Here is a 72089-nt window from a genome sequence, read left to right on the forward strand (position 1 = left end):
CTTAGTTGAACACACTAGGTGCATGAAGTATCAAATCTATAATTCTATATGTTTTTAATACTGTATGTTTAATCCATGAGAAACTCTTCAGAGTATTAACTCCTTAAACTGAAGCTATTGACTGGCAAGGGGTGAGCCCTAAAACAAATAAGGTCAATTATGATAACTTTCAGTTGATGCATCCTGGACTAGTCAGAGTCCTTTCTTGAAATTTTTTAATATGGGACCAGAAATACACCCCCCCTTTTTTTTTTCAGGTGTGTTTCTCAAAATTTGTACGTTGAAGCCCTAACCCTCAACGTGACTATTTGAAGATAGGGTCCTTGTGGAGGTCACTAAAATTAAACGAGATCATAAGAGCTGGGCCCTGACCCAATGGGACTGATGTCCTTACAAGAGGAAGGCCACGAGAGCTCACTCGCTTTCTCTCTCCACGCCACACAGAGGAAAGGCCCTGGGAGGAAGCCGTGAGAAGGGGACCATCTACGAGCCAGGAAGAGCGCTCTCCCCAGGAACTGACGTGGCCAGCACGTTGACCTGGGACTCCTAGCCTCGAGAATTGTGAGAAAATAAATGCCTGTTGTTTAAGCCACCCAGTCTGTGGTATTTTGCTGCGGCAGCCTGAGCAGACCAACACAGGTGGTGAAGCTGCAAAGACGCATTGACAGAGGACACATTTCTGCCATGATGAAGACGAGAATGAGAATGAGCTGAGACAAGAGACAGAGTCCTACAAGCACTCCTGTGCTCCAGTTATTTATACATAGAACAAAGATTAGAACATTAGCAGAAGCACTTTTCTTTATTCTTTTATGTGCTTACTGAATATGAATTGGTTTTATACTAAAACATGTTTTCTGAAATGGTAATATATTGTACTTATTACAATATATTGTATATATGTATTCTATACATATCCATCTTTTTTCTTTCTCAGCATGCTTAATAATCATCTATAATAAAAAAGAATTCTACCAGTAAAAAGCTTGATTTGGAAAACAATGATCACAAATGTATTATTGAAGTTGGGCTGTGGCCACTTTGAGAAATGAAGCTAGGGTATCTTTTAAGACTTGAGAAATAAACTGACATTAAAATTGCTTCTTGAGAAATGTATCACTTTGTTTCATTTTGTTTGTTTTCACATCTCTCAATCCTTTGAAGGGATTCTGTTAGTTGTTCTTTGTAGACATCTTTATTGATAAATACAGACAGAGGTAAACCAAAAAGAGACTCCTAGCTTCTCATCTGTGACAGGAATTTCTGGTCTATTTTTTCTTAGTATGTTCCAACTAAAGTGGAAAGAACCTTTTTTAAAAATCATTCTGGGGGTGCCTGGGTGACACAGTCAGTTAAGCATCTAACTCAGTTTCTGCTCAGGTCATGATCTCAGGGCTCATGAGATCGAGCCCTGCGTCAGGCTCCATGCCCAGCTGTTGTCCAATGTTGTCCTGAGTATTTTTCTTTCTTCTTTCCTCATCTAGGAAGTAACATGATACATAGCAGATAAAGAACCGGTTTTGGAATAAGACAGATCTAGATTTAAAGTCTAGTTCATATGCAATTGCTATGTGTTTGTTCTGTCGCTAACTGTACTTCCTCAGTTTCTAATTCTTGCTAATAATAGTAACAACAACTGGCTGGGTTGAATGCCCACATGTTGGTTTATCTTGAAACTTCTTGTTACATCCGTACTATGGCTATCAGATTGTGTTGTGTAATATTATGAAAACAGAAAAGATCAATCTAGGGACTGTATGTAGGGACACGGCCATTTGTTGTGTTAGTCACTGGGGAAGCGATCACAATGGCTGCTTTCTCCAGTTTCCTATGTTCCAACAACATTGGTCTTCTTTTTGTAATTCAAACATGCAAAGTCATTTCCTTTTCCCTGGATTGCTTTTCTCCTGACATTTATCACAGCTGGCTCCTTTTTTTCTGGTCTCGGTTCAACTGAGGCCTTTTCTAGCTTCCACTCCATCATTTTTCCTTTTTTTTTTTTTTTTTAAAGATTTTTATTTATTTATTTGACAGAGAGAGACACAGCGAGAGAGGGAACACAAGCAGGGGGAGTGGGAGAGGGAGAAGCAGGCTCCCCGCAGAACAGGGAGCCCGATGTGGGACTCGATCCCAGGACCCTGGGATCATGACCTGAGCTGAAGGCAGTCGCTTAACCAACTGAGCCACCCAGGCGCCCCTCCATCATTTTTCCTAAGAGATCACACTGTTGATTCCTTTATGGCAGTTTCCACTACAGACCATTATCATGCTTACGAATGTATTTAGTTGTCTATCTCCATTGACTAAAACAAAGTAGGCTTTCAATAAGCAATGGTTGGATAGATGGATGGAGAGATGGATGGCTGATAGATGGATGGATAGATGAGGAAAGATGGGGTCTGATAAAGATCCTCCTCTATTCGTACTCCGACCACTCTTGATTACCTCTATGACGAACACCTGCTCATTGCCTCCAACATTTCCCAACTGGGTTGTTGCAGTGGGCTTCTTAATGGGTCTGCCTGCTTCTACCCTGGGTCCCCTATGGCCTACTTCAACACCGCAGTCAAGCTAATACCCTTAAAAACATGTAAGTCAGTCTTCTGTAAAAACAAAACAAACAAAAACCTGCAATGACTTCCCATATCCCTCAGAGTAAAAGCCAAAGTCCTTACAACAGCCTCAGATCCCCACTTAGTGCGGCCCCTCCTTACCTCTCTGACTTCTCTTTACGCTTCAGTGAGAACTGCTATTACCTTCCTGTTCCCTGAACATGCCAGGCACTTCTAAGGCATTTGCTTAGACTGTTCCCTCTTCCTATAATGCTTTTCCCCCATATATCTGAGTGACTAACTCCCTCACCTTCTAGTCTTTATTTAAATATGACCTTTCCATTGAAGTCTATCCTCACACCTTATTTACTACCAGGACCAGTCACCCCACCCGCATGCCGGCTCTCCCTGTTGGTCTTTTTTGTCCATAGAACTTGCTGCCTTCTAATATATTGTGCAATTTATTTTTATATTGTATTAACCATCTTCCCCGCCATCTCTCACTCTGAGGCAAACTCTGTTTACCCACGAGTCCCAGGCACATACAACAGTGTCTGGCACGTGGTAGGCACTCAGTATCTGTTAACCTGAATTATTAGTCTTGATGTGTAAATAGAAGAATCCTGGGTAGTGGATTACAAGATGTTTCTCTCCACCTGAATGCATCCAGGACCTGAGGAGGGAGTTCAAGCTAGAACCCTGTGGAATTGCCAGCTTTGGGGAACTTGTGCAAAACTATCTCAAACAGCAGGCAGGGATCTCGGCAAACCCTGAACCAAGCTGCTTAAAACAGCATCATAATTCTTGTTTTTATCGTTCCTGTATTCTCCATATCCATTTGCCTTTGTGTTCCCTACGGAAATCTTTTTGAAACACTCCTGTCTGCCGTAAGAGACCAGTAATGGCCACCATTTATTAATCATCGAAGTACTGTTTAGGGTAAATGGTAGAGTTGTGGTTCCAATAGATGATACAGTAAGTGGGAAAGTCAGGAAACCCTGCTTTGGTTGGTTCCCGGCTGAGCAACCTACCAGAACTAATTTAAGCAAAATGGGGAAGTTATTTGCCGATGGAATGCAACCAAGCCTAGGAACAGGCATGGATATGGTTGTGGGCATCAGAAATTAGAGCTAGGAACCGAAGTGCTTCCAGGTCGTCTCCTTCGGTGTTGACTTTATTTAAAAAAAAAAACCCAGACTGGAAGCGGCGACCCCGCTAGTCCGCGCCGGCGCGGGAGCGGGAGTCTGGGTGGGAGCCGGGCGGGGCGCCGCAGGCCAAGGGCCGCAAGCACCTGCTGCAGGAGCGGCCGCGCGCCCACAACCTGGACGCCTGCCAGGGCGACTTCGCCAGCAGCCTGCCGCCGCCCCACATTCACCCGGTCACGGGGACACCCACCCACCACCCCAGGGTCTACAGCATGCACAGGCGAAATACCTCCAGGTATCCTGCCAATTTCACTGTTGTCGTTGGAGGCTGCCCGGTCTGCAGAGTCGGGTTTCGGAGGCCATCTTCACCTCCCTGGGCATCTTCTTGACCATCATCTTGTTCCCATTTGGGTTCATCCGCTGTTTTTCCTTGAGGAAGTGAAGATGTCCCGACAGTGGAGCAAACTTCACTTAAAGGGAACAACACACCTGGCTTTCCTTCCTCCCGCTACACAAGCAGGGTGGGGAGTGGGAGAGGGAGAAGCAGGCTTTCCGCTGAGAAGGGAGCCCGGCGCGGGGCTTGATCCCAGGACCCCAGGATCACGACCCCAGCGGAAGGCAGACGCCCAAAGACTGAGCCACCCAGGCGCCTCCATCCCGCTTTTTCTAATGTAAATGTCGTGTACAATAGCCTTATCTGATTAAGCTTCCAGGCCTGTTGTGTAAAGTGAGGTGGGATAGCTTTGGCCTGTGTGAGCTGAGGTTTCCTGGGCACAGGGGTCGCAGAGCGTGGGAGAGGCCGCAGCGCTGCTCCTAGGGTTAATGACAACCCAGTAAAGCACTGCTTTTATTTTTTGCAGTCTTCAATTTGAGAAAGGTGAGAAATAGTTTTATTTTTTTAATTTAATTTTATTATGTTATGTTAGTCACCATACAATACATCATTAGTTTTTGATGTAGTCTTCCATGATTCATTGTTTGCTATAACACCCAGTGCTCCATGCAGTACATGCCCTCCTTAATACCCATCACCGGGCTAACCCATCCCCCCACCCCCCTCCCCTCTAAAACCCTGTTTGTTTCTCAGAGTCCATAGTCTCTCATGGTTCATCTCTCCCTCCAATTCCCACCCCCCCCCCATTTTTCCCTTCCTTCTCCTAATGTTCTCCACGCTATTCCTTATGTTCCACAAATAAGTGAAACCATATAATTGACTTTCTCTGCTTGACTTATTTCACTTAGCATAATCTCCTCCAGTCCCATCCATGTTGATGTAAAAGTTGGGTATTCATCCTTTCTGATGGCTGAGTAATATTCCATTGTATATATGGACCACATCTTCTTTATCCATTCATCTGTTGAAGGGCATCTCGGCTCTTTCCACAGTTTGGCTATTGCGGACATTGCTGCTATGAACATTGGGGTGCCTATGGCCCTTCTTTTCACTACATCTGTGTCTTTGGGGTAAATACCCAGTAGTGCAATTCCTGGGTCATAGGGTAGCTCTATTTTTAAATTTTTGAGGAACCTCCACACTGTTTACAGTGGCACCCAGGTGGCTCAGTGGGTTAAGCATCTGCCTTCAGCTCAGGTCATGATCCCAGGGTCCTGGGATTGAGCCCCCGTTGGGCTCTCTGCTCATCATGGAGTCTGCTTCTCCCTCTCCCCGTTTGTGCTCTCTCTCTCTCAAATAAATAAAATCTTAAAAAATAAGTAAGATTCACACCACTGTAAGAAAAAAAAGCCTGGGGGAAAGACTGTTAGTTGCCAACTCAATACTCAGTCTCCCCTTCTTATTATATAGAATGCCAATTGTACTTGGCAATCTGCCCAGCTAAGACATTTCCTGGCCACTCTGAACCCAGGCATGATCATGCGACAAAGTTCTGGCCAAAGACATCTAAGCTGACGTCTGTTTGGAGCTTCTAAGGCTCTTTAAAAAGAGCTCACTTATTTAGTGTGTGCTCTTTCGCCAACCCTTCTTCCTGCAGGGTAACAAAGAAAATAGGCTGGAGCTGCAGGAGCCGTCTCAAGAATGAAAACCACACTAAGGAGAGCTGAAAGAAGCACCTAGGAAGTGGATCAAATTGAGCCTGTCCTACCAGCCCTGACCAGCTCATAGTCCTGCTTTGTGTCAAGTTGATAGGGATAGATGAAAAGATAACAGTTCCTTTTCCCAGAAAGCTAACCATAGAAGCAGCTAACTTTTATTGCACACTTGGTATGTATCAGAAACCATCCTTAGCGCTTTACATGCATTAGAAAAAAAAACATGTACATTAAGTATTATTCCATTCACACAAAGGAGGCTACACGTTTAGCAAGGTTAGTTACCCATGGTAATCCAAGGCTTGAAGCTGGGTCTTCTATCATTAGTATGATTACAATTAGCATTAATTACAATGCTATACTGGTTCCCAGTCTTTATGGTATTTATATTAATGGGATAACATCATCACAGATCCTTCTATTTATTAATGGATACTAATCTCAAAGAGATCATACTGCATGATAAAGATAAAAATGGAGATTAGAATTAAGGTTGTTTTGTTTCCCAATGGCCACATTTTCAAATACTTCTTAAGGACTCTGTTCTATGGACTTTTGGTTAGTCTTTGAAATCTACCAATAATTGTAACAGCTCTTTCACTAAATACTAAAGTATAGCAGACATTTTCACAGGACTCTGTCCAGCAACCCTTACTCTGGTATCTTCCCCTTTGTCCTTCCCCATCTCCACCCCTGGTTACAGACTTTTTAAGTGAAGGGCAAATACTTAAATTCAGCTTTTATTTTTAAAATTTTTCAAGTATCTTAAGCATTCAACCCACTTTTACTTTATCCAATCTTCCCATGTTAACATAGCCCAAACAGAACATTTTCTCATGGAAAAATGTTTTATAAAAAATATTACCAGTGGTTGCTTTTTAGCTCCAAATCACCAAATTTGACCAAATTCCAGCCCAACCTAAGAACTTTCTCAGCATTTATGTCTGATATTTATTCCACTCCCTTCCAAAGCAGTGTTCTCTGCTAATAGCAATAAGATTCTGTCAGAAGTCAGGCAGACAGATGAATGGATAAAGATGTGGTATATATATATATACAATGAAATATTATGCAGCCATCAAAAGGAATGAAATCTTGCCATTTGCAATGACGGTGGAACTGGAGGGTATTATGCTGAGCGAAGTAAGTCAATCAGAGAAAGACATGTATCATATGACCTCACTGATATTAGGAATTCTTAATCTCAGGAAACAAACTGAGGGTTGCTGGAGTGGTAGGGGTGGGAGGGATGGGGTGGCTGGGTGATAGACATTGGGGAGGGTATGTGCTATGGTGAGTGCTGTGAATTGTGTAAGACTGATCAATCACAGACCTGTACCCCTGAAACAAATAATACATTATATGTTAAAAAAAAAAGATAGTAGGAAGGGAAAAATGAAGGGGGGGAAATCGGAGGGGTAGACGAACCTGAGACTATGGACCCTGAGAAACAAAGTGAGGGTTCTGGAGTGGAGAGAGGTGGAGGGCTGGGTTAGCCTGGTGATGGGTATTCAAGAGGGCACGTACGGAATGGAGCACTGGGTGTTATACGCAAACAATGAATCATGGAACACTACATCAAAAACTATTGATGTAATGTATGGTAATTAACATAATAAAAAATGTAAAAAAAAAAAAAGTCATGCAGATTCCTGCATTTAGTGGCAGGTTACATAACGTGGCTACCAGATCCTTCCCAGTCTTTGAGATTCAAGGCTGAGACATCTTTTATCAGGTACCATTTGAGATGGATTTATACTTTAAGCCTCAATGTTTCAACATGAAGATTTAGATTGGCTATTTCACATTTGACTCAATTTTTCCAAATATCCAGAAATTGAAGTTTATTTATTTTTTTTTAGAGAGGGGCAGGGTGTGGAGAGGGAGAGAGAATCTTAAGCAGGCTCCACACCCAGTGAAGAACCCAATACAGGGCTTGATCTTACAACCCTGAGATCATGACCTGAGCTGAAATCGGGAGTTGGACACATAGCCAATGCAGCTACCCAGGCACGCCCAGAAGTTGTTTATAAACTTTTACTTATCGATTTCCCCTAGATCGAATGCACCTAGAGTCTAAACTTCATAGTGTTACAAATGTACACCTAGCAGAAGAGACAACAAAGTTTGATTCCTTAAGTTCCCCCAAAAGATAACTTTTAGAAATGAACGAAGTATTTTAAGGGAAGTTACCCTTTATGTTATAAAGTAACAGAAGCCCATTGTTAGTGTGAAAGAACAAGTCCTGAATTAGTTTATAGCTTCTCTACTAAAGCCTAATTCTAAGCTGAGGAACACATCCACTATTTAAACATACACTAACATAGCTGAGAGAAAGAAAAAAGACATTTGAACCCCAGGAGCCAAAAATGGCCTGCTTCCACTAACCCCAGGTTCTAGCATATCCCTGGATATAATACAGCAGGGATGGGAGGGATTCAAAGAAATATGCTTTCGAGTGTCACATTCATTTAAGGCTGAAGACCATCCACTGTGTAAGTCTGAGCTGCTCTATTAATTTATTTATAAAAATAAAATTTCATTAACTATCACAATGGTATTTTATACAACCCTAATGACAAAAGAACCATTTTTTTTTTTTGCTCCCTAAGATTTACAAGGCTGATCAAAAATTGAAATTATTGGTATAAAGTGATACAATAAGACAAAGCATGGTAAAGTCTGCTTTATTGGTGGCAGTTAGTATAAGTCAATAAATATTGATCCCCAAAGAAGAACTCATTTATTTATCAGTTACTGGTCCATAGAGAGCTGAATGAAACTGAACCAACTGCCTGCTGAGATGATAAACTGAAGTCAATCCTGCTTCTTGGGAAATGAAGCCATAGCTAGCTGATATATGGCATATGCTGTTCCTGAAAAATAAAAAGAAACAAAAAAAGAACTTCTAAGAAATTCTGAGATTTATATGCATAAACCTAATATTCCAGCTAAAAGGTTGTAAAAAGAAAGAGGCAAGTCTGCCATTATTGCTACTTTTATGGGAACATAAAAAAGTATTTTGATAGGTGCTGGCAAAATTTAAAATAAATATATGTTAAACACATTTAATCTAGTTTTAGTATCAGTTAACTTCTATAGAAAGTGTTAGATATAGTACAATGTATTTGTCAACTTGAATAACATGTAAAAAAATTTTTAAGTAAGATTAAGAACATATATAAAGGCTATTTCCATACTAACCTAAGATTGCCTGAGAAATGCTAAGAATGATTCAAATACCAAAAAAGAGGTCAAGATATGCAAGCACTCCCTAAAGTATATTATCAATGTAAAACCAAGGAAGAGTGATACACTTAAATTATCAAGTTTAAGGTAATAGCTAATAAGTGAAAAATTACTAAAATGACCTACCAGAACTTATGATGTAATATATCATGTACTGGCTAACTCAACATAATAGAAAAAATAAAATAAAAATAAAAAAATAAAACTAACTACCAGAATACCTATGAAATAGTCACACTGATCAAAAAGAATTTAGGACTTTATCTTAAGAGAGCCCAAATGCCACTATCTAGTTGTTGTCTTCATCCAAAAATGCCCCTTCACTGTATTTAATCCAAGCCAAAAAAGGCACCTTGGCATGAGCAGAAGACTTTGTAATTAGGGTTCAAATTTCAGCTTTTCCACCCAGAGGCAATATTATCTTGAGTAATTAACACAATTTCTTCAACTTTAAAATAAGGACACATAACAGACTTAATACAAGGGGGTCCAAAAATCCCTTTATGTGGCATTCTTATCAATAGGACAAGCACAAAGTAATCACTCAAATATTGTTTCCCTTCCTCCCCCAGAAAGCAATCATTCAAATTCTTCACTCTGCTCCAACCATACCAATTTGTGATATTCCACTGCTAATACTGAACAATGGGCCTGCCCAATCCACAGAAAAAAATTTCAAAGCACTTTGGGTACTGTAATAAGTGTTGTTCTATACAGGTTGTTTCTGTCCTAAACACGGATGTTGAGTGTAGTTGTAAAATATTTTTTTATTATGTATCAAAATAAAAATGTTCAAAAACCCTGTTACAATAGATGGGGCAGAGTAGATGGCCTGCACACTCTGAAAGCTACCTCTATCATAAATACTCATCAAACATTATTGGTTTATTTTTTTTTTTAGACATTAAAATGCTCTTATATAATATGTATCAATTATCCTGTTGAATCCTTACATGCAAAGCATTAAGATCTCAGATTCTGGAGACAGACTTCCTATGTTAAAATACTGGCACAGTAAAAGCAATGAAGTTGTTAGTTATCCTTACTGTTACTTATCTATAAGTCAAGCACTCCAAATATCTTACCACCAACTGTAAGCATCATAGTGGCTCTATACAGGAGGGCATCAGCTACTCCACCCTTTAGATGCACTGGAATTCCATTATCCTCCTAGATCAAAAAACAATAATAATTAATACATCTGTGATTTGTTTTCAACTAAGTTCAAAAGACTAATCCATTTATATAAAATTAAGTGCCTCCTTAAACCCCTGGAATTAAAATATTGTAAACATCAAAATTAAAAGACTACAATTTTCCTGATTCTGTCTCTACTTCCACTAAATTAAAATAAGAACTCCTAAAAGTCAATTCTTTCTCTTAAGTTTAGTGAGATCCAATAAAGATGTTCTTTCCAAGGAATATATAAATGTTAAAGTTGTGAAAATATACTGATTAAGTTCATCAACTGAATTATTATAAAGATCAGTACTCATCACACTTTAGATTTAATCGTAAGATTTATTTTTTCCTTAAAAAAAGGGGGGGAAGGGGTTTGTTTATAACCTTAAATTATATCCTTAACCCCTAGTCCAGCACCTGGCATATAGTATTTAATACATCTGTTAAATATAAGTATTTTATTTTTACGTAGCATACAAATGGCCCCTGACTTAACAATGGTTCAACTTATGATTTCTCAACTTTACAATGGTGTGAAAGTAATACACATTCAGTAGAAACTGTACTTTAAATTCTGAATTTTTACCTTTTCCCAGGCTAGTGATATGCAGTACGATACTCTCTGATGATGCAGGGCAGTGGCAGCCAGCAACAACTCCCAATCAGCCACACAATCATGAAGTTAAACAACCAATAAACTTACAACTATTCTGTATCCATAAAACCATTCTCTTTTTCACTTTCAGTACAGTATTCAAGAAATTACATAAGATATTCAACACTTTATTATAAAATAGGCTTTGTGTTAGATGACTTTGCCCATCTGTAAGCTAATGTATGTGTTCTGAGCTTGTTTAAGGTAGGCTAAGCTATATTTAGTAGGTTAACTATATTAAATGAATCTTCAATTTAAAATGTTTTCAACTTATGATGGGTTATTGTATATGACATAATGACATAACCCATCATAAGTCAAGGAAGATCCGTATGACCTATAGGATGTAGAATACAAGGCTTTTTAATCACTTAAAATTTTATTTGGGAAAAACCAGAGATCACCCAGGAAAACAAACCAAAAAAATCACTAATAATTTAACTACTTATAAAGGTTAACGACTCTATCCCGTCATCTTTCCTCATGTGAAAACCACCACAACATATCCATAATATATATATGGTACATATCCATATCCATAAATTAATTTATATACATCCATAAATATATTTTTTTAAAGATTTATCTCTCTCTCTCTCTCACTCACACACACACACCCACACACCCATGGGAAGAGGGAGAGAATCCAAAGCTTACTCCCTGCTCAGCGTAGAGCACGGTGATCTCTGGACTCTGAGATCATGAACTGAGCCAAAACCAAGAGTCAGACGCTCAACTGACTGGGCCACCCAGGCGCCCCAATATATGTAAATATTTTTAATGCCTACATTACCTTACCTTCTAATTTACACACACACTTGTTTAATATACAAAATGAGATTATGCTGTAAGGGTCTGCCATATACTATTTTTCACTTAATGCTATTTTTCTAAATATTTTATTTATTTCTTTATTTGAATTTATTTGGGAGGGAGGGAGGGAGGACGAGCAGGGGGAGGAGCAGAGGGAGAAGCCAACTCCCCTCTGAGCAGGGAGCCCTTCCCAGGACCCTGAGATCACGACCAGAGCCGAAAGCAGACGCTTAACCGACTGAGCCACCCAAATGTCCCTACTTACTGCTATCTTAAAAGCCATTCTGTTAGTCCCTTTAAGCCCACCTTATTCCTTTTAATGACCACATAGCATTCCATTGTGCAAAACTATCATAATTGAATTAGCTAGTCTCCTATTTTTTTTTTTTTTGCTAGTCTCCTATTAATGGGTATTTAGGTTGTTAGGGTTTTTTTGGTATTAAAATCCTATAATGAATAACCTCTTTCCTTTTTTTAAATATTGTTATGCTACTATTTCTGCAGAAAATATTTTTTAAAAAGATTTATTTGTTTTAGAAAGGGAGAGAGTGTGCTCCCTCTATAAAATTTTTGTCAATCATATGTCAATAAAACTGGGAAAAATATATCTTCTTCAAATGTTTTGCAGGAGAAGCATTTATATCTGCAATTTATCTTTGTTAAGGTTTTATTTGAGAGAGAGAGAGAGAGAGAGCGCACGTGCATACGCACAAGTGGCAGGGGGGATGGGGGATGGGCAGGGAGAGGGAGAAACAGGCTCCCTACTGAGCAGGGAGCCCAACACGGGGCTTGATCCCAGAACCCTGGGATCATAACCGGCTGAAGCAGATGCCTAACCAACTGAGCCACCCAGGCACCCCTGCAATTTATCTTTTAATATATAATACAGAAGGGATCAAACTTTACTTTCTTTAAAATAGCCAATTTTTCCAACTTATTGTATCCTTTCCTCTCTGATATGAAATAGCACCTTTAACATATATTAAATTTCTACATATATATTTGTTTTGTTTCTGCGTCCTTTCTATGGTCTGTCTATTCTCGTGCAACTCCCCCAAAGAGTGCCAACCTAATGTAACTTCTCCAAAGTGTCTTTGACCAATACCCTTTCCCTCTCATTTCTTCTGCTTCCCCAAGGGCCTCTTGTATATAACAAATGCCCAATTAGCTATCAACAGTTTCTTACTATTCGTTTGCTAATATAGCAGGATCAGGAACAACCAAACATCGCCAAATTTACTTCCTATCTCCACCTTTTGGTAATTTTACTATTACAAGTAATAACTGTCTATAAAATATTCCAGTACCTGAAATAGCTTTTGTTTCTCTGGAACTTTATTTTCAAACTGCCTGCGTGAAGCAGTACTTATGGTCCTCTGGGCAATCTGACGAAGAGCCTGAAATGAAAAATCCATAGATGTTAGGCAGATTTAGGTCTTAAAGAAACCTTCAAAACCAACCATTTTCAATCTTTAATATTACAGAAGAGGGAAATTGACAGTTAAAACATATCCGATTTGGCAGTAAGAATCCTAAACCAGCAGCCAGGTTTTCCAATTGGTTGTCCATCCACTACTCTTTATATTAAAATTCTGCAGTCTCCAAAAACCACATTCAAGTAGCAATTCTGAGCAAAAGAAAAAAAAAATCATCTTTACCTGATTGAACTAGTAGTAGCATCATATAATCCTTAAGTAAAACATTGACATACAGATATTACAAAAATAAAGAGTGATTACAAAATAACACTAAGTTCAAGTATTTTCATTTAATACTCTACCATATTATTAAAAATCTATTACTTGACACCAAAATAAAATGGCACGATTCCTACTTAATTAAAATGCTTTCCTCATTACATTTTTCCTAAAAAAATCTTTAATAGGGTATAATTCTTTTAAAAAAGAAACTTGCATTATATATATATATATTGAATTAAATAATGAAACAAATATGCACTCTATATTCCAAAATAAATGATACACTGAGAGGCTAAGTAAAACCTTACTGAATAATTACAAGAGAACGGTCACGGTTACATTTTCCTTCACTTTTTCGAAGTTTTGGGAAAATATTTCACATGCTCAAAGCAGGTGGAGGGGTGAAGGCCACTGACACTGAAGAACCGCCTGATGGAAGCAACACCACACTTCTGCCATGACTGCTCCCAAAGTCCCAACCAAAAGTGAATGACTTGCTTTTTAAACCGCATTCTGATGCTCACAAAGCTCAGAAACGCTGAAACTTAAAGCCTTTCAAAATACCACTGGAACATCTTTCTGTCTGAAGCTTCCGGGTATCAGAAACTTCCCAGTTGGACCTTAGTTTTACTCATATCGGAGCTACCGACTTTATGACTGACCTATAGGTTTAGGGATGGCCACTAAGAACCCAAGGCTGCCTAACTCACCTCCGGTCACCCTCCCAGCTTTTCCACTCCCTTCATCTACCCAACACAGGAGGCGAGAGGAACAGATGGAAGGGAAGTAATGGCAGGCGAAAAGGACACGGACCAAGGTGACTTCGGAAGTCGCCTTTTCCCACCCTTCTTCCCTCCCAGGAGAGGTTTTTCAGTCAAGGCCCCTTGGCCTCCATTCCCAACCTTCCCGCCCCACATTAAGAATACAAGCCGAGAAGCTCCTCACCAGCAGATTCCGCATCTTGGCTCAGTTACTACCCACCAACCGCGACAACCGACCACCAGGAACGAAAGTCCCCACACCGGAACCGGAACTACCTTCTGGCCTTGCGCAAGCGTCAGGCAACATAAATATTTCCGGGCGGAGGAGGGGCTTGAGCTTCTCTGACCATAGAGAGCGAAAGAAAGGCGAGAGCGGCAGTATGGCTGTGGCCGCTCTAGCCGACTGGCCGTTTCTGTCTCTTCAGTTCGTTCCCAACCTGGCCGATGCCTTTCAGGCGGCTGGTCGCTGGAGCTACGGCTGGAAGAAGCAAAGGACTTTTGAGACCAGAGAGGCGAAGAGTAACGTGTCATGTACTTTTTAACTAGCTAACATAAAATTAATGTGAGACCACGCTATCGTAGAAAATTAGTGTATTTGGAACGAGAAGGCGTTTTTTAAAACTTAGCAAACTTTGAGCCGTGGTATAGACGCTGAAAGAACACTGGGTTGGCCTGTTGTGAAGCTGCATGAAATACAAAACAAAAAGGATAACTCCTCTTACACGGATACAATCCGTTTTTTCCGCTGAAGAAACTTTGTGAGGGCGTTACTGTTCCTTGTGCTGAGACTATGGTGCAAGGAGCTGCGTCGGGATACCAGTTTTTACCTTCTTGTACCTTTGGACGCTGCAGGACTCCCCACGCAAGAAACTACCAGTGTCCCGAAATTGTGGAAGCTGTTCGCTCGTTTCTCCGTGTCTGGGAAAATGCTGAAAAGAGGGGGGGAAATTTAATTGTGGGGCAAGAAATGGGACAGCACATCTGGGCTCTTAATTCTTACTGTCTCAGGTCGAGCGGGGCACTTTCCTTGATTGGAGTGGGTAGGCAGAGCAATTGTAGATCGGCTGTGTATCTTGTATCAGTTTTGCCTAAATAATGTCACATTACAAATATCTTTATTCTCTGTGCCCACCAAGTGTGTATAAATATAAACATATTTACCCTGTACTAAAATCTTTCCAACTTTTTACAAACTCTTCTGGTTATTCCATTGTGATTTCAAATAGTGGATGATATATGGGTTCAGCATAGGTGAAATGTGTGGATAAAAATTAGTAATATCAAAATTATTCCTTCTCATCTTTTGGGTTAGATCCACCAAGTTATCTGTCCCCAGTTCAGATTCTCTTCCTCACCAAGGTTTTTAAATAGCCAATTCATCTCTCTCTTCCCTAGATAAGGACTGAAAGGATCTGGCTTAATCTCCCCTCTGTATTATGCACTGTGATCAAATCCTTGAGGACAGTTACCAAGTGCTAATAGCTGGAGCATACAAATTTTTAAAAAGTAGATTTCTAGAATTTGAACTTGTTAAAGTTTTATGTGCTGTCTTACCATTTTCTCCATCTAGATTGTAAACTTCTCAAGAACAGAGATTAATTTTTTACCAATTCCCTAGTACTGCTTAAAGGGCTAAAGGTTAGCCAGCAGATGAATTAATGATATATTGGGTAATAGATCTACATATTGGATGAAGGACACTTATGGCTCTGTCCAACAAGAACCAAAGATTCACATAAATTAGATCCTAAAATAGGTGCAGATCCCTATTTGCAGTCACTTAGTACAATTTCCCCCTTTTTACTTGATCATTCCATCAGCATAAACATAAACCCATATTAAACAAACATTTAAGTTACCATCCCATTTCTCTTCAAAATAAAACACAGATCTCTTTATACTTGTCTTCTCTTACTCTCCTAATCTTTTTTAAAATCCCATTTTGGGCAGGCTTTTAGTGCTTTTCCTAGGATCCCCAATGGCCTTTACATTGTTAAATAAACTGTCAATCTCAATTTTCATCTTTTCCATCTATCAGCAACATTTAACATAATTGATCACTCCTTCACAATATACTTTGTTTTAATTTGGAAATAAGCCATAAATGCCATTCAGTATAACATATATATGTATAGTTTCAAACAGTCTTAAGGAGCTTCCTCTGTACACTACTCTTTTGATGGTTCTCCATTTCAGCAATGTTTTTAGTTTCCTGAAACCTCATCCTCTCAATCTCTAAATTAGAGTACCGCCTTTTTTTTTTTTTAACATTCAACCCTTTTGTGATTTCATCCAATGCCATGAAATACCATTTGTGTGCTGACAACTCTCCAGCCTGACCTTTTCCTTTAACCCGACATCTCCACTTAGATGTCTAATGGACATCTCAAACTTATGACCCAAACTGAATTCTCTCCACCCTTTATTTCCAAGGCTTCTCCTCTGCAATCTTCTTCAAGCCCAAACTCTGTTTTCCATCATACTCTATAAACTAACCCATTAGAAAAGTCTGTTGAATACATACACCTTCAAAATAAAATCTGACTCTGACCGCTTCTCATGACTGCTACCCACCACTCCAGGCCAACCCACCATCTCTTGCTTGCATGACTGCAAAAGCCTTTTTAACTGGCTTCCCTACTTGTACTTTTACACTCAAGTCTATTTTCCACAGAGGGATGATCCTTTTAAAGATTTAAGTTAGATAATGACTGTTTTTACAACTGTTTTCTTCACTGCTGTACTTGCAGCATCTGGAATAGTAACTGGCACATAGAAAATGCTCAGTAATTATTGGTTAAATGAATAGTATGTCGCATGAAATAACTTACTGAGAATAAACACTCAAAAAATCTTGGATATTCATTGTACTACTTTCAAACATTTTTCAGTCCCAGGATTCCTCACTCATCATCTCCTTGCTCTTATTCTGTAAATTGTGATTATCCTGACAGAAAAATATACCTGAAATTTGCCTGTGTGCCTATCAAACTTTATTAGATCTTCTCAGGCACACCTGAAATTTGTTTCTAGATTTGTAAATTTATCCTCTGTAGCAGAATAGTTATTTTCAAAAGTTTCCTCTCCAAAACATCAGTTTGAGGTTCGTTTGTAATACTGGAAAATTATTATTAGATTACTAGACATGATTAGAAAGTATATCCAGAGGGTTTTTGAACATTGTAACAGGACTGGCAGTACACTATTTAGGTATATGGAAAATGAGAGGTAGGTAATGGTTAATTTAAGCCTTGTCAGTAAGATGTGTGAAAATACTTAGCGAAAATAATCACAATTACTGATGCAAAGTTACCAAATCACAGTTATTCAATCTTTCCCTTTAAAAAAACAAACAAGATTACAATCCTTACTTTGATTCTGCCTATAGCATCTATAAATAAAAAGAGGAAAGCCAGAATAGAGATTTGTGTGATTGGGATGTGGGTTTTAATTCTGAAACCATGCTTAATCCACTTCGTTTTTTTTTTTTTTAAGATTTTATTTATTTTTTGACAGAGACAGTGAGAGAGGGAACACAAGCAGGGGAGTGGGAGAGGGAGAAGCAGGCTTCCTGCGGAGCAGGGAGCCAATGGGAGGCTCGATCCCAGGACCCTGGGATCACAACCTGAGCCGAAGGCAGACGCTTAACGACTGAGCCAACCAGGCGCCCCAATCCACTTCCAGTTTTATAAAAACAATATAGTAGAATAGCTTCATGTGAAGTTTAATGTACAAAAACTGCTAGCTACAGAAAAGATAGCACTTCAAAATAATTCCTTATTTTCTTTGATTATTACAGTTAGGAATCAAGAAACACTTGGTTATCTCTTAATTGCTGTATTCATTATTAAATAATTTTATCTAATTGCAAGCCTCAATCTTTTCATCATTTAAGTTGAGGACTGGCTTTGGATTAATTATCTCTAGCTCTAAAATCCTTGTGTATGAAAAATAATATATAAAATATATTATTGAGTTCACGCCTTGTTGAACAATAATTTATTGGCTACCTAGTATGATTCTAACACTTTGCAGTATGTTCAGGGAAAAACTGTTAAAATTCCAAACCTTCTGGAGCATATAATCTAATTAGGAAGGTAATAACACATAATAGTAAGTTATGATGTGGATGGATACATATGAGTCTTAGGTAACTGGTTTAGCAAAAGTTGCTCATGGGAAATTCAAGGAAGATAGCAGTCATTAGGAAAGTTTTGAAAAGACTAAATTTCAGCAGAGTCTTGTAGAATTAGAATAAATGAAGTAGTGAGTTTTAGCAGGGTCCAACAGCATAAATGGAGTAGAGATTAAAAGACATTCTAGACTTAAAGCAAGAACATGACTAATAACCTGGATTTAGAATCAAGCATGATCAACTGCAGGAACTTTAAAATAGATGCCTAGGTGTAGTGAAAAGAAAAAACTGTAGTTAAATAACTTGAAGTCAGACAGATCCTGAATCTGTCACTTAATAGTGATTATGACTGAAGGCAAGTTTCATAATCTATACTTCAGTTTATCTGTAAAATGGATAATAGTATCTATCATCATTGGATGGCTGTGAAGATTAAATGATATAATTCAATAAACGTTAACTTTTTAAAGATTTTATTTGAGAGAGAGAGAGAGAAAGAGAGCACACATGTTCGGGGGCAGGGAGAGGGACAAGCAAGACTCCATATGGAGACCACCACCTGAGCCGAAATCAAGAGTCCACCACTTAACCTACTGAGCCACTCAGGCGTCCCTATAAATGTTAACATTTATTATGGAAGAAAAAATTGGGTAAAGAGATCAACAAAATCCAGGCAGAAGGTATAGCATAGACAGAGGCTAAGAAGAGGAGGTGAACAGATGTCTTAGGGAACTGCAAATACTATGGTTGGCAGAAAGACAAATGAGGGGGTGAGGGAACAGTGGAAGAAGGCAGGGGTGAGATTTTAATAATGATTTTAAATTTTATCCTGAAGGTGAATGAGGGCCATTTAAACTTATGGGGGGACGCCTGGGTGGCTCAGTCAGTTGAGCGTCTGCCTTCAGCTCAGGTGATAATCCCAGGGTCCTGGGATCGAGTTCCGCATCAGGCTCCTTGCTCAGCAGGGAGCCTGCTTCTCCCTCTGCCTGCCGCTCCCCCTGCTTGTGCTCGCTCTCTCTCTGGCTAATAAATAAAATCTTTAAAAAATAAAAACATAAAAGTTTATGGGGTGAATTGTCCAAGTCAGAACTATTTCAAGATCATTCTGGTAGTAGTGAAAGGCTAGATTGAAAAACTACAAAGGTCTGAAAGCCCATTAGAAGGCTCTAATAATAATACAAGGAAGAAAGAAAATCTGAAATAACATAGTAGCAAGGAGATGTAGATAAGGGGGTGGATTAAAGAGCCAACTATGAGGAAGTGCCTTCAAAAATCAAAGTAGCTGAAGAAGCTGAAGAAGACAGCAAGGTTCCTGACTTAACTGGTAAGGTGGTTGATCATACCATTCACTCTATCAAGGAATATAAGAGAAACTAAGGCTAGTATGAAAGGATTCCTGTTTTGGCCCTCTTAAGCTTGAGAAATCCAAAGACAATCCAAGAAGAGATCCATTCGGAACAATCTAGAGCTCAGAAGAGATGTCAAGGCACAAGAAAAGATAAATCAGTGTAAAGATGGTAGGAGAAGTGACTAGGAACTTTATGATTGCTCAGGGAGTATATGTAAAGGGAGAAAAGGGCCTGGAATATAACCTCAAAGAATTCCCAACATTTTATGTGGTGAGCATAACCAAGGAATATATAAGGGAGACTAATGACAGATAAGTAGGAAGAAAATCAGGAGTTATTCACAAAGCCACAGGCTAAGAATGAAGAGGGAAGGAAGATGCCAACTATCAAACGGAGCAAAAAGTTCAAGGCTGAGTTTATTTCCCATGACAAAAAGGAGTGGGAATTGTTCATTGTCATTTTTCTATACTTTCTGCTAAATGTTCGTCATCTATCACTTCCCTTATGCCTCAAAACAAAAATCTGTCAAGTAGGTATTAAAATTCCCATTTTACTGACAGGAAATGGCAAATGATTTAGGAGATTAAATAATGTGAAGGTAGTTTTTTTAATATAGATAAGAGCCAGGTCAGCCTGTTTCTAAAACCTATACTCTTTCTACTGCATTTTTCAGACACAGATGATAGAAAACAGAGTACAGTGCAATTGTGAGGTGAAACCTTAGCTAAAGCTGAAGATGACAACAATGTATAAATTACTCTTTTACAAGCTTTGTTGTAAAGAGGAAAGACAACACATTCCAGGGATTACTTTAGACCACTAATTCAACTGCAATTTAACATGTATTGTTAAAGCTATTTTTTCCTGTACTTCTGGTCCTTGAGCAAAGTAGCATTCAAATCTTTTTTTTTTTTTTAAGATTTTATTTATTTATTTGACAGAGAGAGACACAGCGAGAGAAGGAACACAAGCAGGGGGAGTGGGAGAAGGAGAAGCAGGCTTCCCCACAGAGCAGGGAGCCCGATGCGGGGCTCGATCCCAGGACCCTGGGATCGTGACCCAAGCCGAAGGCAGACGCCCAACGACTGAGCCACCCAGGTGCCCCAGTAGCATTCAAATCTTGACAGTGAAAGTGATGTACAGTGAGTTCAATCTTCTTCAACATTATCCTGGATAAAAAAACTTGTCACACACCAACAGACAAGCTCCTGTTAATATCACTGACAGTACATAACAAATCTATTTTTAAGATCTTTAAAAATGTTATAGAAGTACCAAAAAGTAATTCAAGGAGTTTTCTGGTTTAAAAAAAGTGGGTTGGCTCCAAGAATTTAACTATTCTCCCTTTCACCCCAATAAAATGAAAAAGAAACTGAAAAAGTAGGAGGTATTGATAGGCATCATTACCTTAGATGAATCTCAAAGGCATGCTAAATGAAAGAAGCCAGTTTCAAAAGGTTACATTTGGTATAATTCCATTCATGACATTCTAGAAGATGAACTATGGGTGTGGGAAAGAGATCAGCGGTTGCCAGGGTTATGGATGGGGAAATGGGGAGTACAAAGGAGTAGGATAAGGGAGTTTTGGGGGGGCTGATGGTACTGATCTGTATCCTATGATGGTTAATCTATACATTAAGTTAAAATGCACAGAAATACACATGACAAGAAAAAAGTAAAGTTTACTGTGTGATCATCTAAAACAATTTTTAAAGACATGGGCCCAAAATGATAGAGTTGGGGGGGGGGGAAGAAAAGTGATTTCTGCAGATTTCTAGAAAACAGCAAATGCGGTATGACTGAGCAGGACAGAGGGGCTCTAAAGGGGACACCAGTGAGAAGCATGCTCATTGGTCCACAGTCCCGGAGAAGCTCAGACTTGGACATAAAAGTTACAGCAAGAAGGAATAGGCCTGAAAATGACTAGCTGAAAATTATATACAACAGAATGGTCAGATCCAAAGACCTCCATCCTATCTCCTCAGCCAAACAAAGACAATCTCTCACCTCCATCACTGTCTCCACTTTTATCTGGATAGAGTAATGGAAGACAACCAGGTAGAAGGGATATGCAGAGGGACGGGTATACAGAAATATGCATAAAGTAGAAAACAGAAGGTGAGGTGGAGGACAAGGCAGAAGCAGTTAAAGGCAGGAGAAAAGCAGACCCTCCTTGACCCCTTCCTACTGCAGAAGACCAGAGAATTCCCTAGAGAAACTGAACAGCCCCAAGAAAAGGCCTTCAGTCAAATGACTGGCTCTGTGACAATCATTCTCTAATGCAGTACTTCTCAAAATTTGGTCCACCTACAGTTGTTGACCTGCCAACTCTTTATTACTTGTCTAACTTTTTTATCATGAACAGGAACAAATAATTCACTGAGTGGCATTTTTGAGTAGCACTGTGCTAGTGAAGCTTATCACTTGTCAAGCACTGGCACAAAAAGCTTTCAATTAGTTTTTTGGGGGGCCATTCATATATGACAGATTGTCAAGAATAGCCAGAAATACAAAGAAAGTCACCTACATGAACAAGAGAAAAAAACCTAAAATTTAAAATAGCAACAACAAAAATCGATGCTAATAGAGGAAAGAAAAGCATATATGTCCCCAGAAAAACATTTTATCTGTGAACTAAGACGACTATATTTCAGAAACAGAATAGAAATAAAAGAAGGCTTAGAAATTAGAATACTTTTTAAATATACAAAAAATTTAACAGAAGATAATGCTGGAAGATCAAAATGAAGAAATCTTCTAGAAAGCACAAACACAATAGTGTCTAAACAACTGGAGAAAAAGAGAAGAAAATTAAGCATCAGTCTAGGCGGTCCAAGATCTGATTAGGACAGAATCCAATTTCTCAAAAGTAACAGTGAAACCTAGAAGAGGGTGGAGCAATAGCTTCAAAATCCTGAGGGAAAATTAGTTTATTTGTATAGGTAGTCAAACTATCAATGAAATTGTGAGAACGGAATAAAGGCATTTTAGACATGTAAGGACTCAGAAAACTGGCCTCTCATATACACCTCTTGGGAAGCTTTAAGTGCTTTAGGAAGTGCTCCAGTAAACTAGAGAATAAACCAGGAAACAGATCCAACACAGAAGGGTGACAAGAGGAGGTCATGGGATAATGGCTGTGTAACTGGCCAAGAGAACGACAGTAAAGATGGGCCTAGAAGGACAAATACAGAATAGACCACCCTAGTAAAAACAGGGAATCAGATTATCTGATATTTGGGGACAAAAACCCTTCAAAACTATTGATGAGAACATGATGGACCTGAAAGAGAAACTGAACAAAGTTTAAGATAGGCTTCCAGAAAGTTATGTGTTAAAAATGAGGCAATTACTAATTCTAGGCAAAATAAAATGATGAAAAATGTAATCATGGTGCATTGCTTTGTTCTATAGTCATAATTAAACAATAGCTACTGTATTTACTAAATATAACTATAATAACATAATGGGAGAAAAGGAGGTAGGTAACACAAAGAGCTAAATCCTCAGGTAACACTATCAAGAAGATAATAATGCCTAAAACTGTTAAATCAAGCAATAGTATAATAGTCATATTATTTTATTATTTAGATATACTAAAACAAATACCAAAAGAAACTTTTGACTCAAAGTAATTATCTCTGAAAGTTAAAGTTGGGACAGGGAGGGACGCCTGGGTGGCTCAGTCAGTTGAGTGTCTGCCTTCGGCTCGGGTCATGATCCCAGAGTCCTGGGATCCAGCCCCACCATCGGGCTCCTTGCTTGATGGGGAGCCTGCTTCTCCCTCTGCCTTCCACTCCATCTACTTGTGTGCTCATGCTCTCTCTCTCTCTGACAAATGGATATGTAAAATCTTAAAAAAAAAAAGTTGGGACAGGGAGATTGTTTTTTAAGTGTGTATACTCGTTACTTTGATAAGATGTAAATTTATATATTTACGAATAGATAAAAGCAAATAAGGTCACCATGGTCTGATTTGATTTTAGACGTATTTATTTTGAAATTTCAAATGACATAGGGGAAATATGATTTATATTTATTAAATGGGGCATGGGCTAAAGAAAAAAAAAAAAGCTCTAACACTTGACTAGATCATCCAAACTCTACAACAAACATTTATGCATCAAATGTCTTCTTGGAACAGCACTTCCTTACTCCCTCCACCTTCCCCTCAAAATAACCGTGTTCACAAAGAACAAAACTTTTCATCTTAATCAACAAAGGACCATGCAATAATTCTAAGGCAGTGTGTCCATGAAGATAAGAGGTGAGCAGGCTCACCAGCATTGATTAACCCTACAGTCAGCGGTTCCTCTTTCCTGGTCTGGTTTTTCATTTCCTGTATGCCCTGCCCTCCTCATTATTTTCATTATCCTTGCTTCTCTACCAGTTCTTCCTTTTCTATTTATCAGACATCTCCTTGATCTAATACCAAATTTAGCCCATCAGCCTATAATTCAGGTGACAATCTGACCACCTCCTGGTAAGAGATGTTTCTCAGTAATACAGACAAATCTTGCAGTTAATGCTGTCAAAGTGATTAACACATACACATATTGGCAATCAAATCTAGACATGGAAATGTTAAAACTTGGGACTTATTGACCTTGAGCTAAAATTTAGTGTTCAACATTAGCAAAAACACTGGGCATTATTATTTTAGCAAGACACTTGAACACAGCAAAATTAATTTTGTTCATTTTTATTAATACAGAACATACTAGCAGAACATTATCTTTAAATATAATCAAGGTTACAAATCAACTGTTACTAACTAATAAACAAAAATATTCACTTGACTCTCCTCTTGAGTAATTCTCCATTAGGTAGTAGTTATTTTTCCCATTTTATTTTTAACTGCCTTATGATTTCAATGAAATTTCTTAGCTCTTACTTATTAAATAATTCCTTCAATTGGGAAACTTCATATATCAAAATACTTCCTGTAAGTCAATGCATTCTTCAATGCCTTCTACTTAACCTAAATGCAATAAAATGCAATATGATTCTCTGAAAGTTGAATATGACATCAATATTTCCAAAAGATGAGCATAAAACCCATAAGAAAGAAATGTTTTCCTCCCCCCACCATGCTTCACATAGGCCATCTGAATGTTCCACATTCTTCATAATTAGTAACAGGAATCCCTCAGAGCTCAAATGGCAGGAGACCGGAAGGGAATTAGGCCATCAATGAACTTGTAAAATAGATAAAACTCCAAATATATTTTAAGATTCTGTCTTCACCACAGATGAGAAAGTGTTGGAAAGGTTTTCAATTTTTCTTTAGCGGCACCTTTGGTCGCCTAATCAGAAAAAGAGATTCAGGATGGCAGTCCTCCTTAAACAACATAAACTCAACCTGGAAAGACTGGCAAAAACCTTTCCCCCCAATGATGTATCCCAGAAAATAAACTGCCATGTGCAAGAGGGTCAATTATCAGAATAAATAACAATATTCTGAAGGACTGACAAAACAAAGGATATTTTTAGACAAAGAATACCCTATGCACTCAGAAACTTCAGGATAATCATACAGTAAGTACCTCATGCAAGTAATATTCTACCAGTTAAAAGTCATTATGAACTATAAGTTCTTTTAACTGAATTTCATATTATACAAAACTTACAAAGTGTGGCACATTTCTATTAACCATTACATTATTTTTGTTTTTTTTTAAAAAACATATATTAATCAAAACTGATACATTACCCAGACATTTTGATTTAAAATATAACTGAAGGAAGTCATTACAAACTCTGAATAAAAAGCTATTCTTCTATACAAACATGAGTTATTTTAGTAAAAAAAAAAAGGCAATTTCAATGCAATTAAGCCATCTCTGATTAAGACATACATTTTCATGCATGTGAAAAAATAAGTTTACATTCAAGAATAAGTTCCATAGCAAACAAATTACGGCATTTATTCAATAAGGAATATTAAAATAATTCCAGTTAATAGAAAATAAAATAAATTCAACCATATATATATTATAATTTATCATGTGCATACTGTAAAATCTCCAGAATTTAATTAGGAAATTTAAAGAATTTATTTTTAAAGTATGTTTTAGGAAAAACCAACCAAAATAATTGGTACCTTAAGTAAAGAGAATGTACATACACATCCACATTTGACCTATATACAAAAATTGAATGAATATAGAAGAAATGAAGGTTACTGTTTTCTAAAATTTCCACAATATAACATTAGTACTTAAATCAAAACTTACCTGCAAAATAAAAACAGCTTGAGGTATTTCCAATGCTGAAGCAAATTTCTGAATGTTAAATACCACAGAATGAAAACAGTCTCCTTTGAACATTTACATCTGGTTTATAGTTGAGGCAGAAGATGAAGGTCTGCCAAGTTTTCCCATCTCACCTATATTCTTGTATCCCTTATGAAGTATAAGCTTCAAGGGAAATGATCACATGTAAAAACTTATCAAGTGAGCTGGGGTTCCTGACTGCAACATCTTAACCAAATGGAAAAAGGAATTTTAAATTCTCCCACCTGAGACCCACCTGACCTCTTCAGACATGACCATTAATTCCTACGCTAGACAAGAATAAGTATGCCCTTGTCCATTGAAATCAAAGCTAAACTTGACAAAGAACCGTACTGGATAAATTGAATACATGAACCACCTCAACAAAGATGGTACTTTAAGCCTTTACACATGACACATGAAAATGATGAAGTGTTTTATTTAATTTGGTCTTTCTTCATCGTTTTATAACTCTGAATCCTGCAAGGTTAGCAAGTCATTATATTCATACATCTTGTAATCCCTTTCTTCACAACAGGCACACATATACAGCATCATATGTCAATATAATATTATCAACACAGCATAAACATTTAAGCAGTAGATGCATTTCACAGGAAAGAGGCTCTATGCATCATATGGCCTGACCCAACAAAAAGCAAACAGTAGAATGCCATTTCAGCAGTTACAGTGTTGATATGATCAATGTAGTTAATTTGTTTCATACCCGTCATATATTTCCATAAGACATCCATAAAGAAGCAAAGGACAAAAACTGCTTTTTTAAAAAAAAAGTTATGTGCCAACTTCAAAAATGACATACTAACCAGATATCGGCATTCGAAAGCTAGGTTGAATAGGACTGGCCTTGATGCACATGCAGTAAATTTGTTTTCAGAATATAAAATTAAATGGTAATGTCAGCAGTATTACTACTGTTTCTATATTTATGATTAATTACTAGCAGTACAACTCCCAGAAGAAAGGAGATGGATCCAATAGCGATGTAAGCAATCCCCAAAAATGGATTTTTTCCTCCCATCCATGAGATAGTGCTCAAGATCATCCGTTTTCGTCCATCAAAAGAATGTACAGGGTAATCTGAAGAGTGTATAGGAAGACTTTTCCATGTCTAGTCAATTTTTAAAATACAACTTAAAAATCTGGCATTTAATTGCTTGTAATTCACTGGTATAATTCTATAACAACAGGCACCTTACTCACATTTTCTGAATCACAAAATAACTATATAATTATTACCTTGAAGCACTGATTTAGCAAGTTAAACATTAGTAGTAAAAACAATACAGTTTACAAGTAAAAACAACCAAATTCAAACTAAGGGTTATATGGTTTGTCAGGTACTTTTACTCTCATTACACAGTAGGGGCAAAAGGCCACAAAGAAATGTAATGTAAAACAAGTATTTCAGATGAACAGCAATAAAACCCATAAAGGAAGAGGAGATTGACAGACCAGAAGAAAAAGGAAGAATGAAGAGACTGGAGGTCTCTGTGAGCTCAAAGAGCATGAACGAGAGAGTAATTATGAGAATATGAGAGGACTCTGAGCACAAGGTCAAAGAGTATGATACTGAAGTTTTAACTTGCTGATTCGGAGCAACAACAAAACTCATGGTGTGATACAGAGCTGATGGCTGAAACAGAGTAGAAGTGAAGGGTGGAGTGTTAAAGAGATTAAAGAAATGGGACACCATTATACTGGATAAACTATCTACATGGACCAATTCTAAGATTTTGGCGAGAATTAGGGCAGAGAAGACAGAACTAAATCCCTACATGAAAGGTTTACAACCTTTTCAAAAGCACCTTCTGAATCAAGTTTAGGCCCCATCTGTTCCTCTAGCTTCTGCAATTTTCCATCCCCACAGATGGACCCTATTACTCCAAACAGCAGGCTCTGACAGTTTCTTAAATCATTCCTAACCTGAACCAGGAATGACTATAATAAGAGTTCTAACTAATAAAACACTCTGGGGGACAAAGTATCAAATCACCCATCTAGCCTCTCTCTGTATCCCAACCCCCCCAAATGGGCTTCTGTCTTAATTCTAATATCTAGGTTCCCACCTCATATGTAATTTTTGTAACTACCCTTGATGCTTTGCAGACCAAAATCCCAGTCTCATCAATCTTTGAGAGCCTACATTCCTCCTGACAGTTCTCTTCTCAATGCCTGGGATGCAAATAGTCTGTTAACTAAGACAAAGTACTGAGTACTCCAAAGACTTCCCTTTATTATACTCTCAGGCTTGTATATGCCCTTATACCTTACTAGATCTTTTGGATGCTAACTGTGATAGCGTTGCCTTCTACTTTGGCAGTAGCCTCAGGATAATGTTCTATCTATCAGGACTTCAACTGGATCTGTCTGTGTAAAACTGCTCCCATGCGGGCCTAGGTTCCAAAACTTTGGCTATTTTTAGCCTGTCACCATCAGGTCTTATTCAGTTGCATACTCGGGTGCAAAATCAAGAGATTAAGATCCAAAAAGACATTTCTTTTGAAATTAGGTCTATTAATTTAACCATTTGCTAATGCATTATAAAACTGAAACTATACATTTATGGCTAATTTGGATTATGAAAACTCAAAAATGCAAAGATCATTAGCAAACATTCAAATGCTAATATTTGAGAAACTTTTTTTCATTCATGATATATGTAAGCAGTGGGCTACAGATTAAAAAATATAAGGACTGTGTTTAGAATAAAAGGTAGTGTCCAATATTTCCAGCTAAGGAAGACTTTGTATCCAGGCCAATGTGGCTTGGTCTGACTACTTGAGTAAAGTAGCTAGGGATACAGCCCGTAACAGTTTCAGTGGCTGACAGTAAAGTCATGGCCTTTGGAGGCAATAGCTTGATTATGAACCCCAACTCTTCTACTTATTACCTGTACAACCTTGGGTAAGTTACTTAAATGCTCTATGTTCCTGTATTCTTATCTATGACATGGAGATGATACCCATCTCATAATGCTTCAGTTAAATAAAACAATGCACGGACAGTACTTAGTACAATGTTAATATATAATTAGAATGAAATAAATGATATTAATAAGCACTGAAAAGTACACCTGAATTATTAATGTGGAATAATACAGCCAATGATAAAAATGTTTTGGTACTATGAATGGAACAATAGTTATAAACAATTACGTTGATATGAACTAACATCCACTGATTTTTAATATCTAAAAATATATATTAAAACAGCCCACTACCACCAATGCTTATTTAGCATCAACTTATGCTTACCAGCCTTTGAATTAAGCTCAATTACCTCCATTGTAGAAATATTTAGCTTAATAATAAACCGAAAACCAGCATCTTAAATAATGTTACCAAATAATATGCTTGAATCCTAGTACAAAGTATATCAAAATTTAAGACTTCTGGAAGATAGGGCGCCTGGGTGGCTCAGTCGGTTGAGCGGCTGCCTTCGGCTCAGGTCGTGATCCTGGAGTCCCGGGATCGAGTCCCGCATCGGGCTCCCTGCTCGGCGGGGAGTCTGCTTCTCCCTCTGACCCTCTTCCCTCTCATGCTCTCTGTCTCTCATTCTCTCTCTCTCAAATAAATAAATAAAATCTTTAAAAAAAAAAAAAAAGACTTCTGGAAGATAAAAATGAAAAGATACTTTCTCATATATACACACATACTCTTATAAAAATGCAGAGATCAAAACTAAAACAGAGTTATCATCTCACATAACTGAGATAAGGCTGAACTACACTCCTTTCAAATTCTGTGAATCTGTGCACATGGCGAAAAAAGGATACTGTACGTGATATTCAAATAGTATCGTCCAGCTGGTAATGTTGGATGTAAATCACTTTTCCGTTCTATAAGACGATACAACTTACGAAAAGTAGGTAATGCTGCAGTACGCATCCAAACAATAAAATCCTCATTTATGAACCCATTATTATCTGGTTCAGAATCCAGCATGTACACTGGTTTAACCCAGTTTACTGGCTTTGTTGTACCTTAAAAAAAAAGGGGGTGAGGGGAGGGAACAAAATATTCAATTCTATTAAGAGTTTCACTGAAAATTCACTCAAATAAAACAAAAATATACAATATACAATTTGAGTATTTTTCGTATTTTCAAAGGTATAAATATATTCTAAGAAAGTCTTAAAATCTAGAGACAAACCAATTCCTCATGTAACAAAAAATCAAAAAGATTTGATGACTACCTCCATTAGGAAAATACTAAAAGTATGCCCTTGAGTATATACCAAAAAGCAGCACTGTGAAACTGAGGCACAGAATCAAAAATAAATTTTAATTTATAACTATAATAAAAAATTGGGTCTGTTCAAAACAAATTTGCCTGCAGTTTTATTTATTTTTTATTTATTTATTTTTTAAAGATTTTATTTATTTGACAGAGAGATAACATGCAGAGGGAGAGAGAGGGAGAAGCAGGCTCCCTGCTGAGCAAGGAGCCTGATGTGGGACTCGATCCCAGGACCCCGGGATCATGACCCGGACCGAAGGCAGCCGCTTAACCGACTGAGCCACCCAGGCGTCCCTTGCCTACAGTTTTAAAAGATAATGGCTGAGAGGCGCCTGGGTGGCTCAGTCGGTTAAGCCGCTGCCTTCGGCTCAGGTCATGATCCCAGGGTCCTGGGATCGAGCCCCGCATCGGGCTCCCTGCTCTGCGGAGAGCCTGCTTCTCCCTCTCCCTCTGCCTGCCACTCTGCCTACTTGTGCCCTCTCTCTATCTCTGTCAAATAAATAAAATCTTTAAAAAAAAAAAAAAGACAATGGCTGAAATGCTTATAAGAAAATACTAGAAAAATTCAAGATTAGAAGTACATATACATTTCCTTTAGAATTTCAGTACATTAGAACATACAACATATTTTACCTAAATCGGTATGAAGTTAAGAAAAGTTGTTTTTTAAAAAAGCATAAACATTTTTAAGATTCTAAAGATAGAAAATTTTAGGTACTTCATTAAAACTCCTAGCTTATATCACGTTTTAAAGAAATATTAGTAAATTTTACCTTTGAATCGTTCTTTTAGACTTTCTCCTCCAGGGGGATTCCGGAATTTCACATTTTTATCTGTCCACCAAGCAATACCTTTCTTTTTCAAAGGAATAGGTGTAGGATAAGATTCATTGCCAACAAGAAACAATTCTAATGTATCTAAATACAAAGAAGAAGAAACTGTAAAATACTGAAGATCCATAGCACCTACTGTACTCTATGAGAAATAAGGATCTGGTATCTGCCCCCAAAAGTGTCTGTAACAGAGTAGGCAGGCATATAATGTACATTTGCTCTTGATTTACTTATATGTGAATTATCTATGGTAACTTTATCATCCTAGATGGACTTCTCTTTCCTCAATACAGTTAGAGATCACTTCTCCTACATGGCTAACTGATATGTAATAAGGTCAAATGTTTTAATATTAACCCAAATAAAATAATTTGCAGGGTAAATCTGCTTCTCCTCCTTTCCTTTAAAAAACACATTCTTAAATAGTTTCTGGTTTATGCATTTCTCTATCTGTACTGTCCAATATGGTAGCCACTAGCTACATGGCTACAGAGCCACTGAAATTATGGCTGGTCTAAATGAATATGTTTTGTAAGTATATATTTCAGAAATAAAAAACTCAATACAAAAAAACAGATACAAAATATCTTACTCATAAATTTTATATACTGAGTATCATTTATAGGTAAAAAGGTAGTATTTGGATTCAATAAAATATATTATTAAAATTAATTTCACTTGCTTTTGTTTTTAATGTGACTATTAGAAAATGTTAACATACATACATGTCTCACATTGATGATTTACATTATATGAATATCAGACAGTGCTGCTTTAAATGATCAACTATAGCTTCTTTGTACTGGTATAAACATTCAGAGTTGGTGGAACAGGCAGCCTGGCTTTTATTTTATAATATATGAAATATGAAGGCTAGCAGAATGTCTCTGCTTTTTCTTCCCAGAGAGAGATTCATTCTTAAAATACAAGAATTCTCAAAAAAAAGTCACAAAACATTATAACATCCCATTAAATAATTAATTGATATATTTATTTTAAAGTTGCTCCGGGCACCTGAGTGGCTCAGTCAGGTAAGCATCCGACTCCTGGTTTTGTCTCAGCTCATGATCTCATGGGTCGTGAGATGGAGCCCCATGTGGAGTTGGGCTCTGTGCTAAGCATGGAGTCTGCCTGAAGATTCTCTCCCTCTGCCCCTCCCCCCACTTGCATATGCACACGTATACTTGCGTGCACTCTCTCTCAAATAAATAAATCTTTAAAAATAAAAAAAAGTTCAATTTCTCAACTTCATTCATGTTTATTAGACTATCAATATCAATAAATTATACAAATTTTCCAATTTATATATGTTTATAATCTGTATCTTTGTTTCTATCTGTATCATACCATTAAACATGCTGTTGGCAATAGCTCCACAAGGAGCAATTGGTTTGTCTTCATTTCTTCGATAAGGCTCACATTCCTTACTGGGATTCTAATGTTTAGAAGGAAAAGAAGAGAAAAATTATCACATAGGCCTCTGGGAGACCTATAAGCTACCCATAATTACTGATTAAAAATTCAATCCCTGTATGTGTCTCACTTGCAGTGCATACAGAATAAGTCTGTATTGTAAAGACTATAACACCACATTTAAATACTCAAATTATTTCTTAACATCACCATATTACCTTTTTATGTAACCCTTCCTTGCAAATATTTTGTCATACAGGCATATATCAAATTGACTTTTTAAAAATTTTCGTATCAACACAAAAATCATATCACGAAGAGTTTTCTGCTCAAGAAAAATTAAGAAGCAGTCTTGTCAATCCAGTTGTGACATAATAAAAGGAATCTTCAACTGAAAGTAGACTGGAGGCTCTAGTTCCACCTATGTACTATGTAACTTTGGGCAAGTCTCTTGATTTACCCGGGCTTCCCTTAGAAAATGAACATGTTCAACTAGATAATCTCAAATTGTGTAATTCTGGGTTAATCCCATGGTCCCATGTCAAAGGAAAGAAGGAGGGAGGGTGAGGTTTTAAATATAAATAAACTCTCAGTAGGGCAAATATATTCTAGCCACTGAATTCTTCAGGAAGTTTTACAAGAAAGGAAAATATTATTTATTACCTATGCACCAGAGATCCTGAACTAAGCAATGCTAGATATTTTTCAGTAACTGGTTTAGGAACGCCATTTACTGAGTACCTAATAAACCATGTATCCTGCAAGGTGCTAGACACAGAAAAAATAAATAAAGTAAGCAGCTCACAGTGTAATAGAGGAAATAGATCCATATACAACAATTATATGAAAATAAGACCCATGATGAAGGTGTCTATATTCATCCAACACGTATTTATTAAATACCTTCCATGTGCTAAGCACTGGCAAGGTGCTTGGTATATGGTGATTAAAATGCTCCTTGCCTTCATGAGCTTACAGTATAATCGGGAAAACAGAAGACAAATAAGTAAATATATAATTACAAATTGCAGTAGGTGTATGAAAGTGGTGTGCCAAGTAATTAATGGGGGATGGCAAAATAAATTACTTGAGAATCTATGATAAGGAAAACTTTGTTCTGGAGGTGGTATCACATAAGTTAAGACCTAAAAAAGAATAGGAGACAAGCATGTGACAAGCAGGCAGAAGAGGGTTTTAAGCAGAGAGAATAATACACGTCACTGAGAAAGAACTTGTTATTTATGAGAAGGTAAAATTGGAATGTAGTTAGAGTATGGGAACAAGCAGAATGACATATGGTAACACTGGAGAATTATGCATAGTTCAGATCATCCTGAGATTTTACTTCAAATGTTAGGAGACCACTGAAAGATTATTTAAGTGGTATTTACATTTTTTTAAAAGATCACTATAGGGGTGCCTGGGTGGCTCAGTTGGTTGAGCATCTGCCTTTGGCTCAGGTCATGACCCCAGGGTCCTGGGATTGGGTTCTGGGACTGAGCCCGGCATTGGGCTCTCTGCTCAGCAGGAAACCTGCTTCTCCCTCTCCCTCTGCCCCTCCTCCAGCTTGTACTCTCTCTTGCTCACTCACTCTCTGTCTCTCAAATAAATAAATTAAATTAAATTAAAATAAAATAAAAGATCACTATAGCAACTATGTAGAAAATGGCCTGAGAGTAGGGCCAGGGCAGATAATGTGGCGAGAGTTGGGAATGCATGATGTGGGGAGAGTTTGTTAAGCTAGGTGAGAAGTGACTTGGGATAGGGTATGAATGAACTAAATATGTAGAGAAGTTATTTTGTATCCAAGGGCGCTATAGAAGATAGTAGGCCTCCAGGTGAGAGGACCTCCAGGGCAAAACTTAAACCAGCATCCTCAGCAAATAAAATGTAAATGCCAAAAGGGCAGACTACTTGGTCCCAGAAATGGTTAGGAAGAAGCATACATCACCCAAGGCAGCCAAGCCAAAGGTCCGTTAAAGATAAGAGTTGGAAACAATGAAGTAGAATGGAGTGGTAGGTTGATAGCAGATTGTGAAAGACCTTACACACAATGTTTTAAGTTAACTTAGACTTCAATCTGTCCATTCTTAAAATCTTTAAAATTTTGAAAGCCACCTGGTCTTAAAATCGTGTATTTTGGTCTAGCTCAGGAATCAATAAATAACGGACTACAGGCCAAATCCAGCCCACCACCTGTTTTTATAACTAAAATTTTACTGGAACAGTAAACCCATTCATGATAAGTACTGTCTACTGGTTACTTTCATTCTACAGTGGCAGAGGGGAGTAGCTGTGTCAGAGACCATATGACCTGCAAAACCAAAGATATTTACTATCTGGGCTTTACAGAAACAAATTCATCAATTTCTAGTCTAGGCTAAAAGCTTTTTGCTTGCAACCTGTAGGAAAAGACTCAATCCCAGCTTCTTTTGCTCTTAGCAAAGAGAGGGTGTATCTAAATAAAAGAACTGTAAAACAACTCTAAACATGTCCAATCTATAATCCCACTCAACAAATTCAGAAAGATCTAAGAACTTGGTGTGTCTCACAGAACATCACCTTCTCTGGATTTGAGTCCTAAAACCTCACATGGTATTGCAAAATATTGCAGACCTGACCAGAATCTTTAAATAGACTTGTTATTTCTTGAGATCCCGAATATTAGGAACTAGCAATAAAACCAGTAAAGATAACACAGAGCAGACACATGCTTACCAGGAGCATTCTGGTCACAATATAGTCCTAAATTGCATTTAAGAGATTCACTGTTTCTAGAAATCCTAAGTAGCTCTGGAACTCTTGAAGGTTTGCTGCATTGGCAGCAATAACATAAAATACTTGGGCACCAACCATTACTATGAAAAGTTGAATAATAGTCAGGAAACTAAGATCCTCTAACCCAAACCAGGCTGGGTATCACAAGGGAAGCTTGTTTTGGGGCACCTGGGTGGCTCAGTCAGTTAAGCATCTGCCTTCAGCTCAGGTCATAATCCCGGGGCCCTGGGATCGAGCCCCACATCAGGCTCCCTGCTCGGGGAGTCTGCCTCTCCCTCTCCCTCTCCCTCAACTTGTGCTCTCTTGCTCAATCTCTCGAGCTCTCTCTCTCAAATAAATAAAATCTTGAAGAAAAAAAAAAAAAAAGAAGGGAGCCTGCTTCTCCCTCTACCTCTGATGCTTCCCCTGCTTGTGCTCTCTTGCTCTGTCAAATAAAAAAATAAAATCTTTAAAAAATAATAAAAAAATAAAAACCCTCACTAAACAAACTACAAATAACAAGTAACACTTTAATTTCCTCCTAACATTATTAAATTTAACATTTCTAACTAAGCTATTACCACATATTCTTATTTATATCTACCACATTTTCATATTCCCATCATTTTACTTACAAGTAAAGCACTAGAATCTCCATTTAGCTGACTATCATCTCGAGATTTCACATAACGACGATGGTTTTGATAGAAATTAGACAGTCCATAATACATAAACACATTGCCCTAGAGAAAGAGAAGGAAAACAATTTTCATATGAAACTACTGTGTATAAACTTGTTTCATGCATACATAAAAGCTATGTCATTTGGACTTTACTAGTTTAGAATTTGTGATAACTAAAAACAAGTCCTGGAGTGAATCCTGCCAATTCTTAACAACCTAAAACACTACAAATTGTAAATAAGGTTAAAGAAGGTATGTTACAAAAATTCAAGAATAAACTTTGAAATATCCTTAAAGATTTCAAAGAAGTACTATTTGCGGGGCGCCTGGGTAGCTCAGTCGTTAGGCGTCTGCCTTCAGCTCAGGTCATGATCCCAGGGTCCTGGGATCGAGCCCCACATCGGGCTCCCTGCTCGGCAGGAGGCCTGCTTCTCCCTCTCCCACTCCCTCTGCTTGTGTTCCCTCTCTTGCTATGTCTCTCTCTGTCAAATAAATAAAATCTTTAAAAAAAAAAAAAAAAAGTACTATTTGCATGAAAAAAAAAAGCCCTCAAGGTATCTATTAGCCTATTCTACTTTCAACTTCAAATTTTCTCCAATTCAGATTGGTCTCCACCCAGTCAACTTTTCAAAGGGATAATGGTCAATCTTTCATTTATTGCCCAAGTAAATTCTGAACGTGAACTGAGACATAATACATTTCTCAACAAGATACTATATAATATTAGTAATTAATAAATTAATAATTAGTAAAGTACCTAAGATAATGAATCAATACATAACAACCAAGAAAAATACTTCAATATAGTTGGAGGAGCCAATTTGGAATGACTTGGGAAAGAAGGGTGACCTACATACACTACAATTATTTAGAAGGCACCGCAAAACCATCTTGAATGACTTAAGGTTTTAAGAGGTACCAAAAACATTAAGCTATTCTCTCCTTTCTGGTTGCTACCTCTATAGTCTATAATCAAAAATAACATTTTAAGTAGGCTTTATTTGATTTGCTATTTTCACATACACAATTACTTATTTAAAATTTGATTTTCAAAGGTCAAATTATGCAAACTTTCCCATTCCATAAGAGAAAATGTTTACATAAAAACTACTTTTGGTTATCAAAAATATCACAGAAACAAAGAATATGCTTAAAAAAAGATCATCTCAATTAAGAAGCAGTACAGTAAATTCAACTGATAAACTGAAAAAGAAATCCTTTCAATGAATACTGAGACAAAATAACTTTGAAAAGGCTGTTGTTAGTCCAGTGCACAGTTTGGACTTGTGAAGGAACACAGAGCCCACAAAAGAATGGGCTTTTCAGAAAGAGAAGTTCTGAAATAGATGTTTTTGAATGGGGAAGGAAACTACTGAAGCTTTCTAATCATTACAAGTCTGTTTTATCTCAATTCTGCCTGTTCAGACAAAAGCAGAACTTAATGCATCCATCTTTACAGTTTTCTTCATCACAGTGAAAAAATCTGAATTTTTATGTTTTTAACTTATATGTTATGTCTGCTGAAACAAGGTAGAGTAAATTCCTGTCTTCTCCCAAATGTATTTTCACTTTTTTTAAGATAGTGTTATTGTCCTTTATTTCAGTGCAAGAGCATCTACAACCACTAGATGGCAACCACATACCAGGGACTACAAAAGTCTACCAGCCCTTTAAGAAAATTTTAAGTGTAGAAAAATCTAAAAAGTTGACAAATATTAGTTTTGCTTCCTGAAGAATAAAACCATTTTTAAGCTCAATTTTTAGGTAAATGAAAGCACAAACTGGTCTTGTCATGCCTATTCTGAATCTTTATGTACTTCAGCATCTGCTCAATTTCCAATAAGTTATGAATGCAAAAGATATACAACTACACACACACACACAGAGTAGTGTTCTAACTGCTTATCAGGACATAAAAGATCAATAAGGTTTCACTATGTGTTTGCATTTATGGTAATTCATATCTAACAGAAAAATAATACAATTAAATAATGAATGACTTAGTAAATTTCCAAAGTAAACTTACTTTAGTACTAAAAGCAAGCAAACTTATTTGATATAAATGATACATTGATTTGTACAGTAATAAAATTTTCCAGTGAAAAGATAAAATGTTTTAAATGTAGTTTATAAAGTACTAAACTATTTAAATAGATACATGTATTTAATTACCAGACAGCATAATGCAATAGTCCAACAAAACAATCTTCCTCAAAAGGATACGGACTTCTCTACAAAAATGAAATAAGTAGTAAAAAAATTTTAATAAAATATCAATATTTTTAAAAGCAGGGCTTTTCTAACACATTGGGAATACAGACCTCAAATGACTGTTCCAGTGTGAAGTTAATGGTACAAATACAAGGTGTCGCATTTGGAGACAAACATTTATTGCAGGGACTAGAAGGGTCTGTTCCGGTATAATCAATCTGTAAGAGAAAAAAAATGTAAGTAAGCACTTCCTTGGAGAAAGTGGATACACTGTGAAATAACTTGCTATTAGAAGAAAAAAATGAATCCAATGAAGCAACGCATAGCCCAGAAAAAAAGTTTTTAAGGTAATTTATTTTGACAACCTAAGGTAATAAAAACTGAAAAGGGTCCTATGTTATCCTACTAGCTCATCTTTCCAAGTAAATTCCTCTCTCCTTTTTACCAGGAGCAATATATTTATGCATAAAATCAGATATAAAATTCTAACTGCATGATGTATTAAGATTTAAATAGCTATATAAAGTCTAAATAATTAAAATACCAAGTTGATACAGAGATCAGTAAATCAGTTTTGCTCTTAAATCTTCCAATCTTTAATACTTTTCAGTCACCTCAGCTTTCCATGGTACATTTTCATATTAAAAAAAAAAAAAAACTAGTAGGTATCTCAAGAGCTACCATTTTCTTAAAAACCTGGTGTTGTAAAATAAAGAATTTGTCTTGTCTTTGTCCTGGTTTCCTGTCAGGGAGCTTCTAAAACCCTTGGAATTTCTCCAATGACAGGAGTGTATTTGTTTTTTATAAGCCCCTTGATTCACACACTAGAGTTTCTGCTAGAGACTGCCCAGGATAGGGGCTCGTCACCAGAAAGACTGTATGTGATTAGGGACTTTGGCCCAGCCCAACCTCTGGGGAGAGGGGAAAGGCTGGAAATTTAGTTCAATCATATAGAGACCAATGTTCGATCAAATCATACCTGTGTCATGAAATGTCAAAAAAAACTCTGGAAACAGAAGCACAGGGGTGCTTCCTGGTTGGTTAACCCACTGATGTGGCAGGAGAGTGATGTGCCCTGATTCTATAGGGAGAGGGCACAAGATTCTATACTCAGGACTCTCCCAGACCTCAACTTAACGTGTGGTCTTCATTTAGCTAGTCCTAATTTATGTTGTTTACAATAAAACTGTAATCCTAAGTATAGCACTTCCCTGAGTTAAGTCATTCTAGCAAATTACTGAAACTGAGAAGGATCACAAGAACCCCAGATTTATAGCCAATTGGTCAGAAGTACAGATGGCCTGGAGACCTCTAAACTTGCAACTGGCATCTGAAGGAAAGTCTGGGCAGCGGGGGGCGGGGGGGGGGTGGATTTAGAGAGCCCCTGGATTTGTAGCTAGTTGACCAGAAGTGTGGGTAGCCTGGGGACCTAACTTGCAGCTGGTGTCTAAAGTGGTGGCAATCTTGTTGGGAACCATGCCCTTACAGCTGTGGAGTCTGATGTTATTTCAGGGTGGTTACTATCAGAATTGAATTGCAGTACACCAGCTGGTATCAGAAGACCTGGCCTGATAGCTAATATGAGCCTTTGTTTCCATTATAAGAATTTTTTAAAAATAGATTTTATTTTTTTAGAGCAGTTTTAGGCTCACAGCAAAATTGAGTGGAAAGTACAGAGTTCCCATATACTTTCTGCCCCCATACATATACAAGCTTACCAATTATCAGTATCTCCCACCAAAGCGGTAGATTTGTTACAACTGATGATCCTACTTGACACATCATGAGCACCCGAAGGCCACAGGTTAAAGTAAGATTCCTTCTTGGGGCGCCTGGGTGGCTCAGTTGTTAAGCGTCTGCCTTCAGCTCAGGTCATGATCCCAGGGTCCTGGGATTGAGCCCCACATCGGGTTCCCCGCTCCTCGGGAAGCCTGCTTTTCCCTCTCCCACTCCCCCTGCTTGTGTTCCCTCTCTCTCTCGCTGTGTCTCTGTCAAATAAATAAATAAAATCTTTAAAAAAAAAAAAAAGATTCATTCTTGATGTTGTACATTTCATGGGGTTTGACAAATGTACAATGACATGTATATACCATTATTGTATCAGTTATTTTATGGTCTTAAAAATCCTTTGTACTCTACCTATTCATCCCTCCCTCCCCTAACCACTGGCAACCACTGATCTTTTTACTGTCTCCACAGTTGTTCCTTTTCCAGAATGTTGTATAGTTGGAATCACACAGTACGTAGCCTATCTGGATTGGTCTCTTTCACTTAATAATATGCATTTAAGGTTACTCCATGTCTTTTCATGGCTTGATAGAACATTTTTTTTTTAAAGATTTTATTTATTTATTTGACAGAGAGATAGAGAGAGAGCACAAGTAGGCAGAGTGGCAGGCAGAGGGAGAGGGAGAAGCAGGCTCCCTGCTGAGCAGGGAGCCGGACGTGGGGCTCGATCCCAGGACCCAGGGATCACGACCTGAGCCGAAGGCAGCCGCTTAACCGACGGAGCCACCCAGGTGCCCCAATAGAACATTTCTTTTTAGCATTGAACATTATTCCATTTTCTGGATGCAACACAGATTTATCCATTCACCTACTAAAGGACATCTTGGTTGCTTCCAAGTTTGGGCAATTATGAGTAAAACTACTATAAACATCTGTGTGCAGGTTTTGTGTGAACCTAAGTTTTCAGCCCGTCTGAGTAAATTACAAGGTGTAGGAATGCTGGATTGTATGGTAAGAGCATGCTGAGTTTTGTTAAGAGGCTGCCAAACTATCTATACTATTTTGCATTCCCACCAGCTGTGAATGAGTTCCTGTGTTCCTGTTGTTCCACACCCTCACCAGCATGTGCTGCTGTCAGTTTTTGGACTTTCACCATCCTAATAGGTGTACAGTGTATCTTGTTTTAATTTACAATTCTCTAATGATATATGTTAAGCATCTTTCATATACTACTTGCAATCTGTATATTAGGGACCAAATGTATCCTCCCAAAATTCAATGTTGAAGCACTAATTTTCAATGTGGTTATATTTGGAGGTGGGGCCGTTGGAAGGTAATTAGGTTTAGATGAGGTCCTGAAGGTATGGCCCCCATGATGGAATTAGTGTCCTTATGAGCAGAGACCAGAGCTCTCTTTCTCTCCCTGTCCCGTGGGAACAAAGTGAGAAGGCAGCATCTGCAAGTGAGGAAGAGGGTCCTAACCAGGAACTGAATCTACCAGCACCTTGATCTTAAGACTACCCAGACTCCAAAACCATGAGAAATAAATGTCTGTTATTTAAGCCACCCAGTCTGTTTTCTGTTCTGTTTTTTTGTTTTGTTTCGTAGCAGCCCAAGCTAAAACAGAGTTTGGTACTAAAAAGTGGGGTGTTGCTGTAACAAATACCTACAAAGATAGAAGTGGCTTTGGAACTGTGTAAGGGGTAGAGGCTGGAAGAGATTGGAGGGATGCTAAAAATATAGACATTAAGGATAATGACAGCAGCCAAGAAAGAGCCTTGGGGCAAGACTGTCTGGCCCAGTGGGTCCTGAAGGTAGAAAAGCATCAAACCAAAGAGGATTACACTTGAGCCTTAAGATCTAATAGTATTTACCTTGCTAGATTTTGAAGACTTGCTTAGAACTTGTCACCCCTTTTTTCCTCTAATTTTCTCCCCTTTCAAATGGGAATGTCTATGCTCTGTCAGTTCCCCCACTGTATTTTGGAAGCACATAACTTATCTGGTTAAATAGGTTCACAGTTGGAAAGACATTTTGTCTCAGGATGAACATACCTCAAGTGCCACCCATATCTGATTTAACTGATATTTAGATGAGACTTTAGAGTTGATGCTGGAATGAGTTGAGACTTCAGGGGGTTGTTGGGATGAAATCAAAGTATATTTTGCATGCAAGAAGGACATGAATTTGAGGAACAAAAGGGTGGAATGTATAGACTGATTGTGTCCCCCCAAAATTTATATGTTGCAGCCCTAACCTCCAATATGATAACATTTGGAGGTGGGCCTTTGGGAGGTAATTAGGCTTAGATGAGGTCATAACAGTGTGGTCCCTATGACAGGACTGGTGTCCTTAATAAAGAGGAAAAGAGACCAAAGCTCTCTTTCTGCCATGGTAAGCCCAAAGCAAGAAGGCGACCTCCTACAAGCCAGGATGAGGGTTCTCATCAGGAAATCAATCTACCAGCATCATGATCTTAGACTTCTCTGCTTCAAAGACTGTGAGAAATGACTATCTGTTGTTTAAGCCACCTAGTCTATGGTCTTTTGTTGTAAGAGCCCAAACTAAGATACTGTGTATCTTCTTGGGTGAGATATCTCTTCAGGTCTTTTGCCCAATTTTTAATGGGATTTTTCATTTTCTTATTGCTGAGTATTAAGAGTTCCTTGCATATTTTGGATAATAGTCCTTTAATAGTCCTTTATCCTCAGATAATAGTCCTTTTAAATATGTTTTTTTCTACTCTGTGGCTTGCTTGTGTTCTCACTCTTTTGATAAATAAGAATTTTATGATTAACAGCCTTTTATTTATCTTAATAAAGTTAAAAAAAGCCATTTAATCTTTATTTCTAAAACTGAACATTTAAACTTTATATATGTTGTTTTTCCTTATAATTGAAAAAAAAGGCTAAAATCAGTATACGGAAAATAGAGTCAGTAACTAATTGCAACATCTGATTGATATATTTTTTTTAAGATTTATTTATTTCAGCGAGAGAGAGAGAGAGAACATGAGCATGGGCAAGTGAGGGGAGGGGCAAAGGGAGAGGGAGACAAGCAGACTCCCCATTGAGCGCAGGCTGGATGCAGGGCTTGGCTGGCTCGATCACAGGACCCTGAGATCATGACCTAAGCCGAATTCAAGAGTCCAACACTTAACTCACTGAGCCACCCAGGTGCCCCAACATCTGATTGCTTGTCAAAAACTATGAAACTATTTAATAAATCTTGGTTTTGTCATATTCTGATATTGAAATGTTCTCCATCAAAGCTTATTTGCTTACTAATAAAACTTTGTTTAGAGAAAATTTTTATTCACACCAAATATCTAGGAGAAGTTAGATACATAACTAAAACAAGCTAAAAACACAGGTCTCCTAAATGAAGAGAGGCTAAGCATATGTAATTTATACTATGCCTTCTGGGCCACAGCTTTCCACTCAGGGCCTATTCATGCACAATATCCCACTTAAAAGCCAAGTTTTATGATTCTGAAGAGATGAAAGATGAGACCATTTAGAAGATAGGACTATATTTTAAAATCTGTATTAAGCTATATTGAAATTTTTTCAATTTTTATTTTAAAAAACTGCACATTTTTGCTTTTTTAAGACTAATTTAAGGATTTTTAAAAAAGCTGCCAGCTGTGCCTATTACCATATTGTACGCCTTTGAACAAAAACCTCTCAAATCACTCTCTTTCAGCTTAGTTTCTAGGGCAAAGTAGGAAAGAAGGATTACTAATTGTGATTAAGCAAGAATATATATTATTTATTTGAACAAAAATAATTAATATGATGGAATGTGAAATCTTATAAATTATACTACAGTATATTAAAACTGAACATTTTATTGGAGCCAAGAATAAGGGGGGATAGCTATAACATTTTCATTACAATCTTTCGATATAGTTTTCAAAATGTACAAAAAATTGGTATGTCTTTTGATTTCAGGAAAATCTGAAAGGAATTTTTAAAAAACCATTATCATTAACATATTAAGCCTTACTACATGCAAGGCATAATGTATGGTACAAAATAGATACAAAAGCAATCATACCTAACCTTCAATATTGTTTACACATTCCTTTCTATTACACACATACTGTATATCATCTGATTCTCACCAAAATCCTATATTGTTATTTCCACTGTACACAAAAAGAACACATTCAGAAACCTGCCCAAGGTCACACAAATAGCAATAGCTTGCACTAGGCTAAAACCAAGGATTTCTGACCCCAAGCCCAAGTTTCTTCTACTGACCTGCTTTTTCCGAAGAATCATCAGTCCCCTTTGCCCCGTAAAAGAATACTTAGAGGGCACAGGTATATTTCAGGACAATGAGCATAAACATTTTGGATTTATGGAGAGTTTTCATATTGGAAGGGAATAAGGCTAAAGAAGGTAAACTGGAGCCATAATGATACTCTGTCTTTTACTGGAGCCAAAGTCAGCTGCTTAACCAACTGACCCACCCAGGCACCCCAAGGATTTTACTTCTAATTCAATCAGTGAGTTTCAATTTCACACTTGGAAATGATAAATTAATGAATTAGGTAATAATGTAAATTATCTTTAAAGAAAGGACAGCAATAGCAAAACTAGCTATTATTTCCCAAACATCTTCTCCATGCCAGAACTGCTCTTAATCTTTTACAGAGAGGAAATTGAAATTCAGAGGTTAAATAACTGCCCCAAACCGAAAGGCTGGTATGTGACTAAATGAGTTTCCTCGGGCTGCTGTAACAAATTGCCACAAACTGGGTGTCTTACACAAAGTGAAATTTATTCTCTCACAATTCTGGAGGCTAGAAGTCTGAATGCAAGGTGTCAGCAGGGTTATACCCCCTCTGGGACTCTGGGTAGATTCCTTCCTTGCCTCCTTCTAGCTTCTGGTAGTGGCCGTCAATTCTTGGTGTTCTTTGGCTTGCAACTGCATCACTCCACCTCTGCCTCTATTGCTACATGATTCTCCCTATGTCTCTGTCTCCACATCACCTTTCCTCTGTGCATGTCTGTCTCTTAGAAGGACACCAGTCATATTGGATAGGAGCCCACACTTTCTCTCTGCTCCTCCCTTGCTTGCTCTCTCTCAAATAAATTAATAAAACCTTCCAAATAAAGAATAAAATTGGCATCGATTGTGAATATGCTGATGTTTTAAATACCAAATCTTCATATTTTTAAACTTAAAGACAGATTAAAAACGACTTTGTTGGGGTGCCTGGGTGGCTCAGTCAATTAAGCGTCTGGTTGTGCTTCCCTAAAAACTTAGTTTAAGAAAATCAATAATGATAGTTCATTGAATCCCTTAATCTCATACCCAACGGTTGTCTTTGATACCTGTAAATGGTACTGAAAGAGGACTTATTTCAACTACCTCCATTTTGACCTCAGTGTGTACTTTCTAATTGATTAAGTTCTTTCCAGCTTATCGCTTAACTCAAGCAAAAGACCCTACAGGCAAAGCATCCCCATGATTGGGAACCAGAATTACCCCCTCAGCAATAAGGGCTGCCCTGAGCCAGCAAGACCAGCATGACTGACTCCCAAGACAATGACGCACCTGACCTTTACTGCCCCCCTGCATGTACCCACTGACCTTTGTCCCACATTTTCCTTATATAAACCTAGAAGTATTTTCAACACTTTGGAGATAGCCTTTGGGAAACTAGTCCACTACCATCACGTGTTGGCCACACTGAAATAGATTCTTTTCTTGTTTCACCACCACTCCTCTTTCTTCTGTCTTTGGATTTTGTCAGCGGCAACTGATCTATTTGGGACCCCTGGAGCCAGGTGCTCTTGCACCCCTGTGCCCTGGCTACAGTATCACCACTGTCCCAAGCATCCAAGTTCAAAATCTCGACATCAACTTTAGCATTAGCCTCCAAGTTTTGCTAATTCTTCCTTAGCAATATATTTAGTATCCCTGAATTTGACTCTCATTGTTTCCACTACAGATCAAACTTTGAGACCTCATGCTAATATTTTTAAAGGAAGGGGGAAAGTACATTGTATCTTTTAATAAAAAAATTAAGTTAAAAATTTTTTTTCGGGGCGCCTGGGTGGCTCAGTCATTAAGCATCTGCCTTCGGCTCAGGTCATGATCCCAGGGTCCTGGGATCGAGCCCCACATTGGGCTCCCTGCTCTGCGGGAAGCCTGCTTCTCCCTCTCCCACTCCCTCTGCTTGTGTTCCCTCTCTCTCTGTGTCTCTCTCTGTCAAATAAATAAAATCTTTAAAAAAAAAAAGTTTTTTTCAAAACTAAACATAATTGTATATAATGTGAGACCTGAGAACTTAGAACAATAGCCAACTTAGTGTACTGATGAACAATGCTATTAGATGCTATAATATAATCATTCTTAAATAAATTCCAATTAAATTTAGAAATTAAACTACAAATCTATGTAATGGTTGGTCGGTCTATGGTTTCCAATTTTTCAGAACTAATATGTATACAACAGCACTTCCTTTTAAAATAAACCTCAAAAAAGCCTGTGTTTATGTACAGGAGCAGGGAATGTATTTTATGCCATTTTTAAAATTATGCACCCTCCTCCTTGCTGCAACATTTGCCAATCAACCTGTTTGCTAAATTTTCAGCACTCTCTAGATGACTATTCAACAGGCAAATTTGTTTTGCCTTTAGACATGGGTGGACATCATCTTAATACAAGTTTCATCTTGTAACCTGTAACACTTTCCTTGGCTAGTTTCAATAACTCCTTCAGAAACACGTTACCATTCAGATGATCAATAAACTCTCAATAAATGGTTTTAAAATTTCTTGATTGTACTCATTCAGTTTAGTTAATTAATTTGTTCAGTAAAACATCTTAGCCCCTATTAAATACCAAACATTGTACTACAGGATGGGAATACACATAATGGAAAAATAACATTGTTCATACTACAAAAGAATTTACAGACTAGTGAAATAGAAAGTCATGTTAATAATTACAGGATACAATTTGATAATGTTATAAAAGACCATAAGCTAGTACTTATGGAACCTGAGCAGCATTTATATCAGGTGGGGAAGGGAGGAATCAGGGAACATTTTCCATAGTGTTGACAGGAATGAAATTTGAAACAAATGGCAGAATAAGAAAAGGAAAGACATTTTAGGTAGATCGGGCAGCATGCCACATTCCAGAAACTACAGTAGTTTGCTATGGCTAGAGCAAAGAGTAGGGGAGTGGTAGGAGGTGAGGCTAAAGAAGCAGAAAAGTGGCCTATCTTGAAGAAAATTACATTCTGCGTGAAGGGGTCTGAACATAAGCCTGAATACTAGAAGGAACAGTAGGAGAAATTTTAAGCAAGAAACGAAATATTCAGACTAGCTTTAAAAAAAAAAAAAACAACAACACCCTGTCAGTAATGTGCAGAAAGACTAAAGAAAATAACAGACTAGAAGCAAAGAAAATAGAGTACTACCGCAATAATCCAGTTGGGAAATGTTGAGAACACAAACGAAGAAAACGACAGTGGAAATGGGGAAAAGACAAATTCAAAAAATATAAAGTAGAATCTATAGAACTTAGTACCCAGAGATGGGATGATGATAAATTAGTTTGACTTCCAGGATTTCTGGTGTGAAAAACCATGTGGATGGTGATGGCACTCACTGTAGGACAGGTTCATCACTGCTTTTCATGTTATGAAAGGTCAGCTCTCAGTCCTCCCTTTATGTGAGCTATCAGCAGGAGCACTGGGCATTATTGTCCACATGCTTTTCCTTAAAACTGGTTTCCAGGACACCACGTTTACCTTGTTTTTCTCCTACCTCACTGGCTGCTCCTTTCCAATCCCCTTTGCTGTTCCGCCTCTCTCCCCAACCTCCACAAACACTGGAGTGACTCTGGGCTGCCTAGATGCTCTCACTTTTCTTTGACCTGTAACTACTCTCTTGACTTTACTCCATCTTATGTTTTTATAAATCATCTATGCTGATTAACCCTCAAAATTTGTAACCCAGGTCTCAATCTTCCCCTAGACTCATATATTCAATTGCCTACTGATTATTTCCAACTTGGATGTCTAAAAGGCATCTCACCCTAATAAGTCAAAAACAGAACTTTTTTTTTCAGCTTCTCACCCTGCAAAACCCCTACTACTACACCAAGACTACTTCTGCAGTCTTCCTCTATCTCAATAAATTATAACTCCATCTTTCTAATGCAGGTCAAAATATCTTAAAGTTATCTTTGATTCTACAATTTCTCTCACCCCCCGCATGTTCACTATCTGAGAAAATTCTGTTAGCTCTATGTTCATAATATATTCCATTTTTTAATAAAAAATTTAATTTATTAATACATTTGCCTATGTTTTAACAATTCAATATGCAGTAAGTAAACAAATAAATTTTATACATGATATCCACATAATATATTCTAAATCTAACTGCTTTTTACTGCAACCATTCTACTGTGGCCACCATCATCTGCTTGAATTACTGCAGTAGACCCTTATCTAGTTTCCCTGTGTGGGGACAGAAAGCAAGCTGCTCCAGGATGGGCCACTGTGGTATAAAGATCATTTAAGTTAAAAAGCCATCAAAACCCAGCAGATTCAGGAAAAGGTTTTACCTCCCCACAACTGCCTAAAAATAATTTAGAGGACCTGCTCCAGGAAGAGAGCTATCACCATAGATAACTACATTATACAATGAACTAGAAATGGTAGACAGGGAAGAACCTAGCAAGGCCTGTTTGATCAGTCTTTTATGTCCCATTGCTTCTGAGTGGCCCAGCAAAATTTGTTTACCAAGCAATTACTTATCTTCCTGTGAACTACCTTCCTTCCCTTTGAAGTTCCAGACCCTCTACCCTTCTCCTTAGTTCATTATGACATATATACCTCATTTTGCCTGTTTTTGGAATTTCCATGTCTGTGTGGATTCCCCATATGTACGCTATTAAATTTTATTTTCTCCTATTAAACATCAATTTGATTCTTAGTCCAGCTAGAGGGACTTTGAAGAAGACAGGACATTCTTGCTTCCCCATACCTGCTTCTACTTTTATCCCCCAGGTAATATTCTCCATATCATGGCCAGAGTGACTCTTTTAACCATAAGTAAGATCATGTCACCTATCTGTGTGAAACTTTTCAGTGGCTTCCAAAATCCTTATAGTGGCCCATGTGCTGTGCATGTGCAGCCCACTACTTTACCACTCTAACCTCATCTTCTACTATTTCTCTCCACTTCTCACTCTACTCCAGCCACACTAGCCTCTTTGCTGTTCCTCAAACTTCCTACTAAACACACTCTTCAGGACTTTTGCTCTTACTCTTTCTTCTGCCTGGAACATCCTTCCCTCCGTTATCAATATGGCTCATTCCAACTTCTTTTAGATCTTTACTCAAATACCACTTTACTGAAGCCTTCCCTGACTATTCTATTTAAAACTGTGAACCATTCTTCAACCCTTCCTATTCCCTCTCCTTCATTTCTCTTCATAGCACTTTTCACTACACAACATATTTCAGATATAGTGAATTAAGGAACGAGTTAATGGAAGATGAGAATATACATTATCAACAAGTGTGGACCCTTATTTTCACACAGACTATGTGGAAAAAGAGAATACAGACCAGCACCTACAAGAATCAAAACAAGAGCTAAGAGTGCTAGCATTTGAATTCTAGCTATGTGATTAAGCAATGACTTAATCTCAGATTCAACACCCCCTTCCAAAAAAAAAAAGGAATAACAACATTACCATTGTGTCACCATATCAAATGACATATGTATGTAAAATTCTTAGCACAGTAAAAACTCAAAGGTAAGTCATTAATATTTTTATTACTAAACAGAATTAAGATAGGACTTTTTATTTTTTAAGAGGTAAAACTGGAACACACTTATATGCTGAACAGAGAAGGAAAAAAGAGAGACTAAAGAAAATAAGAGGAAGAAGGTGATGATATTCAAAATTCCTTCTATTAATTTATTTTTTAAAAAACTTATCAGCAAAGTGATACACCTGGATTTGCTTTTCACATACAAAAACATACTGCCTTTTACTAGGATATCAAGTCCAATTCAATACTATAATCAATATAAAAATGCAATCTATTTTTCTAGACTTACATCTAGATGATTTAGCTCCCATCTGGTCAATATATTACCACCAGACAAATCTTTCTATATATAGCCTTATTTTGCAGAGACTCCTAACATCCTCCAACCTCAATTTCTGTGCTACCTTTCTTCCATAGCTTAAAACTCAATTACTAATTATAGAGAACTGATGATGACCAGAGGGGGGGGTAGGCAGAGGGATGGATGAAATAGGGGATGGGGATTAAAGAGTACACTTATCATGATGAGCACTGAGTAATGTATAGAATTGTTGAATCAGGGGCGCCTGGGTGGCTCTGATGGTTAAGCATCTGCCTTCGGGTCAGGTCATGATCTCAGGGTCCTGGGATCGAGACCCGTGTCGGGCTCCCTGCTCAGCGAAAGCCTGCTTCTCCCTCTCCCTCTACTGCTCCCCCTGCTTGTACTCTCTCGCTCTCTCTGTCGAATAAATAAATAAAATCTTAAAAAAAAAAAAAGAATTGTTGAATCACTGTACTGTACACCTGAAACTAATATAACACTGTATGTTAACTACACTGAAATTAAAATAACCTTAATTAAAAAGAAAAAACAAAACACCTCAATTACCAGCTGAGAATCTTGTTATCAAAATAAAGGCCACATTTCTAGCCTCTAGCTGCCCTTACAGCTAGTGTGGCCTTGTTACTAAGTGGAGGTAGTATGTGGCAGCTTCCTCAAACCTTCTTTAAAAGGCCTATCCTATCCCTTTGTTCTTTAGCTCTTCTTTCACACTGCTGCCTGGAAAAGGATGTAATAACAGAGCTCTATCCTCCATTCTGGACTGTTAGCATCAGCTCCAATCCCTAAGAATGGCAGAGCAGTAAACTAGACAGAGTGAGGACCCAGTAAAACAGTACCTCCACCCTAGCCAGAAACTGTGTTTCTAAGGGATTTTTACATGAGAATGAAACTCTTAATTCCTCATTGTTGAACCCAATCCTAACGGATACATACTGTATCAAATCATGTCACTTCCCTAGTTTAATATACCCATTATCAAATACTTGAAGTCTATCCACAATATGGCACTGGCTTATTTGCCCTTACTCCTATATTCTCTATACACCTTTTGATTTTCTGTCACTACACCTTTGCTCATATTAATCTCCTTTCCTGGAATGCATCCAACCTCCCATTTAGAAGTGTTCTTTATCTTTCCAGTTCCAGCTCAAAGCCCACTTCCTCCACAAAGCCTCCCATGGTTATTAAAGACAGATGTGATCTTATCTTCCTTTGAACTATTAAGCCATGTTCTGCTTGTGTCACTCACCTAGCGAGGCTTAGTTTTCCTTTTAGATGTATAATCTCATATCCCCCAAAAGATTCTAGGGTCCTTAAGAAGGACGACTCTAGGCTTGACAAAAAAAAAAAAAAAATTTTAAGAGGCTCTGTTCGCAAACATTTTTCTAACGTTCACTATGTCCAGAGCAGCACTTTGATACAGAATGTGCCCAATGTCAATTAAAACTCTTGATAAATTTAACTCATTCTATGAGTTTTTACCACCCAAACCCACTAAATCCTTTATCAGCTAAAATTCAAGGGTAGCCTGACCTAATGTCCAGATTGTAATAAAATCTATTGGATATAAACACAAAGCTTGTGAACATGGGAGTGCAGATAACCCTTTCAGATACTAATTTCATTTCCTTTGGATATATACCCAATAGTGGGACTGTGGGATCATACGGTAGTTCCTTTTTAAATTTTCTGATGCTCTTCCATAATGGTTGTACCGATTTACATTCCACTAGGGTTCCCTTTTCTCTACACCCTCACCAGCACTTGTTATCTCTTATCTTTTTGTTAAATGTGGACCTTAAAGTATTCTCACCAAAGACGTTAACTGTGGTAGGTGATGGTTGTGTTAATCAGCTTGATAATGGTGGTCATTTCACAATGTATACATACATATATCAAACCATCATACACTGAACACCTTAAAATATACAATTTTTATTTGTCAATTATATACCTCAGAAAGGTAGGGGGAAAAAGTTCATACTAAAGACAACAGTCCATAACTTATCCTAGGAAGAAAGAGGCTACCAGGGGGAAGAGGAACTACAGTTCCCTTATTTTTAAAAATTAATGCTTATTAAATGTCAAAAGCATACAAGGCATAATAAAGAATACAATGATAAACTGTAGACCTGCCCATTAGCTTAAATACAAAACACAAAGAACCAGAGGTAAAACAGAACAGATGTAGATGACTAGATTAGTTTAAAGGTTATCATATTTCTCAGCTTTGTTTTGCTACCACTGTAATTGTTCCTCTAAATAAAACTGTCATTTCTTCTTAGTAACTCTAAAAATACATTCTACTCCTCAGAAACAAACTGAATTTAATGCGCTGGGAAAGGAGGACTTTGAAGGACATGCAGTTTTTACACTATATAAGGACTGGAAAACTTCCATTTTTGAATGTAAAACTGTCTTAAAGGAAATCAATATAAGACCTAAACAGGTCACCCAACAAAATGCTGAGTAATAAGGTAAATCATTGTAAGTATTAATTAGATTAAGTTTTTGTTTCTTTGAACTAATAATTCCATACTAAAGAATTTAGCTGGAATCCTTTCTCCAAAGTAAAAATTTCAAAAGCAATTTTTTAAAGGTTGCATAAACTTTATCTGACTGTGCAAAGAAATGAAGAATGGTATCACCTCAGCCAGTATTAATATGTTTAGCTAAGGCCTTTTTTATCTATGAAATATGTACAAAGACAGTTGAACACAAGCAATTATCAGAGATCATTATACCTACCTTGAAAGATTATTGAGAATTAGAAAGTATAAGTTACACATTGCTATTTTTGTAACAAATGCTAAATTTGCCAGTATGTTTCTTTAAAACTCTAAATCAAGGGCAGGAAATTCTTTTCTCTAAAGGGCCAGAAAGTAAACACTCTAGGCTTTGCAAACCAAGAAGCAAGGTTGAGGATATTATGTAGGTTCTTTATATAACAAGAGAAAACAACTTTGCACAAATTTTTATTGATGAAATTCAAAATATATTAACACTAGCATACAATTTTCTGGTAACACAGGTCTACTAATAAGAATGAAATTATCTTGGGGGGGATAACATTTCACATAATTGGGGTCCAAAGTTAGTGTTCTCTATCATCAAATCAACTGCAAATGTTCCTCTATAGAACCAGTCTCAGTTCCTGAGCTTTACAAAATGGTCTGGGCCAGCCATATTTACTTTGTCATGCCTTGCTGCTCTAAGAACTAAAGTTGCTTGAGAAACAAATTAAAACACACTACAAACCTCTTAATTTCCAAGAGTCAGCTTCTAAGCCACTGCAATTCATCTGAATATGAAAATTTTAAATTTCTTAACATATAGTGCCTTATCTTTATCATTTCTACACAGCAATTTATTCTTCCTTGACTCTTAGCTGTAGGCTAAGTATAAACAAAGAATAATACAATGCAGAAGAGAAATCTAATCCTTTTAAAAATCTTATTAGGTAAGAGTCCAAGTTATACAGGAATATAATTAGGGAATGAGGGAAACAGAAAATAACCAGGATTAAATAATTGAGGGCAGTAAATGACACAGTAAGATAAAAGCAGAGGAGAGTTGGGATTTCTCTATCAAACATGCTGAGGGGGGAGAAGGGGTCCGATTCCACTAAAATTTAATGAAAATGCTTCTTGAACACTTTTGGCAATATTAATTTGAAGTAAATATTTAGTTTTTAAATATATTCTGAATATTACTTTGAAAAATATACTCATCTAATTCTAACCATTAATTTAAAACTACATAACTTCACACTGATAAATGCCTTTGCAATAATTAAGAATACCTCATTAACTTTTTCAAGTTGGCTCTGTTCAAGTAATAGCTCAGCCTCACCAACAAGGGCCCTAGGCTAGAAAATCATTATTTTTGCCATAAAAGGATGTGCCTGAATACTACAACTACCAAATTAAATTTCTTGCTGCTAATCATAAATGAAGATATTAAACCTTAGTGTTAAGTGACATATTAAATATTTAAAATATTTTCTTATGAATGATAAAATTAACAACTTTAGTTTTCTAATAACTTCACTGAATTAGATAGTGGAAAATCTAAAAACCAACTAAACAAGATATACAAGCCCAACAGTATGGGGGCTGGAGAGATAATACTGCCAAATATAAGCATTAAAATTTAAAAATATCTTTCTTATACCTTTTCCAAGAGAGTCCAAAGCACTTTACAAGAATAATTTTTTAACGTAACATTTCTGGGAGAAGGGTAAAGACCCACTGATATTTGTATCTAAAAAATCTGGATTTCTGATCTTAGCACTTTATGCTCTATTACAAAAGCATTCTTATTTGACAAGTCTCCTCTTGCCTAGTAATTTGATGTAATACAGCAATGAAAGTTCTTAAAATTTTCAAAATTGAGGAAATAAGCTAAAGTGTGAGCAACTTAACAGTGTAGAAGTTGGCAAGAATTTCTCATTACTCATTTACTTTTAATAACCCTCAAGATATTTTTTTTCCTAGATTTTTTATTTATTCATTTGAGAGAGAGCATGCCAGCAAAAGCTTGAGCAGAGGGCAAGGGAGAAATCAGACTCCCCGCTGAGCAGGAAGCCCCGACATGCCATGTGGGGCTGGATCCCAGGACCCCGGGATTATGACCTGAGCCAAAGTTAGTCACTTAACTGACTGAGCCACCCAGGCACCCCAACCCTCAACATATTTGAACCTAAACTAGTGGCTAATATAGGGTGGAGAGCTGGCAGAAACAAGCACGTATATTTTGGGAAAGTTCTCTAGGTTTTTCTAGTATTCCACACCTGAACCAGAACCAATTTTCTACATATTTAACAGCCAAATTTTTTTTTAATTTTATTTGTTTATTTGAGAGCGAGAAAGAACATGAGAGGGGGGAGGGTCAGAGGGAGAAGCAGGGAGCCTGATGCAGACTCAATCCTGGGATTCCAGGATCATGACATGAGCCGAAGGCAGTTGCTTAACCAACTGAGCCACCCAGGTGCCCCTAACAGCCAAATTTTTAAAAAATTGTGATTTTATTTACATAACTATTGTCAGTGTTGGTACAAAATTCCTAATCATTCCTAATTTTCATTTCCTCTCGTTCTAAAGGTGATCCAATTTGAATACACAGCATTTTTTTAAGCCCCATTAAAGCTGGAAGTCATAGATTTTTAGAGTTGAACAGTGTATCAGAGATCATCTAGTCTGAATTTTTTGCTTCTTCAAGAAAAAGAAACTAAGACTCAAAAACATACCTAGGATCACAAACTAGAGAGTAACAGAGCTGAGACCTCAACTCTACTGCCTTGACTCTTCAGTGCCCTTTTAACCAGACCAAGGTGCAGGAGACTCCTCAGGCACCTCGAAATCAAAATTACATATACGAGAACTAGTCAAGAAATTTCCATTTCAACAATTACTTAGTGTGAAGAACTTTATTCATTTCAGAACCCTAAGTTTTAAGCAAAGTACATATTTATTTTCATGGTATAGTAAATACTAACAAAGTTGAGTTCTGATAATTTAGTAAATTCCCATAGTGTAAAATTCCAAATTATTGCCACTTTCATCTTAATCTCTTAAATTTAAGTAAAATGATCAAATTTCTAATGTTAAATTATTTTCTTCTACTTAACTACTCATAATGCAGTTAGGATTCCAGCATAGTGTAAAAGATTAAGGCTGGGAATCAAGACATACAATACTCTGCTAGCTTAGTAACAAATATCAACCTCTCTGATTCCATTTCTCATCTCCTGATCAGTGATTATCATATTGACAGTAACTATTTATTGTAAAAACTTAGTGCCAGGAATGTTATCTGTATTGTTTCTAACTCTCACGTTTTAAGATAGGCATTATTCACCTATTTTACAGGTGAGGAAACTTAGGCATGGAGAGAGAAAGTTTTCCAAGAAACTGAGCTAGTTAGTAGCTGAGCTAGAATTTAACACCAGCTCTGCCTAACACCAACCTAGAGCCTATAGGTCCTTGCATTACACTATTTTGCTCATATCCTGATATGTGTGATTCTAGTCTGGTTGAGTGAATACCATATTTGCAGGATTATTAGGGAGATAAAAATGATAAAACAAAAAAAAATACATGCTGAGGAAACATACTGTGGCACTTTCTCCAGTTAATAAACCAAAAATGAATTTTTAGTAAAAGATTTAAAAACTATGCTACTGATACTATTCTTATTACTATTAACTTCAAAGTGAGCATTGTACAATTAAAGGAAATATTTTGTTTTTAGAAGTAACATTGTAGATTATACTGTAAAATAGGTATCTTCATGCCTATTCCAGTAGTTGAAATAAAATTACTCTGAAAGTCCTTATTAAATCACACACACAAATTTAAAGTATTTAATAAAATTAGAAAAAATGGCAAAACCTGATAGGACAGAAGAAATCAAAAGAACTTGATGCCAGTTCCTGGCCTTTCAAACAGATAAAAATACCCTCTGGTGTACAAGAAAAGAGAATGAGCAGATTTTAATATTGGACATCTCTAGGAAGTATTTACATTCTAGTATCAACCTACCTTAACCACTACAAACAGATGAAGATACTATGCTGCTCTGACAATCAAGATGCTTCTCCAAGTTTGTCATGTTTTATATCAGTAAAATGTTCAGTAGATAATGTACAACTAATTCTGTGTAGTCCTTGACTCTTTTTTTAAAATTTAAATTCTAGGAGGAAAAAAGAAAAAAAAAAACTAGGGCGAACGTAGGGCATGGTTATTACACGCAGCCTAAAAGCAAAACTAGAATTGAAGATTCTGGTTATCTTTTACCTATATCACGCCTTACAACTAAAAGCAGTTATGAGCCCCAAATGAAAGGTACTGTGCGCACTTCGGTTATATGTCCTAATACGTGATCTGGTAACACAACTTCTTTACATAAAAATCATCAATGCCTCTATGACCCTGCTCCTTTCCCTAACAATGGCCAACGCGTTAATCTCTGTAATCCCCACACGAGTAATGACACTCCGACCAAGTCAGTTCTCCCGGAGTTACATCTAGACAGAACTTCTTTTTTTCCCCCACTGTTTTTTAACCTCCATTGAAGGCAAAAATCCCAACAGAACCACACGAACCGCGCGTTAAAAGGGCGTTCTTCACCCGACCCACCCCCTGCATTAAACATTCATTCCGTCTGCAACCCTGTAATTCGCAAGAGGAAGCTCGAACAAAACTGCAAAATTCCGGAAACACACAGAAAGAAAAAGGAGAACGAGAGGAAGAGAGGGAAGACGCGGGGGGGGGGGGCAGAGTTAGCCTGTCAACCTCCAGGGAGCTGAGGCTGGAGTGGAGCAGACGGGGAGGACCCGGTTCCGGGGCAGCGCCGACACCCACCGCCGCTCCCTCCCCTCACCTCGATCTCGCGGATGTTGTTGGAGGTGACAAAGATGCCGATGCCAATGGGGATGAAGATGAGGCCGATGATGAAGAAGGTAGGTAGCACCGTGCCAGCCGTAAGGATGGGCTGCCAAGCCGGCAACCGTTGCTGTTTGAAGGCCGTGTTATCCGGTCTCCGGCTCTTAACGGTACCCCCGGGAGCACACGGGGGCCCACCATCCACTTCATCCTTCGCGTTATAGTTCATCGCCATCGACCCCCACGGCGCGGCTCCGCGACGCGCAGGTGGACCACCCAGGGGACCCGCCTGCTGACCCTGACAGAAGACGCGCAGGCGCCGCTGCCGCTGCCGCTGCCGCCGCCGCCACCCCCGCTGTGGAGGCGGAAGAGGCGGGACACCCTTCCGCAGACGGCCGCCGACCGGAAGCGGGAGTCGGCTGGGGACGCCAGAGGGAGGGAGAGAGGAAGGAGGGAGAAGACTGAGGGACAAGGGGAGGGGAAAAGGGAGGAGGATAGAAGGGGGAGGGAAAAGGCGGACGCACCCTGATCATTTGCCCTGTGACGACAAAGTGAGGGCCTCAACCCCCAGAGCGTGGAGCTACGTTGCGCCTGCGCGTCCCTGGGAGCCAAGAGGTTTCGACGCTTACGCAATAGGTGTGTCTTGGCTTCACTCGCCGAAGCTTCTGTTCTCGCTCATCTGCTTCCTGCTGTGGTTATCATGGCAACGGCGGTGCTAGATCGCAGGCAGGTCCGACCCGCCTGGCCCAAATCACCCTCATCAGCCCTGGAGCTGCTGACGAGTCTTTCTAGTGACTTCGGCGCCAGACTGGTTTTGGTCTTACTCGAAGCCCTCTCTGAAGGGAATCGGCGCATTTAAAAGACCCTACCAAGGGAGCTTGAGCCTGGTGGGATGGCAGTGTTTGCTTGGGTTATAAAACCGATTTTTTCTAAAATAAATAAACCTCCAAGGCGCAGATGTAAACGTTAAGTGAGATGCGTGGTGGGTGACCCTTTTGTACTAAAGTCAATAATAAATCATGCCAGTTGTTTAACCCTGTTAACTTGCCACTTGTTCTCACTTTTTTCCTCCACTAATGGTCTTAATGTTACCTTTTACCTTATTTTCTGTGTCCACTTTTCTCCTTTGCACATTGATTTAAGAAGTCTGTTGTAATAAGCTGTAGGTCTTTACTACGGATAATCAAAAACCTCAACAAATTATGGCATCACTATAAAATGAGATACTATGTAGACGGTTTAAAACTGCTAAGTATTTGATGATCCAGGGAGATACTCCTGATATATAAAAAGTAGCTAAATGATACCAAACTAGTATAGGTATAGAGTGTAAAGCCCAACAAAAAAGTAGTGGCAATCTATTTTTTGCACTATATATTTTTTGCACTTTTATGTATTTTCCAAATTTTCTGGATAAGCAAATACTTGTAAGTTTTTTTTTTTTAATTATATACATTTCACATTATATTGGCATCTTTGAAATCCAGACCGGAGAGTAAGTCACATCATCTGACTTACCCACACTTTATTTTCTTTCAGACTTTGTACTTATGCCTTTTGTAAGGTAAACCAAGGAAAGGGAAATGAAGAGTGTTTAGGCCTCAAATTTAAAATTAAATATGTTTTCAAAATGACTACAAGTCTCAAGAGGTGAGCCAATCGAGTATTTATCTGGCAGACAACTGGCTTGCTTGGTTTTGCTTTTATATGACATCCATTATCTCTCAAATTCTTAGCACTGTTAACATAGGTGAGTATTTTTTGTTTTGATCTATTCCTGTTTACTTTCAACCTAGGGCTCAAATGGAAAACATTCATCTATCACAGGTAATGGAGAAGGCATGGAATACTTTTCTTTTGCTAAGTTCTTTTGGTTCCTAAAAATGAGTGTAACAGTATTGGACATGATGCAAAAATATAAAGTGTAAGGCAAGTTTTTTCTCCCCATTTCTACCTATATTATCACATCCACTAAATGTTATAGTTCCTTAAGAGAATTGCTATCTCAGCATTCTGTATAAACGGTCAGTTATTTTGCCCTCAGATTTTTGTTAATTGTTCTAGTGATCTGAGTGATGGCAATATGTTTATCAGCTTTTTCTTTAGTTTTGTTTGTTTATAAGAAAGATTAACTCCTTGTCTCCTTTTTTCTTATTAGAAATTTTATTTTGACTGAAACACAGAGTTATAGAACTGAAAGCTTCCTTAGATTCTTGTCTAAAACTTACATTTTCAGATGAGGGCCAAATAGATGAAATGACCTTTTTCAATCTCTTGATGATACCCTTACAGTTCCTTTTCCTCTCTGTACTGTGCCATCACAATATGCTGCTTTACTGAGCTATTATTTTTTTCACATCCACATCATTAACTCAAGGGACTCAGAACTTAATGATTTCCTTTGTTACACATTGTTTTATGATTGTCCTTACCAGGTAGTGTTTTGGTTTTTTTGTTTTCATTTAATCTGATGAAGTAGAAATTCTTAAAAGAAAATGTTACTCAGCATTTCTGGGGTAACAAAAGCGAGAGTCTCACAATGGATTACCAATACATGCATTTTTCACTGTGGTTCCTCGGAGTGACAGGTGTATGTGTGTGTGTGTGTGTATTGATACATGTAGATAACATTTGTATTGTTCAAATGATTGTTCATTTGCTGATTTCCTGGTAAAAAGGAGAATTTATGTGGCCAAATGATATTAATGCCAACTACCAGGTCAACACAGTAAGTGTGCAATGAATGCATGAGCCCAAATATAAAAGTAAATCCAAAATGATAAAGCAGATGCAAACCCCTTGATCTGAAAAGATGTATATAAATAGCTTTTGACAGGGTAGTTTATATAATAATAATTTTTATTTTGTAGCTCAATTGGTGTGTTCAAGCCACCAAACTAGGTAACGAGAAACATTAAAGAAAAAAATTGAGTAACTATTGAGTAACTTAAAGAATTATGAAGAGGAAACTGAAACTGGTAATTTTTTTTTTTTTTTGCCCTTTAATAGCTGTCAGATTTATTTATTTATTTATTTATTTATTTATTTATTTATTTAAATTAACATATAATGTATTATTTCAGGGATACAGGTCTGTGATTCATCAGTCTTACACAATTCACAGTACTCACCATATTACATACCCTCCCCAATGTCCATCACCCAGCCACCCCATCCCTCCCACCCCCCACCACTCCAGCAACCCTCAGTCTGTTTCCTGAGATTAAGAGTCTCTTATGGTTTGTCTCCCTCTCTCTCTGGTTTTGTCTTGTTTCATGATGATCCTCTGTCTTGTTTCTCAAATTCTTCATATCAGTGAGATCATATGATAATTGTCTTTCTCTGATTGACTTATTTTACTTAGCATAATACCCTCTAGTTCCATCCACGTCATTGCAAATGGCAAGATTTCATTTTTTGATGGCTGCATAATATTCCATTGTATATATACACTACATCTTCTTTATCCATTCATCTGTTGATGGACATCTAGGCTCTTTCCATAGTTTGGCTATTGTGAATATTGCTGCTATAAATATTGGGGTGCACGTGCTCCTTCGGATCACTACATTTGTATCTTTGGGGTAAATACCCAGTAGTGCAATTGCTGGGTCATAGGGTAGCTCTATTTTCAACTTTTTGAGGAACTTCCATACTGTTTTCCAGAGTGGCTGCACCAGCTTGCATTCCCACCAACTGTGTAGAAGGGTTCCCCTTTCTCCACATCCTCGCCAACATCTGTCGTTTCCTGACTTGTTAATTTTATCCTTTCTGACTGGTGTGAGATGGTATCTCACTGAGGTTTTGATTTGTATTTCCCTGTGAAACTGGTCTTTTTACTGTTTAGCCAAAGTGCCACACAGATTTGCTTGTTAGATTCCTTTGAGTATTTGGTGCTGCTTAAGCTCTTGAGTTTCTAGCCATATTTCAAGCCATTTTGTTCACATGTGTAGCATAACAATGTTTAGGAAAGTTGAAGAGACCTAAAAAATGTACCATAGTTTTTACCAGCATGAGTTTCAGAGAAAGTTCTTAGGGACTCGAAATTGTTTGAATTGTTTTCAGTGACTGGGTAGTATTTTTGCTTGTTTATTTTTGAAGGAAAAAAAATTCCTATTCAGTTAATCATGGCAGCTTACTTTAGAGAACTTTGGTGGGACTAATTCATATTCATGTTTAATTATCTGAGAAGATCTTTAAGGAAAGAATGATAGAGAATTTGTATAATAAATTTAATTTGTTATATTTATTGCATCAGAGATTGGTTCCAACTGACTTTGAAAAATTACTGCTTTTAAAATTGACCTCTTCCTGTATTTTATGTTGTGTATTTATCAAACTTTTTCATGTAGGCATTTAAGAAAATCCTTTTGTTCTCACGAGATTGTCTGATTAGCCTGAGGTCATTGGTGGTGTGATGAGAGGTTTTGCAAGTTCATGAATAATAATCTTAGTCAGTAGTCAGAAATAACAAGTCAAACAAGATATTTTAATGATGAGCCTCCTTAGAGGAAAGAGTAGACAGCTTAAGAACTTTGTTTTGGGAAGGAAATTAAGGTTTCCTTTCTCATAATTCCACACTTTCTTTAAATGAAAAAATATAACTCTAATAGGATTTCAGACTTCATGATTCCCACTGTATAGACTCTCTCAGTTGATTATGTCCCATGGTGCCATGAATTATAGATAAGGTCTTTCCTTCAAATATGATGTTGCCATCTCTGAGTTGACAGCCAACTGACATCTATTATATGTATTATAGTGAAATTATTTTTTAAAGGGAACAGGCAGAGGAAGGAAGAGACTTATTACTCCATGAAAATAGAGAGACACAAGAAAGTAGACCTTTAAAAATGTTTAACCAGGGGTGCTTGGGTGGCTCAGCCAGTTAAGTATCCGACTCGATCTCAGCTCAGGTCTTAATCTCTGGGTCTTAAGTTCAAGCCTCGCATTGGGCTCCACACTGGGCATGGAGCCTACTTTAAAAAAAAATTTTTTTTTTTCATGTTTAACCACTTATAATCACTTTTGGACTATTTTTAGACATACATTTTTCTGTTTCTTCAAGTTTTAAATTATGGGAAGTCTGAGGGGACAGGGAAGGTATGACAGGCATTTCATTATTATTTGTTTTTTGAAACACTTGGGTCACTACTACCTATGAAGTTATTATTTCTTTAAAATAGCTCTAACGTATTCTTGAAAGATGACTTTTCACAAAATGAACTTAAATGTGAAAGTCCATTTCTACTGAGCCCGAGAAAGGAAACACTTTTTTTGTCAATGGAACTAAATGTTTATTTTATTTATTTATTTTTTTCAAAGATTTTATTTATTTATTTGACAGAGAGAGACACAGCGAGAAAGGGAACACAAGCAGGGGGAATGGGAGAGGGAGAAGCAGGCTTCCTGCGGAGCAGGGAGCCCGCTGCGGGGCTCGATCCCAGAAACCTGGGATCATGACCTGAGCCGAAGACAGACGCTTAACAACTGAGCCACGCAGGCGCCCCAGGAACTAAATGTTTATGACAACAAATAACTATGACCTCCTAGACTTCCCTCTGACCAATGCAAGGTGAAGGGAAAAGGTAGGGGTTCAGCAAACTTCCACAACATTTTTATTCTCACTGAATCTTCTGAGAAGAATAATCTGCACTCACTATCTTCAATTCCTAACCTGTCCAACCTACTGCTCCCCCACTTCAGACTCTACTTCAGACCCCACTTCCACTGAAACTGCCTTGCTAATTCCTACTCATCCTTCAAGAACAAGACAGTAGCCAATTTGAGGAATCTTTCTTTGCCCTCAGCTGCACTAAGTTTCTCTCCGAGTTTAAGGCAACTTATACTTACCTCTATCCTTGCACTTACCATAATACTGAGAAATATGTTTATGTCTGTCTTTCCTACTAGATAAAGCTTCTCAGGGTCAGAGACTGCTTTTATTTGTCTCTGTATTTACAACACCTGGAAAAATGCCAAGGTCTTAAAGACATTCAGTAAATCTTGTTGAACTAACCAAACCTACTCTCAACCCAAATTTTAGTGGAAGAGACAACTTGCCAACAAACAATTGAAATATAATGAGGTCAGTTCCATATAAGAAGTGTGCACAAGGGGTTATAGGAGATGCCACACCTCATCCTCTTTATGATGTCAAAAACTAAACTGTGAGGAAATGGGTCCTAAAGTCTGAGTGATATTATGGTTTTCCATGCAGGAAAGAATAGGATCAAAAATAAAAGAACGTAGAGAACGTTGAACCATATACAACACTCATTATTGATGATTTGGAAGACCCCATACCCTGGCTGATCATGTTCTTTTTCTCAAGATCTTAGGTTGTTTCCCTGGAAACCAAGATCTCTGGTACTCCCCAATCTTGAGAGTTAGCTTATACAGTCCATTTGTCCCACCTGTCTACTCGGAACAGTGCTCCATGTGGAAACCAATGCTTGGCCTTTTTGTGAATTGAAAATGGCTGAACACACTTTTCTTGGTAAAATGGCATAGGCCATCTAGTGGTCTGATAAGGTGAGGGACCCCTGTCTTTGCCAGGAGCCTATCTTCCCTTTATCAGTGATTATTGAGAGTCTTCTTGTTTAATCCAGATACTCTGCATCTAAAATCTTCAGTGGGCACAGAGGTTTCTACAAGGGAAGAATCAGCAGCCAGAACAATTTGGTAAGGAAGATCCTGCATAGAATACCCTGGCTGAAGTACTCCTCCTAGAGGAGCAATTGGGTGCCTACAAAACACCCTGCCACTTTGACCAAACATATATCTTGCTGTCAAAGAGGAGAAAGACATGTGCCCTCCAAGCCAGAAAAGTCAAAAATGAAAACGTGATTATGGTCGTGGAAAACGTCTGTGAAGATTGGAGGAAAGGAGATAGGGCAGCTAGAAGAGTGGGAAAAGACCTCTCCCTAGAAGGAATTATATTGCCTTTTGCAAACATTTATCCAGTATCCTGTTTTCACTCTGATGAATATGCAAGTCCTGTCTTCAAGAAGCTTACAGTCAAACTCGAGAGACAGCTTTGTACACCAATGCTAGCCAATGTAGGCAGAATGGGAAAATGGACTTCTGAAGAGAAAGAAAAAAATCTTTTCTCCTTAGAGACACTTGTCTCTGAAAGAAATGCTGCAAGTAATGCCAGTGGAAACTAAAGAAGGACTGGTTATCTTAAAAAAAAAAAAAAAAAAAAGGTGAAACGGGAACTCCAGGGAACTGGGTTCCAACCATTATCTGCGGACAGGTCGCTATGCCTGGAACTATGCAGTCAGTGAGGGTTGCCCCAGTTGAAGGGAGGCCTCAAAGTGTGACAACTTTTATAGGTTCTTGGGATAGCATTAAATACAAATTTCAAAAGTAAATTATTTTTTTAAAAAATTTATTTATTTATTTGACAGAGAGAGACACAACAAGAGAGAGAGCACAAGCAGTGGGAGTGGGAGAGGGAGAAGCAGGCTTCCCACAGAGCAGGGAGCTCGATACTGGGCTTGATCCCAGGACCCTGGGACCATGACCTGAGCTGAAGGCAGACGCTTAACGACTGAGCCACCCAGGCGCCCCTAAAAAGTAAATTTTAATGACATTAAAAAAAAAAAAAAAGTATAGTGCAATGTGCCCTAGTGCCAACATGCATGGAGCCCAGGGAACTTGCTGCAGTTTCTGCACACGGAAATAGCCTGGGGCTCATTAAAAGTGACTCTCGCCCAGGGCTCAAGGGAACAAATGCATTTGAGCAAATACAGAAAGCCTGAGACCTTCCTCCTCCTGGGAAGTCATAAAATAAACAATGACTTTTGGCCAATGCTCTTAAACCAAGTGCACCCGAGGGGCGCCGCTCCTCCAAATAGAGGCCTCAAACTGCCTTGTGGGCAAGACCCCCAACATCTGCAACTCCCCTGTGGAAAGCATCTTTGTTTAGACAATGTGCTTGCCTGCTTTATTGATATGCAGATCTTTAAACAATAAACAGGAAAAGGCCATTCTTTTGTCCCCAATAAGGCAAAGATAAGTGGGGATTGGCTATAGACCAAAGCTGATAAATAAAAGGGGTCAGAGAATAGTCCCACTGTCACCCCCATCCCACTTTGCTGAAAGCATTACCCAACTGCCTCTCTAGAAGCTGGGCTGTGGCCTGCTGGCAAAACCTCAGGAGCATTTGTTCTACTGAGTAACCTACCTTTAGACTGACAGCAGAAAGCAGTGAAGTAGTATCTGAATATTGACTGACCGCGCATTTGGTGACGATAAAGGGCTGAGGGAAACCCTATAACCAATTCTATCTCTTGCTGTGTAGCAGTGTTCATCCTACTAAATCACACTATGCTTGTAACTCAGTGGAAAAGTATCTCTCATTTTGGCAGATCTGCTGTACCATTTCTGCTTATTCACAGTGAAAAACACCATATTTTTAAGAAAATATGAAATGCAGAAGTGAAAACTATTTTAGAGCAAATGATTTTAAATAAAAAGAGGTGAAGTTTGAATACTCATTTTAAATGATTTTAATTTTATGAATATTATGTTCCAACTCAAAAAAGAATATTGCACAATGTTTTTATATCACAATTGTTATTTTTCTCAATCTCTATAGTGAGATTTTGATAAACATGGTTGACTTTGGAAATAACACAAAGAGAATGTCTTAATTGGCTAAATAATTTCAATAACCTGTGAAGAACTGAAAGCAAGATACTACATTCATATAAAAGACAAGTAGATACCCATAAAATCACTTGGCTGTAGTGAAAAATAATAAACTTCTCATGTACTTAATAAAACTTAAAGGAGACAAAATTGAGAATGCTGTGAAAATACAATGTAACTCCAAAATTTTTCAATGCACTCTTTTGCTTTTGAAAATCCACTCAACTGCAAGACTTTTAAGAATGTCTCTATCACACTGAAGGCTCTTATTTTGGAGAAGCTAACATCTGATGTTTTTTAAACAAAATCTAAATAAATATAATCTGCACCATTAAAAATAACAAAATCTGTGAATGTTAAGGTAAAATTACCCAAATAACATAAATGAAAAAACAACACCAAAAAATAAATGTATTATATCATGGCACCAATAAACATTTCGATTCAAACTTACTAATCTACAGCATTTTGCATTTTCCCTATGTAACAAACACAGTTGTTATCATATAGTTATGGAGTAAATGTTGAAAATTTAAGACAATAAAATATTAGTGTTCACTAAGCAAAGTTAGTTCCATGAAACTCTCCCAATTTTTATGAATTTATTACAATAACTTTTATTGTTTTTCCTCTTTGCCTTCTAATTAGTATTTTTAGCAGGGGGATAGCGCTGGAGTCCAAAGGTGGATATATGCCTCAAGTGCCAGTTTGTGTTGTTGTTGCTGTTTTTAACTCCCATTTTGCATTTTTGTTATTTTTAGAACTATTGCTCATCAAATTCATGAACACGCCCAACTCTTGCTATGTTTTTTATTCATTTCCAGGAAAATTCAACCACAGCATAAAGAGAAAGGATATACACATATTGCATTGTGTGATCCAACATTTATTCTTGCTCTGCCACTGATTTTTAGAACCTGTGAATTATTTCAATAGCGCCGGTATCTTTTTTAATGCTTAAGCTAGTAATTCTACATCATGAATTTTTTTTGTGTGTGGCTGTCCTAAGAGACAATTAATTCTTCACACTTTGTGAACATTCTAGGCATCTAACATCTGGAAAATGTATCCACTATCTTCATCAAGCCCTAAAATTTTATGAAATACTTGAAAAAAATCTGCAGAAGATACCTCAAAAAATACTCTCTTATCAGAAAGAAAGGGGCAAAATAATGGATTAGTTCAGCTGTTGTACCTTAAACTGGAATCATTTCAGAAAATATAATTATTCCATTCAAAACTGATTCCCTTTCATACTGGTGATTGGAGATTTACTTATAATAAAAGATACAGAAATTATGTGAGTCTAGGATGGTGCCAGGATTGCACATGGAGGCAGTTTTTTCAATTGGATGTGGATATTGGGATAGGACTATTTATGATCTTGTTTGTTTATTCATTAGGTAAGGATATAACTATTTGGTGTTTTCACTTTTCTGTTAATTTTTAATCTTTTATTTCAGAACAATTAACTTTTTATTCTTTATTAATTTTACTCATTTGTCACTCAGATTCCATTTGGGTTTAAACAGAGGACTTAATCCCAGCATGAGCAGAAAAAAGCTCAGCATCCATCTAAGTGACTCAGATAGCACCACCATCCTTACTCTGCATTGCAAGTACCAAATTTCATTACAAATTCAAGAGAAATAAAAGCTTCAGATCCAAATAGACATAAATCACTTGTAATATCTTAAAGTCAAGAAGTAAAGTCTTATCCTCTAGCCTTTTCACTATTCATGTACTAAAATTCCCAGAAGTTGAGAAAAAGCTATTTTCTTCAAATGCTAATTTGTGATTTATCAGAATATTTTGCCATCAGAAGTATAAACATAGGCAAACAGGGAACTTAACTGTGTGTCAAAAAAGATAACAATACAAGATAAAAACCCTTTTCTACTTGAAAATGTCATTACAGTTCAGAAACATTTTCAGAAAACAAAACTCATAGCAACAATTTTTTAAATTTTCACACATACACACTCTAGTTTTCTTAATCATTAATCAAAACCCCTGAAAGATATGTGATACATCGACAATCATTCAAGCTAGGACAAGCCTACTGTAGCATTTCTTTTACTTACAAAATCAAACTAATTTTCCATAAAATATAGTTAATTTATAATCTGCCAAATATGATTGCTAATTCCACAAAGTATAACTTAAAACCTTCCAAAGTTACATAGGAGAGGACATTCAATTAATTTTTCTATTCCAGAGACTCAATGTAGACTTGTCTCTATGGGTTTGTAACCTGAATACAAACTGTCAGCTGGAGAAATGGGCCAACAGTGTTACTTGCTTGGTTTTCAGTTATCCATGTGACACTCAGAAGCATTTTCTTTAATCTTGGTAAAGTTCCATCATATATGATTTCTGCATTCAGAAACTGATATGTCAACTCTTCATTTATCTTTAAAGTTATCTTTTTAAAGACCTTATTGAAAACATGTCCACATTAGCAAAGTCTTTTTAAAAACCTGTGTTATTAGGGTTTCAAGTAGACTTTAGATGCACATTTTCATATAAACCTAAATTCAACAGCAGCTCTGATGCTGAGAGTTGAGTATTGCATGTTGTGCTTTTATCTTTAAAGAATATATTCTGCAACCTACATGCTGTTATGAAAATCTATCCAAATCCTGTCTATTAAGAAAAAAAATGTTATCTATCATGGGATTTCTCTTACCATTTTTTTTTTGAAAGATGCAGATATTACCTAGGTCAGTTTTTTATTTTTTGGGCTTTCATTTGGGCAGATTGTGAGAAATATCTTGATACACAGTCCTTATTATAAGTCTTGTACATATAAGCAAACAATGCACACAGAAATATAATTGAACTCTCAGTCGAAGCTATTCCCATAACCCTTACTGGTTAAACTTACATATCTCCTTTTATTAATTTGTTCCATATGAAATTCAATTTATCCAGGGGTTTTGGCACAGAACACTAGATAGGGCAACTTTAAAAACTGGCTTTACGTATTTAAAATTAAACTCTTACATCAACATTATTTATTACTGTTGAACCATGATCAGAATCACAGCATTGTACAAACAATAATAAAACCTCTTCTAGAATCTCCTGCTTCTGTTTTATCTCCTGAATTTACCCCGGGAAATATGCAGAGTGTTGTACTTTCTTTTCCCTCAGAAATAAAAAAGTGATGAAGGAAAATAATGATAGGTTCCCGTTTTGAATGCACCAGTACCAATACTTTGAAGAACTGACAGTGTACTCTATAGATATATGTGCCATAGACTATGAAAAAGGAAACACGTTAGGAAAAAAATCACATTATAAAGTGTATTATAAAAATAAATTACATAGCATGTGCCCATGAACCTAAAAGCTTTGTAAAAGGAAGAGAAATTTATTTTGACACAAAGATTGAATTGCTCTTGCTACCTATTTTCATATTATCAGCAATGCCATTTTCAGCTTTTACATTATTATATCCTCAAAAAAAAAAAATCACTGGAAGTAGAAAATTATTTCCAGTAGTGATCAGTAGCATGGAGGACCTTAGTGATGATGGAGGGCTGTAGAAATACTACTCATTTAACAGGGATTCAGAGGAAGTACACACACCCAGTATGTGCTTGGTTTACCATTTCATCTGGAGTTCATACGTAACTGGTGAATGACGATGCTTTCTATAAAGAAAAGAAAGATACAGCATTTTCAATTAAACTGAAAAATCAGTAGTTTCTGTGAAGATCAATACCACATCATTTCACTAAAAGACTGTAGATGTTAAACAACAAAACAAACAGAAACCGGTACATGAGCCCAATAGCTTTCCCTGCAGTTCCTCACTATTCTTGGGTAATTTCTTTATATTGACATATGTGCTTTATTTCCAAGATTCTTAAAGTCTTTTAGATAACAATGTTTAATATTCTAATAATTTTAGGTGGATTTTACCCAAGGAAAGAACTGAACACAAGGACATTAATTACTACATAATAAACCCCATACTGGGAAACCAGACTATTTTCTAGAAGTAACTCTATTACTCCAGTCATACTCTTTCTAATCTGAGCAATATTCACATATTTTTAATTTCTTTTTTTATGTGTGTGGATTTGAGTTTTAATAAGGAAATATTCATTGTTCTTAAGTCACTAAACACAGATGATTCACATTTATCTTGGACTGCTTCTTTTTGCAAAATTATGTGAATGCCCTTTTTTTTTTTTTAAGATTTTATTTATTTGAGATAGAACAAGAGAGAGTGAATGCAAGCAGGATGGAGGGGCAGAGGGATAGGGAGATGCAGGTTCCCTGCTGAGCAGGGAGCCTGAGGTGGGGCTCAATCCCAGGACCCTAGGATCATGACCTGAGCCCAAGGCAGATGCTTAACCAGCTGAGCCACCCAGGCGCCCCTTATGTATATGCTTTTAAATCTAAATTCATTCTTATAAAAGTAAAAAATATATATACTGAGATAGTACCAGCCATGTTATGGGTGTATGATATTTGTATGTATTTGATTGATTTCATTTTTACCTTAACCTTTATGCCTTCATGAAAATGTATCATTTTTTTTTCATTCTCTCAATCAAGGACTACTTATTGAGGCTCTCCTACAGCCCATCACTGTGCTAGGCATGGAACTACATAAGTGATCAAAACGAGAAAGAGTCCTGTCATTGTTGAGATTATAAAGAACAAAGCAAAGAAATAACTAAGCTTCAGATGGTTTCTTCACCTGAAAAATGTATTACCTCCCTGACAATACATGGCAGTGTTGTAAGTATAGAAACTAATGACGGGTTTATCAATAACATGAGGAAATTTCCACCTATTATTTTCATTTTAATTTCAAATAATTAATATTTATACTTTATTTTTACTTAAGTAGTTAACATCTAAATAAACATTAATTAAAGCATATTACATCATAGACCTATAGATTTGTGCTAATTATGTACTGTGGATGGTCCTTTCTCAAAGTTTTCTTAATTTGGGTTTATTAACTTTACTTCACTTCATGCTGACCACTAGGTGGCGATATTTCCATTCCTTCCCTCGACCTTTTGATTTGAATTTGGGATAAAACAGCAAAGCAAAGTAAAATGAAATACATAAAGGTTTTATATACTTAATATGAAGGTTTTGTAATGCTTCTAAGACATACATATGATTTTTGGCAATACTACAAACCCTTAAAAATCAACTCATTTTTCTCAATGAAAAATTGTTATAGCTCTAAATTTTTTCAACACCAAAAAATATATCAAAATATTCAGGCAAAAACTAAAAACACTAGTTAAAATATTATGCATTTAAAGATCAGGATCTAAGATTCAAATGCCACTTCCCACTCAACACTTTCTTTTTTAAAATTTCAGTAATAGTTTTCGAAGAGTCAATAGATCTCAAGTCTCCCTAATAGAATTAAAGTATCTTCCCCATTTTCCTCCCTTAAGAAAGCATAGAGAACTTAAATTTAAAAGAGTGAATTCCTGGGGTGCCTGGGTGGCTCAGTTAGTTAAGTGTCTGACTCTTGATCTCTCAGTTGTGAGTTCAAGCCCTGTGTTGGCTACTCAAAAAAGGAAAAAAAGGAAAGAAAAAAAAAGAGTGAAATCCAGAATTGTTCTTATTCTAGATGTAATTCAGAATGGGCAAGCATTTGTTTCCTTACCACAAAATGAGGGTATTAGAGATCATCTCTAAAGTGCCTTGCAATGCTAACATTTTGTGTTACTACTCTCACTTTGAGTATGCAAACCTCTAAATTCCTAGAGTTGCCTTAATCTTAACATGTTGCAATCCTCATAATCATAATAACTTTTCAGAATTAGAATTTTCAGAATTCAGAATTTTCAGTAATTGGGTCCATACATAGAAGAAACAATATCTTCATTGAACCGTTCATTTTATTATTATTATTATTATTATATTTAAATTAGCAAGCTTGTAATATTACATGATACATATATACATATATGTATATATATTAATGCTATTAATCAGATTACATTATTTCTTAAAATGTTTTTAAAGATTTTATTATTTGAGAGAGAGAGCACGAGCTGGGGGAGGGGCAGGGGGGAGGGAGAGGGATAAGCAGACTCCCCGCTAAGCATGGAACCCAACTGGGGGCTGGATTCCAGGACCCTGAGATCATGACCTGAGCTGAAGT

General features: G+C 37.3%; 3 protein-coding genes across 8 annotated transcripts in view; all 3 read right to left on the reverse strand.

The window, feature by feature from the left end:
• Positions 1–8417: 8417 nt before the first annotated feature.
• LOC118001468 lies at positions 8418–14681 on the reverse strand. Its single transcript, XM_034991579.1, is given in 5 exon segments — positions 8418–8622; positions 10081–10165; positions 12953–13042; positions 14291–14311; positions 14314–14681. Coding segments are annotated over 5 exon segments (579 nt in total). The 5' UTR covers positions 14638–14681; the 3' UTR covers positions 8418–8563.
• Positions 14682–24276: 9595 nt separating this feature from the next.
• TMEM30A (transmembrane protein 30A) lies at positions 24277–57825 on the reverse strand. Its single transcript, XM_034991580.1, is given in 8 exon segments — positions 24277–26966; positions 29665–29871; positions 30902–31045; positions 32309–32396; positions 35767–35874; positions 38136–38243; positions 57276–57635; positions 57637–57825. Coding segments are annotated over 8 exon segments (1383 nt in total). The 5' UTR covers positions 57811–57825; the 3' UTR covers positions 24277–26772.
• Positions 57826–66600: 8775 nt separating this feature from the next.
• The window catches only part of FILIP1 (filamin A interacting protein 1), a 184389-nt gene continuing 178900 nt past the window's right edge, over positions 66601–72089 (reverse strand). For all 6 annotated transcript variants that reach the window (XM_034990556.1, XM_034990558.1, XM_034990554.1 and 3 more), the window contains one exon: positions 66601–69594. Coding sequence is in view for 3 of the 6 variants with exons in the window: in XM_034990558.1 (XP_034846449.1) it covers positions 69554–69594 (41 nt within the window). In the remaining 3 variants the exon portion in view is untranslated. The remainder of the gene's footprint in view (positions 69595–72089) is intronic.

The sequence above is a fragment of the Mirounga leonina genome, unplaced genomic scaffold, assembly GCF_011800145.1.
Source record: "Mirounga leonina isolate KUSES-001 unplaced genomic scaffold, KU_Mleo_1.0 Mir_53, whole genome shotgun sequence".
In the NCBI taxonomy this organism is placed as follows: Eukaryota; Metazoa; Chordata; class Mammalia; order Carnivora; family Phocidae; genus Mirounga; species Mirounga leonina.